The following is a 72,089-nucleotide window of genomic DNA, read 5'->3' as shown; positions in this document are numbered from 1 at the left end:
TACCCGATTGAAATGATGCACGCTTTTTCTTCTGAGGCTTCATCCACCCTGTTGCAGTCCTGCAAAAAACTATCGTTGTTGTTACTGCCATTGTTATTATTAGCATTGTTATTACTGCTAAATGTCCCTGTCTGTGTTGCTGTTTGTTTTTTATTCAAGTTAGTATTAATCTACCGGCGGTCCCATGACAGTCGCTTGAATTTGGGACCCTCGCCTGTATACTGAATTTATGTAACCAATATGTACCCAATAAATTCTTATATTAAAAAAAAAGCTATCGCTAGGAACCACCTCAGGTATGTCGACGTGCGTAAACTGTGACGCATCAGCTGTGATGGGTGATGACATTGTGATGATCTTTTTATGACGCGAGGGCGGCTGTAACAGAAGAGAGAGAGAGAGAGAAAAAAGGACGGAAAGGCAGGGAGGTTAACCAGGCGATGCCCAGTTGGCTACCCTACACTTGGGGAGGGGAACAAAGGGGAAAAAAGGAAAAAGAGCGGCAAGGAAGAGCTGCTAGAAGAAGGCTGACGATCAACCGGTGTCTCCAAGATATGTTAGGTAGGTGAATTTTTGTTTTTCGTTCTCGCCCTGTTTCGCTAGTTATGCAGTAGGAACAAGACCGATGCCTCGCAGTTGTGTAAAACCTGCAAAGAAAACGCATAACGTATGCAGAGTTTATAAAGTATGTTGGGTTAGACGCCAAGTTGCAAAGCAGAGAGAGCAGTACGAAGAAAAAAAAGACTGAAATGGTGTGCAGGGATTAACAGCGGTTAATCATTGTTCAAAGTTTTTGCAACGTCGCTGTGTGGTATTTTACTTCGCTCCAGTGAGCGAAGTCGCACTCTATTTAAGTGGAGGCTTCATAGTGCCACGTATCATCGTAGCGTCCGTTCGTTCGCGCTCGAGGCCGCAGGAGTGGGCCGTTATCAATTTTGTTCGCGAGGCAAGAAGCGACCTGTTTAATCTCGATTGATCGCAGCGATGAAGAACTGCGTCTACGTTTTTCCACGTTATTGACATAAATTTTGACCTGTTATCTTGAAGTTTCTTTGCCGGTTTTATATTCAGCGATGCATCGTGCGGCGGGCATTCGTAGTTCGACGACTGACGTGCACGTTTGTTGCTTTAGTTCTTTTTCGGGGGCAAGTCAGCCCAAATAAAGACCTTCATTTGCAAGTCTTGTTGCTGTCTTCCTGACCGGTGGACTGCCCTCACTGCAACATATCAATAGGAACGTGTTTCCGCGAACATTTCTATTGCAAACTATGGAAGAGCACGTAGGCAGAACCACACCGAATCTCTCAGCCGTAAATTGCAGTGAATATGACTTTAAATGGGTATCCTAGTTACCTCTTTGAAGATTAAAAAACATATTAGAGATCTCTCTAATTTGCTGAAAAGCCCTGACCTCCTTACTTTTTCCTCCATTCCATAAGTCTCGGCAACTGAAATTTCATATCCCACAGGTTAGTGGAAGCATTACGGTGCTCTTGGCTTTGACCATGTACCGGTGTTTCAGTGTGTATATTTTCAAAAATCTATTCAGCCATAGGCTTCTTTGGGGAAAAAATATGGCTTTTGCCGCATATTGTTACCAGTGTTCGCTGACACCAGAATGCCTTTCTGCAAAAAGAGGCAAAAATAGGCCTATATTCAGATATAGGTATTTTGGGGCAAAATTATGGCTTTTGCGGTGTAGTATTATAGATTTTGCGGACACCAAAAATCCATCGAATCATTTGAAGCACTAAGCTGGTTAACTAATTTTTAATAAATATCTTTTAACTAATGAAGTTAGGTGCCTAGTTGAAATGAGATATATATAGCCTGTCGACAGTAATTGCCATAGCGTTTTCCAGAATTTCGAAAACACGATTATCCTTGGCGCTGTCGCGCAACAAATGTTCGCGTTTTCGTCTAGTTTCGTGTACTGGAGCGGTTCCTTTGCTTGCATGCTTTCGTAAGCGCATCTATATTCGCAGCATGCAGCCAGAATTTGTCGAGCCACCGTGCCTAGGGTAATCACATTTTCTAAATTCTGAAAACTAATATGGGTGCTACTAACGACCGGCTACAAACCTCTAATTGGAACTAGGTGCCTAACTCTCGTAGTTTAAAGATTCATTATTGAAAATTAGATAACCAGCTTACAACTTTAAACCAAGCACTGCTTTTGTGGTGTCCGCGAACACTGCCATATTTCCACCTCAAAATGGGTATTCCAGAAAATTTTAGAGTGTTCACTGAAACACCCTGTGTACACCTGCGTAAGAGCTGAAGCTCGTTAAAGGGGTTCGTGAAGTGGTAAAATGAAGTTGGAGTATGCAGGCTTGTTAAAGCCCACCGCTTCACGAATATTGACCAGCAAGAATTTTTACTTCGGTTTATAGAAGCTGAGTTTTCTGTAGTTAAAATTTTTAGTGAAAACGTACAGGTCGGCGCTCCTACGCCCGCCCAACCTGCCTGAGCGAAGCTTCCTGACCCGCAGGAATTACGCGGTTTATTGGTAGCTGGTTTATTGGTAGCCGTGGTAGCTGGTTAACGTCTGAAAGAATCTCACCAATAGCCACCTCTCAACTTATATACCCAGGTGCGAGCGACGGAGGAAGGTGCGAGCATGAAAAAGTCACCGGGAAGAGCTCGGAAACTCGATAACGTGTAGAATTGTATTATTAATACGAAGGCATTTCTAGGCTACGTCGGCGTGGCCGTGTCACAAAAACGTGTCCCCAAAATGTGCCTGCAAAACGTGTCCGCAGCACTTGCGATGTTCGCAAAAAAAAAAAAAATATTTCGACAGTATGATTAGTTATTTAATTAGAGCCAAAATTGTCGAAAAAGCGCCAAAATAGGGAGAATGTCGGTATAGTGAGTGGAAGGGAAAACCGCCCTTGACAGCCAAAACAGTGCAAAAATAGGCACTAGAATAAAACAAAAAGTTTGAAATGATTTGTAATGCATTTCATCAGTGAGAGTTAAGCGAACAAAAAAGATTCATTGGCATAAATTAATTAGTTAATTATCAGAAAAGCTTGGATGGTTAAATACAATAAGGCGGCACAGAAATACAATGAGGCGGCACAGGCCGGCACAGAACAATGAGGGGACCCAACAGCGCCGAAATAGGGAGGACGTCAATATAGTCACGTATGTTCATGAAACACCTAAGGTATGTACAGGAGAGCTGTCATTCTAAGCCAGCAACCCGACGCGCTCGAACAGTCAGTGCCTTCAATTTCATCCTCGCCAGCTCAACCTTTTGCTCCGTCCGCAGTAAAATAGCTTTCTGTCATTTTTCACACAAGGACAGTTCGTGGAAAATTGCCAGTGCGCTAAATACGAGTCTGTGGGCACAGCGATAACCTTAAAATCAAGTGACACCGAGTTGAACCAAACTCTCGTCACATCAGAAGCGGCCGCATATACTCTGGTTGCCAGCTGATGCAGGCGAAACGAATGGCTCCAGTCCGGCAGTCGGGCGGCCTTGGGCGTGTGCAAACATGCACCACGTTCACTGCGACGTCCGCCGGCGAAAAATGGTCAGGTTGGTTTTCTCCCAAAGCCCCTTGAGGGACATGGAGCGCCTACGCGACCCATCGTCCGGCAGATCGTCGCCAGCACCTTCCGGCGATACCTCGGCCACAGCCCCGCGTGCAGAACGCTAAAAATTGCGGGAGCCCTGCCGCAGAGACGTGTCCGCCGCCAGAGCGTTAACCCGGCTGTTGCGGGGATGGTTGTAGTCAGACCGCTGCTCCTGTTGGTGTTGCTGTCGGCGGGACCTTCGCGATGGGCACGGAGGATCGCCAGTGGCTGGGCCCTTATTCTTATGCGTCGGAGACCTGTTGGTGTTGTTGCAGGCTGTTGCCGCCCTAGGGGCAGCGGTCGCTGCTGCGGCGGGAGGGGTTACAGGTTGAGGACTCGGTCTGGTGTTAGAAAACTGCCTCCAGGCCTGCGTTTGTCCGCCTCCTCCATTCTGCTTGTTGTTGTAGTGTCGTCCTCGAGACGGTGGCGGGGGCGGCGGAGGCGTCGCTGCTTTTGTGTCGGCTGGGCTTGTAAGTCTGCAAGCTCCGGTCGCCTTTTGGCAGCCGTAAGTGCCCGGATTGAGGTGAGCGGCCACACCCCCGCCGCGATTTCCACCGTCCGGATTGTCTGGTCTCGCGCTGTCCTTATTCCACTGGCTGTGGCCGTTGGATTGGCGGTTGGAAGGATTTCGGTTGCGACCGGCCGAATGACAACCGCCTCTGGCAGGTTGCTGTTGACCCCTGGCGCAGGCTTCATCTGAAGGGCTGATGCGTCGGTTGTTCCCGGCGGGCTCTTTGCATTGACCCGTTTGAGGAAGCAGACTATCCGTCTTGGGCTGCCGGCCGGCTCCGGGCGCTTTGCCCATCAAAGGCGGCGTCGCCTGTTCGGGCTCGTAACGACGGGTGCTGTGGTATTCGCGCCGGGCGTGCGCGGGCCGCTTGATGTCTTGGGTCTTCAGGGCTGTTGTGACCCGTTCTTCTTCTGTGCCGTCTTTGCGCTGTAATAATGAATGTAGGTAACCAACTCGTCCAAAATGTTGTATTATGAATAACTGTAGTTACAGACCCGCCGCGGGGTCTCAGTGGTTAAGGCGATCGCCTACCCAGCCGGTGAACCCGGGTCCGAACCCGACCGCGTCACCCTAGTTTGGATGGAGGCGGAACGCGAAAGGCACCCGGATGCTGTGCGGTGTCAGTGCGCGTTAAATATCCTCGAAATCACTCCGGAGACCTCCACTACGGTACCTTTTTCTTTCACTCCCTCCTTCCTCCATTCCCCTATGTTGCTGTTCAGGTGTCCACTGAGATATGTCAGACAGATACTGCGCCATTTCCTTTCTTCAAAAATCTCTTTGCCAATTCATTTTCAGTTACGGTTGAGGGCTAAACCTCATCGCTATACACACGTTTACGCTTTGATGCTCTATTCGGAAAAGCTTACACATGACCAGTGGGTGCAGCAGATTTTACTAGCAGTCTTTAGTTGCGAAAGCAACACTACGCTAAGTGTGAGCGATTTCACGGAGCCCCGGAGAGCCCCAGCCGCGCAAGTGCGAGGAGCGATTGACGTCAGAGGAGCGCGGAGCCGCTGCCGACTCCTCTGCTGCGTGGGTGACTCAGAGGTGTCATCGCTGCTGCGCCAGCAGTGCATTCTCCAGGAGGAGTGACGTCACACGGCGCACAGTTGCGGCGCTGGATCCACCGCGGACTCTTCGGCTACGCGGGTGACTCAGAGGCGCCGCCGCCACTGCGACTCTCGCGCCGTTGCTTCCGCAATTCCACTTGGGATGGCAATTGGTCAAACCACAGCGAATTTTTTTTTTCTCGTGCTCTATTCCCACTGGTCGCCATATGTTTCAGAATTTCTCTAGAGAGGGTGCCTAGTCTTATAATGCGGCCGTCACGCAATTGGAGTACATAAGTGTGGATTTCAATGTAGTCTGAACAGCTCAGAAGAATGCCGCTTTTTCGTGTAATGTCTGGCCCCAATACAAATCTCGGAAAAAATGCGTAGTCCTAAGTTAAGTGTCTACGGCAGGTGTTGCGGAACCTAGGCGGTCGTTTCAGAAAGAATAAAGGCATCGAACGGGAAGACGCAAATCAGTAAAGAGAAAGGACGATAAGAAACGGCTTTCAGCACCTTTCATTTCTTCCGTAGTTGTGTTCATGATGAACTGAAAAAGCTGGCTCTAGCTCCACGGCCTACTCAGAGGACCGCTCAAACATCTGCACTGGATAGCTGATGACCTACAGAAAAGCATGCAGGTCGTGACGACCTGCATGCAACCCGAGTTAAACGTGGACGCCAGAATAAAGGCGAATATGGACCTTTACTCACCTTATAGCAGCGCAGAGAATCGCTGCAGCAATCCAGAAAAAGCCAGCACGGAGAGCACCGTGCCCAGAGGCGCCCCCAGTGCCGGCATAGGGCACCAAAGTAGCGGTGATGATAGTGGCTCGCTGTCACAGCCCACGAGGAGATGCATGGAGCGAAAAACAGGCGTCTTACCCCTGACAAAAGGCCAGGACAGAGCTTGGTCGCTGGCTGCAACAAAAAAAAAGTGGTACGGTTTTACATGCGTTCAAAATGGGGGGTGCAAGAACGTACCTGGATGCCTAGGATGTTAAATGAAGCCCTTCACAAATATCCTCCAAGAAGAATTTTTTTTAATTAGTTTCGTGGAAGCTGGGCTATCTGTAGTCAATATGCATTGCTGGATCTTCGCCCCTTTCCATCGACTCTGGTCTGTTTTTGCGCTCTAAAATGACGGCGCTCCTCCGCCGGCCCCACTGACTCAGCCCCTCGGGCGGTTGCGTGAATTTGGCATGGCGAAAAATCACAGCAGTCCGCTGTTGACGTAACGAGGGCTGCATGACGCGTTGCGTGTGGCTTGGGGCAAAAACCAGAAACCGCTGGTAGCCGCGAGGCGCGGAAGCTGAAGTTATTAGAAATGCATCATAGATTATCGGCTTGCCTTTGAGGTTATGTATGCGGCATGAATGCTCGGTAGCCTGTATTGTACATAATGCAAGCATTTTATAGCCAACCTCCAAGACCCTTTTCAGGTAATCTTTAACGTAGTTAAGCCTAGTAGACATGCGAGAGCATACGTTCATTCTAAATCTGCTCTATCTGTCTGGTACCAGCATGTACAGCCGCCCTGATTTTTAATAATATGGCGTGATCGTCGACCGAACTGCTGGTCAGCGCCTTATAATGGCTATAAGCGTGCAACAAGGTGAGAGTTCGCGCGCGCGCACGAAGGCAGAGCGTCGTCTGCTACGCTGTTCCGAGCACGAGGACACTGCCACAATATCAGTTAGCAAGATCCCGCCAAGCCATAGAGCGCACGCGCATCATTAATATGTGGGAATTTCTTTCCTTGTATTTTTTCTTATCATAACTTTTAATCGCCAGGCTGGCCTCCCGTAATAGGTAAAAAAAAGAGAGAGAAAGAAATCACGTCTCATGCAGTCCCACATATTAATCATGCGCTTGCGCTCTACGGCTTGGCGGCATCTCGCGAACTGATATTGCGGCAGGGCGTGTGGCCTCGTGCTCGGAACAGCGTAGCAGACGACGCTCTGCCTTCGTGCGCGTGCGCGAACTCTCGCCTTGTTGCACGCTTATCGTCATTATAAGGCGGTGACCAGCAGTTGTGTCGCCACTCGCGCTATATTATTAAAAATCGGGGCGGCTGTACACACAACCGCGTTTCTTGACATTCATCGTCCTCTCTTCACTCTAGAAGCAGCTGGTGCCACGCGCTCCTTCCATTGGCTACAGCTGGCGTGGCGCTCCACCGATATTTCCCGAGCTTACCCAAGTTAATTTGGTCGCACAACACAAGATTCTTGCTCGAGGTGGGTACGTCTGAAGGAGTGCTTTCGAGCTAAAATTTTGAAAAATTGGAGGAAACACCTCAGATCCGCCTTAATGACATAAATGCGGAATTGCTTATGGGGAACTGCATTCTCTGCTTTACACTCAAAGATCACTGCGAGTCCTCAAATCACTCTTGGCGGAGTAGTGCAGTGATTAAGCGATGCTTCAATGCCCTGCGATGGCAGGTGCTGCCACTGGTAGGGCCTGTGCGACCCAGGCTGCTCGTCCAGAGCAACTTCTCGCGGCCAATCATTAATTTAACTGTCGCCTGCTACGGTGTACAGTGTGCTCACAATCCGGTGTGGAGATTGTGATGGCGCTACGAAATCACGTTACCAAGGTAGCCAACGTAGGTTTCTTCTCCGCCGAATTCTTGCCCACAACACCTGTAGCGTCGATGATGACGACGAAAATTTTAACGCTATCGCCTTGAAAGATCAGATAAAACCGGCATTGGAAACTCTGCAGTGAACAGACCAACGGAACGACAACATATAGCCGTTCGGGCACAAGAACGAGTGAAGCTCGCCACGCCAAAATCCTGCGGCGCTCACATTCAGTGCGCAGGTGATACCTGAGTGAATGCGGTGTCTCGATAGATGGTTACGGCGAAAAGGATTCAGTAAAACCTTGTTCTCAGATTCATACTCATTAGTCGCATGCAACGAGCTTTTTCGCCGACAGCAACTGTTCCGTAGTAATAGGCCTTTCATGCAGGATTACCTTCGAAAGTTCGCCGCAGCGAAAAGAATTTTCTTGCTTTTCACGTCGAATTCAAAGTGTGAGCGAGCCGCAACGGCATGCTCTTTACGAAAAGGGCACCGCTTGGTGAATTGCAATATTAAATAATGGGGACTCAAGTAGTAGAGTTTCAGGCAATTGTTTTCGCGCTCGGCCCCATTTTTATATAGGAATATTGTTTCAAGGGCAAATGTGCAACCGAAGCGAAGCGAATACGCAGTCTATTCACGGCTCACCACTATAGGTGACGGCATCTATACGGTAAAGTCTGTGAACATGCTTATGGGAAAAAAAGACGCCGTGGCGGTGGGCGGGTTGTCGACTTTTGCCTATGCAGGGATGGGACACTCCCAAAGTCAGTTGCCTATGCAGGGACGGGTAAATTCCCAAAGTCAGGACAACGCACGACATCCGCGGTCCTTGTTCTAGAGCAGGGTGGTGCCTGCCGTCAACAGCGCTTTGTGCCCCTTGTTTCCAGATGTGTAAACGGACACAGGACAGGCGCTGGACGAGCTAGGAGAAGGCCCACCGCCAAGATCAAGCCATCGCGCTAGTCGTTGTGTGACCAACCCTGGTTTTGCCGTGTCCGGCTCCGTGTTCAGCGCCGCCCAGCCATTCCCGTTGCAATGAGGAGCTTGTTCAGCGGTGCCGGGTTCGCGAGCCATATCTTGAACGAACGGCCGGCGGCCCAGGAGTACAATATGGCCACGTCTCATTGACGAAAGGTTTTTTTTGGGATGAATCGAACAACCGGAATGGGAGAGCGCATGCAACGAACACCACGAGGTAATCATCTTTGCCTTCTACTCCCTGTCCTCTCTGGCTCGTGGGCAAGGAGCAATGCTGACAATAGGTGGCATGTGCAGGAACATCCACAAAATTTGTATACGTGCTTGACCTATAGAGGAATCTAGAGATCGAAAAAAAATTAAAAGAAAACAGTACAGCGATCTCATTGACGGGAGTGGAAAAACCAAAAACTCATGTATCACCGCAATGAATCACTTACTTCATGTGAAAAGCTCATTAAACAGACGCTTAATCTATGCCATTTGACCTCTTGAAACGGGTGCCGCTTTCGCACCACGTCTATTAGTGGATTAACGCGGTGTCAGCTTTGTTGATAGTTGCAAGGACTTGAATCTGCGTGCATCAGTTACTTCTATGTGCGGCTTCTCATTGAGAAAGTATAGCGAGGTAATGTAGCTTCGTGTTCGCTAAAAGCGAAGAAGTGCGCCCGCCTATCAGTGGAAGCACTGGTTTTTTACGTAATTTAGGCGAAGCAGGGCTTCTTTGTATTCAATAATGTTTGTTTTCTGCAGCTTGAACCAACGCCGCGAATGGTCGTTCCTTCTTCAATACAGCACCCAAGCCGCGGCGCTTACGCCAAACTTTAGCTCCCTCCAGCGCTGGACCTGAAGAGCTGACTCCGCAGCAGGTAGGGCGTTCCGTGTCTCCTTGCCTGTAGTAGCTCTGAAGGGCACTCTCGCTTACTCGAAGGGAACGAGTGCTTTCCGCTTAGCTTTCATTTCCCAGTTACGGGTTCGGCTTCCTGCCTAAGGTGATCACAATGTACATCTCAGTCGAATTCCCTTCTGGCATTGTCGGGTCCGTTGCCTAATTTAGTGAACCTTTTCGTCTTCCCCTCATTGATGGAAAGTATTTATTGTTCTTAACTTTAGGAACGATTATGCCAGGAAATTGGAGCTCGTTGTGGTATAATTTTTCATGCCCGACTCCCTTCTTGCAGATCAGCATTATGTCAGCATTGTTATATGCGTCTTGTGCTGTAGAAGCAGCGCCTCCTCTATTTTTACAATGCCTACCGAATACGGCCCATCCGACTGCCCAGGCGCCTTTTCTATCCTCCTTTCCTACTCCCCCCCATGGGCTAGTCTTCACGCCTGCTCTGCATGTGTGGGGGAGAGTGGAATCTCAGTGGCTTCTGGTGACGGAAAGCGGACGAAGACAATTTTTGCAACGTTCTCTGTTTCGTCGTGAGGCGGCGCTTTGCATTTCTCATGGTCAGCAGGCTGCCTGTCAGGTATGGACGCGTCATAGAGCGCGCCGTTCGTGGCGGTGGTGATCATGGAGCCGCTGTAGGCGCTGGCTTAAAAAGGAGTCACTGAGAGTGCAGTGCAGCGGCATTGGCATTGCAACGGCGGAAGGATGTGGCGGCTTGTTCGTATGATCTTCGTCTTTTAGCTGCAACGCGTAAATATTCTGGGAGAGGCACTAAAATTGCTTGGCGCAAACGTGAAATTATAAGGTAAAGCTAAGGGGAGGCAAATGGGAGGATGAAATAAAGAAGGACCCGCCGAAAGACGCGGGTTCGATCCCGGCCGCGGCGGCCGACCTTCGATGGAGGCGAAATTCTAGAGGCCGCTGTCGCGTTCCACTCCTAAAGGCGAAGCTTAAGCGTCATTAATTAGCAGTTAATTAGTATTCAGGCATTAATCAGTAATTAATCATTAATTAGTGATTTGTCATCACTTAGCAATCAGTACTCAGTTATATGTGACGCCACCAGTGCCACAGAAGCAGCGAAAGTGGTTCGGAAAGCGCTTTCACCTCTACGCACTTTAGACAAAGTGCCCCCTGAATTTTTCTTGACCGCTGGACTACTGCGCTAGAGTGGTAGGAGGACTTCCGGGGACCTGTGAGTATCAAATAGAGAATGACCAATCCCCTAGAGGCACTGACTGATTAACGCAATCATGTGATACATTTAAGTAGGAGGTCAAGTGCCCCGGTTAATTTTTTACTGCATTAGCACTAACATACGCATTTTTCGATTTCAGGCATGGGTACGTACAGTACGCACGTACTTGGGTGCCTGAAGCCTGGTGTATGGAATGCAGGTCGTTTGCAACATGCCAGTTGTGCACACCTAGCAGGCGTTCACCTGAGTGAAGGCCTGGGTAAAGACATTCGAGGAAAACACCTTCCAAGTAAAGACATTCAGGTCAAATGCATTTAGCATGTCAGGAACTTAAGTACTTCCCGTAACTAATGCGATACTGCACGATATTCCGCGCTTACCAATGCTAAACCGCCTGCAATTTTTTTATTGTGTTAAACTGTCGGTTCGCGGAAAAAATGCACCTTAACCATTCAGAGCGCTACCCTAGAGAGCTTCCTGCTCATGTTTCGATATATGGTGTGTCCCTTGGTTGAGACCGAGTACGATGTCGGCCAAGGCGTCTATTTTCAGGAACTAAGGACATTCTCGAAATGACTCACCGCGGCGGTCACTGGGAGGTCGGGTAACAGCTCTGCCGGGATGGGTGCAGTTTCGGGGGGATATTTGTGTTGGGGTCCACGCTCCTTGTTCTGGAGCAGGGTGGTGCCGCCCATCGCCAGCTCTGAATGCCCCGTGTGTCCGATGGGTGAACCGGGCAGAGGAAAGGCGTTGGGCGAGTTTAGAGGTAGGCGACCGCCAAATTGAAGACTGTGCGCTGGTCGTGGTGTCACCGCCGCTGCGATCGCAGAGGCTGATTCCATGTTCAGGGACGGCCAAGCAACCACAGTACAATCAGGAGCCTCTTCTGCGGAGCGTAGTCTGTAAGCGATTGGTTGATCGAACGGTGGTAGGGAGACGCGCACAACGCGGCCGCGTCACAGCGACGACAAAGCCTGTAACCTGAGTCGGACAGCTGGCACAGGAGAGCGGGAGCAACGAACGCCACGAGGGAATCTTCTTTGCCTTCTGCTCTGTGTTCTTGAAGGTGCGTGCGCAAGAGTAAATGCTGGCGATGACTGGCACGTGGAGGTAAATGCAACAAATTGTAAATGCCTGAACGTAGGGCATAAAACACTGAAGCAAAAGAAAAAGAAGGTAGGTATGCCAGAAAAACTGAAGTAAAATTCATGTTTAAGCAGACTGACTGACACACATATTATATTGAAATCCCGAGCATGCAGACTGCTCGAGGCATCTGTGCGTGCATGTGGCCCACAGTTGGCACGACAACCGAGACGAATTCCGACATTTCGCAAAATGAACTAAGCGATTTTTCCCTTTAATGGGTCACCAGAACGTGATTACATTCTAATGAACATTATAAATATGTCTGCTATTTCGTTCTGATAGTGTAACGAAAATTACAGGAGTAAATTTGGTATGTACTCACATTACAACATGAGTGCAGTTCTGATCACAAATAAAAGTAAAAAGTTTGAAATGCTGATAAACTACCTGCAGCTTTGTAAAAGATGATTAAGCGTATTATATTTGTAATGAGCATAGCTGAGGAAAACGGACATCAATCAATATTTTATGCATAGCAAGATACAGAACTGTTTCTTTGATTTTAAATGACGCCAGGAAATAAGCCGCAGCTTCCTTCCCTCCACATTTTCAAACGCCCATTACAATGCCAGCTAGATGCTTTCTGAACAGCTACGTAAAGAAGCATCGTCCAAAGCCGGCCCTCACTGAAAGGTTAAAGGACTTTAGGCACAATATTTTTGCTTGATGTTTTCTTGTTTCAGACGAAGCGCTAGATGTTGATATACACAGATCACCCTATAGTATTCATCTGCGACCGCTAAATAATTTATAATTGCATTTGTTCTCGACCCTGTTACAGTTTTAGTTTAATTAACCGAACAGTAGCTGTGACATGTAGTTGGTGTTTAGGTCACGTAAGGCACAAAAAAGGCATTATAACTGCTGATACGTCATTTGGTGTGCTCTAACTACTGGAACGGGTTGATTTAGGTGTTGCAGTGAGTTAAAACTATGTACCCGTATTTATATGACCCTTTCTTCGTTTGACATGCGACCTAAACATCAAGTGCACGTCAGAGCCACCGCTCCATTCATAAAACCGAAACACCATGCAAGAAGAAATTCAATTATATGTTATTTAATTGTCGTAGGCAAAAACCACGCGGTGATCTATGTATTCTAATTGATAAAGCATCATTTGAAAGAAGAAAACGCGCTATAAAATTAGGTGTCTATTGTCCTTCAATGCTGTTCGGGATACCAAAAAAAGGCTACGCGGAAATATATACGCGCGTATTTTTTTCAAGGTGGGAAACTGCGATCTGGACAAGTTGCATTTCTTCTCTACAAATAACATCTAAGAAAAAAAGGCGAGCACAGAGGTGAGCAGGCAGCCATGTAGTGCTGTTATTAAAGGAGGGTTAGAAAGATCAGCGCTGTGTGTGTATTATCATTTGTCCTCTCGGCTCCGTCGGGCTTCCTAGCAGTGCCACGAACCACTTTCGCACTGGCGCACCTTTCACGCTAGATTACTCTCGAGTGGTACTCTTACTAGGTATCGCCGCCTGACTGCCGCCTTTAAAACGCTGAACTATATTGTAATGCACATGGGCACGCTTGTGAATATGCAGATGTCTTACAAACCTAGGCATATTTGCACGACGACAAACTTAACAGTCACGAGTCACAGCTCAACACATGCCCCAATGGCTTCTCCTTCGTGCATGGAACCTATTCACACGCAATGATGAATAAAATGACCTTCATTAGTCAGGAAATGTAACTTGACGCTTCTCACACCCTCCGAGAAGCGGAGTAAATACAAGGGCTAGGCGACGTCAGCCAGTGGTGCGTGGTTGGCTCGCGAGCACAATAAATGAATCCCATAGTGATAACAGCCATCGCGTGCTCCTAGTGTTCAAATCACAGAGAAGAAATAGTGACACGAAGTGCAAATTTATTCATCCCATCACAACAGAGTAAACGCCATTTATTTGCACTCTTCCTGCATCAGGCACGCCTGTCCGATTCTCCAGATGTCTCTGTAGTTAGGCGTTTGCAGGAATTGCCGTCCGATCTGGAGCTCACTACAGCCGCATTATCCGATTCAAGGACGCATCCGAAGCACGGGAGCGCCAAGCCAGCCGAGGCACTGGACAGTCGTACGAGAGAGAAATGGCGGTGTCTTTAGAGAGACGGCCACCTCATAGCAGCTGCGGAAGGCAACGGCAACAGCGTCCTCGCCGGAGTGCGTCGATGGCACATGCCTCTGCAGAAAGTGCAGAAAGTCTCCGTCCGTGGACATCGGGAATTGACATAGAATAGGTGCTGCCACTAGAAAGCGACAGCGGGGGGTTGAGGAGAAACACTTTCAGTGAGCATTGTGGAGGAGAACTGCTCATAAGGAGGAGCCCTCTACTTCACACAGCGAGTCTTTGTACCTTAACAATCGCCCTAGACGAGATAACTTTATAGTGAACGGCGTACCCGAGCTGGGAACAGAAAATTACAGAGAATGTTTAGTACATTTGAATCGGAGCGAAACCAATGATTTTTGCTGCGGAGAAGACTACGGTAAGCGGGCACTGCAGCGGGACGGAGTATATGGACGTTGATGAAGATGTGCCCTCCATGCACAGCGCGAGAGTATGGTGCAGTTTAACACGAGGCGTGTTGGTTTGGCGATAGCTCAGTGGTTTCCTCAGCATGAAGGCGGCATATACGCTGTATTGCTCCCTGAGAAGTACACCAGAGACAATTGACAGTTGGTTTATTCTGTGCACTGATGAGGTTTTCTTCTGGGACACATTACAACAAACAATTAACGACATTGACCGCACACCCTAGAGTATCCGTTTTTTCCCTCTGGAGAAAAACTGTCTTTTGCCATAGGACCTATTTATGTTGCAGGGACATTTTAGTCTGGGGAAGAGCCACATGGTGGACCACCATGCCGAATCACCACGGTCTTCGAAATCTTTTGTAGTGAAGAATGCGCTTTGCTGAGGGAAGTATATGCTGCCCTGCAAGAGCGCCTAGCTGGCTGCCCTAACTGGATGCATGTGTGTGCCGCCCAGATTTTTGATGTTTTGGAAGGTGGGGTCATGCCGGGGTAAGGTGACGTATTGTTTTGTGGCGTAAGCATGCTTTCATTTTTCTTTTCGGCACTATTTCCATAAGAAAGATAGCCTTATGGTTTCTCTCAGCGGCCCTTAAAGGAGATCTGATCGCGCAGCTGCGGGTTCCACTCCGAGTCATGGACATTGATTCAATTCTTTTCTCTTTTTCTTGGTTTGACTTCAAACTCAGCTAAAGGTCAAAACTAGGCACTCGGCGATGGAACCACGAGGTCCCGTGGTGAAGCTTTCGCCTGAAGCGTTGAAGCGTTGAGGCAGGAGTAAATGAGCGCGTTCATCGTATTGGTAGGCGCAAGTCTACTTCCATTCCCCGATAGTAATGATGTTCTTGAAATACAAAAGGAAAATTTCCGTCTGAAAAAATGCATTGAAATTGAAGGACCTAACCACACCTAAAGTATGCATCGACGAAGAGATTTCACCAAAACTGCAAGTGGCATGGGTAAAGTTGAGGTAATTTGCAAAGGCTAATGCAGGCGAACGCAAATTTAGGTTGTCATATGATGAGCTGATCATAAGTGAGAGAACTTACAGATACGATGACATTCATGACCGTCTTGTGCAATCAAGCCGAGAGCAGCCCATTTCCGGTGATAACTGCAGAATCAAGGTCTTTGGATCAAATCGACCGATATCATTTTTTGTTGCTAACTTTCGTAGTTTGCTACCTAAGCAAGGAGACTTACTGTCTGTCATTGACAGGTGTGCTGCAGATGTCGTTCTGATAACATAAACATAGCTGAACCAATGTATCTCGGCGGTCGCATTTTCATTGAGGCAAAATTCTAGAGATCCGCGTATTGGGCGATGTCAGTGCGCGTTGAGGAACCCCCGGTGGTCAAAATTTCTGGAGCCTCTGACTACGGCGTTCCTCATAGGCTGAGTTGCTTTGGAACATTAACCAACCATAACGTCACATAACTTTAAACATCCATCAACGGAAATTTCTTTAGTTACTGTCAGCTAACAGATCAGAGGCATGTTTCTCTGCAAAAGCCTTAGAAGCTTTAACCTAGGTGTCGAAATATTCGATGTTGTGAAGTAACCTGCAAAACTTCTTGCTTGAATATAACAAGCCGTCGGGATAGCTCTTTAGATATCATTTCTGTACCAAAAACCTTGCTTTAACTTTCTTACCGTTGTTATCAAGTTATCTTTTTTTGGCAAGGATTCTGCAATGTTTGTCACTAAAATTTTCCTTTTAGCATTCTTTTGTTCTTTTGCTTAATGATGCGCCCCGTTGGCTTCCTGTCTGTATTGGTATTGATTGTTTTTTGGAGGTTATTGAAGTTCACTGAATTCGGGAAGAATTTTTTTTCGTGTTTTTCATGGAATCTAGCTTTCGCATTTGCTTCTCCCATGCCATTTCTGACGTTCACGGAGTAAGATAGACAGCAGTGCCGATTCTGACGCTCCACAATGCATTCGGAAGGCCTCGCTAGCGCACGTCCGGCGCCCAGCGTTGCGCTCTACTCTCTATATCCACTCGCCTTCACTCAACGAAAATGCTTTGAGTACTCTTTTTCCTCTGCAGAAGTAGCCTATCGACGCGCCACCTGTCGACACTACCACGAAACGAAATTCTGTGCGACCATTGGGCGAAAAGCCGGTGGGATGCCGTTTTTCGCGTTGTCTACTTCTGACGAAGCTGTAAAGGGAATCATGTTTTTCCATCAGCGCACAATAGCCTCTTTGTTTACTAAGATAACACTTTTCCTTTGATGAATCGGCCGATGCACAACAACCGGCATATGAAACCTGAACGACAGTTCAATCCTAAAAAAAATTAGTCGATATTAGCTGTGAGAATGTCCGTACGAGTGCAGGTAAATTGCAGTTTCAAGGTGCGATGCCTGGCCCTTTGAAGTGTTTATAAACTTAGCGTTATTGCTGCTTTAGGACGTAATAAAATCTTTGTTTTTCAGCTCTCTCGTCCGGCTTTCTTTTGTTCTGAGGATTATAGTGCAGTAGCAACATTGACAAGAAAGACGGACGCAAACACAGGTGTACCTCTTTCTTGACCATGTTGCTACTGCGCTATAATCCTCGGCATGATGAACCAACAAGCCAGCCACTTCCTATTAAGCAATTTGATTTGTTACTCACACTTGGTACTTGGAGAGTCAGCTCCGCAAAATGCATCTCGTTTGTTGCCGAGCCATGTGTGCACCATCGGCTTCGTATTGGGGCGTCGTAGCAGACGACAAATGAACCCAAGAGCTTCCCGAAACGCAGAGGGCATGGCTGACGGGAGAAGCGCATACTGTGCAGCGGTATTTGAATGCTGGTGCTCCGTAAGACAGGGCAAGCGATGAACTGTTTTGTCGCTTGCTGTAAACCATGATATGGCGAAGGAAATTTGTGTGCACGGCAGGGAAAAGCCATTCCGCCACCCGTCCTGCATCTTCCAAGCTGAGTTTTGGAAATCTGCTAAATACGCACAGTATGTGGGTGTTGTGCGACGTCGCTGTGCATTAAAGAACCGCAGGTGGCCGAAATTATTCGAGCGCCATCCACTAAGCTCGACTGTTAGCTCAAAAGCAGATGCCGGACGTTAAGCCCGGCAGCGTATTCGCCAACTGCAGCCTGTACAGCCACAAGGCTTGAAACCACGGTGAATTGATGACGGTGACTGAAGATTGTCACAACGGCTTACCTAAAAGGGATAATTATTCCCTAAATAACGCTTAAACGGCGTTATATGGCACTAAGCATCACGATTTGCGACCTAAAAGGGAAAAAAATTAAGAAATGAAATTAAAGAAAACAATAAAGTTACAGTACAGGGAGCGGAGTCGAACGGCCGACCTCCCATACGCAAAACGTGCCTCTAATCCACTGCGCCATAGCGGCGATGTCAAGCTGTCGTTCTGAACGAATATTTATAACGAGCCTTACTGGTGGCTGCTACCTGCCGGTGGGCGGCGCTGTCATCGCTGGCTGTACCGGCTGCATTTGGCGAACGCGCATCCCGGCATGCCTCTCTCTTTTCCTGATGCAGTACTGACACTCACTACAAGGCCGTCTATGGAATACAGGAGATAATAGTGGAAGAACAGAAGGGAACAAGTTAGCATGTGGAGTGTGCGCATAATGGAGCCTGTGAAACACGGCAGGTGAGCTGTAGGGAGGAGGCAGAAGTAGAGGACAACTGTGGTGACACAGATGATGGCGCCAGTGCAGCGTCACGCAGCAGACAACCGCGATGCATGCCATGATGCATGCGCGTGTTTTTTAAAAAAAGGAGAAGAAAGCGTCTACACCGCGAGCGCATCAGTGCCAAATCCGAGCGTCCTCTATTTTGACTCCCCAATCTCTCTCGGATATAGCAAAACAGAGCCCCTCTTAACAGCGAAGTCGGCGCTCCTGTCTATCTTGCTCAGTGGTAACGTGTGCAGATGCTCTGTAGCTTTGGTGAATGCTTTTTGCAATAATTTCTACAAAGGCTTGGGGATTTTAGTACATAAAGTTGAATTCAGCTCTCTAGTGTGTTCTTCTCGTCTTGCCTCTCATTTTACTTCAAACCGAAACAAAAGTTTACCTTTGCTGTCATTATTAACTGCACTTAAATTGTCAGAGCTGCGAAAACTCTTAAGTGGTACATTCTTATATACCTCAGATGTTGGGATCTGAAAATGATAGAATTTTTTAAATTCTATATCTGATGTACACTGGGGACAAAAGTAACTGATCCATCACTCAAATTACCAACAACGCCACACCTTATGCAGACGTTCCCCGAAGATGCACTCCTGGAGTCGAGACCGGCAAGAGAAGGAGGGAGTTGTAGGGTGACGCCTATATGCAGAACGGCAGCGTTCGGGGATTGGAGGTGCTGTGAGTCACTTTTTTTCTCGTTAGGGCAGTGCCTCCGGAACGTGCAAATGCATCCACACACCGCTCGTTTTTTAGCAATATTACTGGTAATCATTTGGAAGCTTAAATGTTTCTCCGCCCACGTTTCATTACGGCAGCTTTCCGTGATTCTCTTTTGAGAAGCGTTAACCACTAATAACGAAGGAAATTCTCATGACGATGAAAATTTATGCCAAGATGCGCACTTTATATCGGAAAATAAACATTGCCCCTTTGGATCACTCATTTTCGTTCTAATGGCTCATGCCCGCAATGGGCCATCGACAAACATTCGGGAAACATAGGTTTTCCAGTTTTATAGCTTTTTTGTCAGCTTCTAATTTACGGTACTGCAGGTGACAACAAGGAGAATCTAAATAAGTGACACTTTTATTGTGCGAAAGCATGACTCTGCAGGGTAGCAACCATGAGCAAAATTGCCCGCTGTCTCTTCCGTTGTTTGTTCGCATACGGCCTATCGCGAGCACTCCGTCCCGCGGCACTGCCCGTTCGTCGTCGTCTTCTACGTCGCAGAAATCCATGTTTTCGCCCTAATTCGAATGAAGTAAACATTCTCTCTAGTTTTTCTTCATTTTTGTCAATGGTCTCGTGGTCGTACGATTGCCACTAACGCAAATGAAGACGGCGAGTTTCACCCGCAAGAACGTTGCGGGAACGGTGAGAACACTTTTGGTTCCAGCTTATGCGAGCGGATTTCTTTGCATTTATCACTGGGAATGTTTTTCAGCCCGGCACCTTGCTCAAATGAAAGTCGTCTGTTGCCCTAATTAGCGCAAGTGTATTCAGGTAACAGTAAAAGGCAAATTTTATGTTCCGTTTAAAAATAAGCATGTCTAGGGCGCAAGACTCTTGAAAATGTAAAATAAAAAAAATGAGCGCTTCATAAGCTGCGAAAAAGATAACTTCTCACTGAAATTAGGAAAGTGTTCCAATAAGTGGATTTTACCTTTTTATTTTTTCTGACACCAGGGGGCTTTTTCTTCCTTGGGTTTTTCCTGCCCTTGTTGTCTTGCTTTTAAACTTTTTGGCGTGCAGCTGAACGTGCTACCTAGTGTCAACATTGTTTCTTGCACACGCGCCTTAGAGAACACTGCGCAGAAGGCAAAGAAGATTCCCTCGTGGTTTTCATGTGCCAATAAGCCTGAGGAGACATCATCATCATCATGGTGGAGTGCGCATCGGATCTGCTCCAGTGTAATACACTCAATTCTATTCCTTTATAGCCTTTATTCCTGAGCAGCTAGCGTGCACTAAAGGCATTGTACGGGGAGTGGCCTCGTCATCTACCACTCAAGAAATTTTGGACGAATTTTAAGATGCAGAAGAGTTACTTCTGTGTACCGCTTCTCTCGCGAGGGCAGAAGGGCACAAGGGTTTTTTCGGCAGGTGGCGAATCAGGCTCTGCGTCCCCTCAGTACTTCCTCCGGCACGGGTTGAACGAGACGAACTATACCTAGGCCTTAACATATACTTACCATATCCTCACTGGCCTGTACGTTAAGTACACGCATGGACGAGGATTCGAAGAGAATCAGGAGTGCTCTTCGTATGTTTTGTTTTAGGTTGAATTGTTGTTTGCGGCTCACAAAATGATATTAAGGTGAAACTGGAACGGCCAGAGACACCTAATTTGCGTTGATATGGTTAGATGAAGTTTTTTACAGAATTGCACACAAAATTTATTTTTATATTATTAAATACGTTTCAAAGTTCAACGATGGGTCCTCGCGCAGTGCCTGGCTCGGGTCTCGCCGGGAGAACGAAGAACCACGCCGCTGGTCCTGAGCTCATACTGCGTGGAAGTATTAAATACCGTAAGATACTGCACTGAGTTTATCTTGAAACTTGAAAAAAAAAACCCCACCTAGGCGCAAATAATTTCACAAGGACACAAAAAGAGACGAGGAGACACCGGACAAGCGCCAGCTTCCAACTGTTTATTGCTCGAAACAAAAAACAGATACATTTATAGTCTCGGGCAACGCCCACATTTACACACCACGTGCCTTATCGCAGCCGTGACTTATCGCCTAGCACGAAAATTGCGAAAAAAATCGTACTCCGCCGCATACAACTTAACTGAAGTGTCAATCACGCACAAGGCTGCCTTTTCCTTTATGTGAAAGGCTTCCAATAAAAGCCTCGACTGCTTAAATTTGCTCTTGCCCAGAATCCTCGCCTTTTCCAGTCGAGGTGCACACTTGAACGTTTTAACGTGGCTCACCAAAGTGGCGTATTTATCTTTATTATTCGCTACCTTTTTTACATGTTCCCCAAGGCGTTCGTTGATGCACCTCACCGTTTGCCCTATATAGGACATTCCATAGGTCAGGGGGAATATTGCCCTATATAGGGCAAACGGGAAGGTGCATCATCAAACGCCTTGGGGAACATGACAAAAAGGTAGCGAATAATAAAGATAAATACGCCACTTTGGTGAGCCACGTTAACACGTGCAAGTGTGCACCTCGACTGGAAAAGGCGAGGATTCTAGCCAAGAGCAAATTCAAGCAGGCGAGGCTTTCATTGGAAGCCTTTCACATAAAGAAAAATGCAGCCTTGTACGTGAGTGACACTTCGTTTAAGTTGTATGCGGCGGAGTACGATTTTCTGAGCAGTAATGTTCGTCCTAGGCGATAAGTCACGGCTGCGATAAGGCACGTGGTGTGTAAATGTGGGCGTTGCGCGAGACTATAAATGTATGTGTTTTTTTTTTCGAGCAATAAACAGTTGGAAGCTGGCGCCTGTCCGTTGTCTCCTCGTCTCTTTTTGTGTCCTTGTGAAATTATTTGCGCCAAGGTGTCTTTTTTTCCCAAGTTTCAAGGCCAACTCACCACATCCGTGGTCCTTGTGCTCGAGTAGAGTGGTGCCTGCCGTCACCAGCGCCATGTTCCCGGCGTTTCGAGATGTTGAACCGGACACAAGACAGGCGCTGGACGAGCTCGGAGAACGCTGACCGCCAAGGTCAAGCCACCGCGCTGGTGGTTGTGTGACCACCCCTGCCTTTGCAGTGTCCGGCTCCGTGTTCAGCGACGCCCAGCCATTCCCGTTGCAATGAGGAGCTCTATCAGCGGTGCCGGGTTTGCGAGCCATGGCTTGGACGTACGGCGGACGGCCCAGGCGTACAATGTGGCCTCGTCTCATCAACGAAAGATCTTTTGGGGTGAATCCAACAACAGGAATAGGAGAGCCCATCCAGCGATGATGATGATGATGATGTCCTCGGGCTGAATGGCACATACCCACGGCGGGGGATTGGCCAGGGTGCATAGCGGATACAAACGAACTCATGTACAGGGAATGGAGTATAATTAAATCTAAAATTTGGGAACACCACGAGGTAATCTTCTTTGCCTTCTATTCCCTGTCCTCTCTGGCGCGTGGGCAAGAAACAATGCTGACAATATGTGGCACGTGCAGGAACATTACAAAATTTGTATACGCGCTTGACCTATAGAGGAATGTAGCGATCAAGAAAAAAAAATTAAAAAAAACAGTAGAACGGTCTCATTGAAAAGATTGGATAAAACAAAAACCTATAAAGCGACGTTTCGGAGCGCTTATGAAACGCACGCGTAATCAATGTCATTTTACCTTTTGAAATGGGTTCCCGCTTTCACATCACGTCTATTTCTTAGTGGATTCGCGCGGTGTCATCTTTCTTGATCATTGCAAGGAGCTGAGTCTTCCTGCATCAGTTAGTACTACCATGCGGCTTATTATTGAGTAAGTAGCGAGGTAATAAAGCTGCGTTTTCGCTAAAGGCGCAGTATACGCCCGCCTATCAGTAGAAGCACTGGTTTTTTGCGTACATTAGACAAAGCAGCACTTCTTTGTATGCAGTAATTTTGTTTTCTACAGGTGGAACCAAAGGCGGGAATGGTCGATCCTTCTTCAATACAGGCCGAAGCTGTGAAGCTTAGGACGTCTCTTAGCTCCCTCCAGCGCTCGACCTGAAGTGCTGAGTCCGCAGCAGGTAGGGCATTCCGTGTCTCCTCGCCTGTACTAGCTCTGAAGGGCACTCTCGCTTGGTCGAAGGGAGCGAGCGCTTTCCGCTCATCTTTCTTTTCTCATTTACGGGCTAGGCTTCCTGCCTAAGCAAATTACGTTGCACTTCTGAGTTGAATTCCCTTTGGGCATTGTCGGGTCCCTCGCCTAAGTTAGAAAACGGTGTCGTCTTCCCCCGATTAATGGAAGGCCTTTATTGTTCTTACTTTAGGAACAATTACGTCACGAAATTGGAGCTCGTTGTGGTATAATTTTTCGTGTCCGATTCCCTTCTTACAGGTCAACATTATATGAGCATTGTTCTATGCGTCCGGTGCTGTAGAAGCAGCGCCTCCTCTGTTTTGACAATGCCTACTGAATACTGCCGATCCCACTGTCCAAGCCTCTTTTCTATCCTCCTTTCCTACTCTCCCTATTCGGCTTGTCTTCGCGCCTGCTCTGCGTGTGCAATCTGCAATCTGAGTAACGCGTGCAGTCTGAGTAGCGTGCAATCTGAGTATCGTAGTACAATCTGAGTAGCAAGTGGTGACGGAAAGCGGACGAAGACAATTCTCACTTTCTTCGTGAGGTGGCGCTCTGGATTTCTCAATATCACCAGGCTGCCTGTCAAGTACGAACGCGTCACAGAGCGCGCCGTTCGTGGCTCTGCTCCTCATGGAGCCGCTGCAGGCGCTGGCTTAAAAAGGAGTCACAGAGATTGCAGTGCAGCGGCGTTGGCATTGCAACGGCGGAAGAATGTGGCGGCTTGTTCGAATGATGTTCATCTTTTAGCTGCAGCGCGGAAACATTCCGGGAGAGCCACTAAAGTTGCTGGGCGCAAATGTGAAATCATAGGGTAAAAGTAGTTGTTAATGCGTTTTGCTGCATTGGTTTGCGATTCAATCATGTTCAGTAAGGCAAATGGGAGAATGAAATAAAGAAGGTATGGTAAATGTACCCGAAAAGGCATTTTTCGAAAGTACCATCTAGCAATCAAGTGCTTTCAAGACTTAGCTCTACTTTTTACAGGATAATCTGATAGAGAAAGAAAAAAAAAAGAGAGGACACTCGGCAGAAACTGGCCTCAGGAAGTACGTCACGGCTACGCAAGCGTCTAGTTTTCTCACCGAACGCCAGAGGACGCAAACGCGAAAATAAATGTTCTTATATATTAAAGCACACACACTTCTTGTCGCTAAATAACTATGTTATGCTTCAACGCCACTATTTTAACATATATATGAAGAAGCAATTTATTGAAAAACGCTTCGAAGTTGTTGTTTTTTTTCGACCGTCGTCAGCACTGTCATTTGCACGTGATTGTGGGCGTCGGCTGCGTTTGTGTTGCTGTTCTGCAGAATCTACTTCTGTCGTGCTGAACAGCAGGTGAGACACATTTCTTGCAAAAATTATGCTTGAAAACACTGACATAAAGAGTCAGCACAAACAACTGTTGCGTTTTTACATCGCAGTGAGCTGTTAACATACGGCGTAAGACCCGCGTTGGCCGTGTGGGTGGTTTGTTTACCGTGTGGGTGGTTGGCCGCGGGTGGTTGGCCGTGTGGGTGGTTGTAAGGGAGTGGTGTGAGGAAGGCATGGGGGGCCCACAGCACGAATGACGTAAGCATAGACTGATTGCGCGGTGCAGTGTTAGGCCATATTGCTGCGCAGTCTTGAAATCTTCGGCCTTACTACTGTGACAAATGCGAATGTATGGTTTTGCTCGAGGTAAAGCGGATCGCGCATTGCGCGCCATATTTCCGTATCCTTGTGCAGGCGCGGCGTGGCGCGTATAATAGGAAATCCTGAAAGGGCTCGTATTTGCACGTTTCGGGTGCATGTTAACTGCGCCTTTGTTCAGCTCCTATTTAGACTCAAAATGTACTGCGTGTATTTGTGTGGAGGCGATATTGTATTGTGGCGAGATTTGCTGTTACATTGAAAACAATTTTTAGCGTAGTTATGGCTTGCTGTATTGTTTTGATTATTCATACTAGTCGATGCATGCATTAACACCCTTCAGAACACCCTGTCATGCCGACCGGCGGCCCTTCCTACGGCAACTACTGCTCTTTGTAGTGGTGCCAGAACAACGGCAGAACGCACAAGAAGCCAGGGACGAGTTTCTTCCGTATTCCACGGGGCAGTAGGTGCGTTGAGGTTTCTTATGTTTTGGATTTCTTTACGCTTACTATTTGCGCATGAAGGGTGAAAACAAAAATCGCTTTTTCACATTTATAGCGCAAGCTTCATAATAGGAATGCTTGGGCAAAACGGCTTCTTTATTTGAGTTTAAAGTATTGTAAGTTATTGCCATTACAGGTTAGCAAATATTGTAGCGATTTTTTCGGAACGCTTCCAGTGGCGGAGCGACTAAACATTTTTTTTTATTTTAGATAAGCCGTAAAAAAGCGGCAAAAAAGGATATGTAAGCAGGGCTCTCAACAATGTTCGCTTTGTCTGATACGTATTATTTCAATCGGCGTAGGTGTTAATACAAGACCCCCTCAAGAAAGCAAAGGTATGCTTTTTGGTCAGTGCCTGTCATAAGCTTGCTGTTGACCCCTGAATTTTTTATTCCTTAAAGTGTGGCTATATTAACTGCCTCTGGTACAAACATCTTGTGATACCAAGTGTAAGAATATTATTCAAGCAATTACTCTTACGCTAGGTACATCATCGTCATTGCAGGATGACAGCATGGGTGCAGGGCACTGAAACAGACGACCTTCTGAGAAAGCCGGCCAGCCTACTGTATGCAACATACAGGGTTTCCACTACAAGATTTCACGCCGTGCCTAGTGTCTACAGTGACTACTTGTCTTTTGTCTTCTCTGTTAATACTTTCAGACTTGCGTATATCAAGGAACAGGGTTATATTTCTATCTAACCTTTCTGTACCATGCTGTTCTCGGTTTGGGTGCAGCCTTTATGTGCTCATTCTTTATATTGCCCTGGAATAAACAGTTTCCTTGACACTCCGTCTGTTTATTAAATACTGCATATTAAATTACCACTTGCTCCGTACAGGAGACAAGCCCGCCGCACAGAAAGAGCCCTTGTTGATTTATGAATCCAAAGCTGCCTGTTTTATAGTTATGTTGTCTGTACAACTTAGTCAAATAATTTCGGATCGAATGGGTGCCGCGTTAGCAATTTCAAATTCGCGCCAGTGAAATCGAAACAGCAAAGTCCGGTCCTGTTGCTCTCACCAACCGCTAGGTGCGCTACAATCGATAGGGCCGCTGTGGTCTATGGGATTGTCCTCTCTTATTCGTTCTTTCTCTATGATAATCTGTCATCGTTACGACAACTAGATAAAGATTTTTCTCTTCCCGTGGCAGCCTACAGATACGATTGTTTTAAGCGAAATCCATGATGCAGCAGCTGATTCCAAGCATTTCGGACGTTCTGCCTGGTCCTGACTACAACCAGGCGCTTATAAAACGATGGAAAACGAAAAAAAAAACCCTCGAAGAAATGGAGGCAGATAAAACAGAAATAAGCCCTGCTTCAGCACGTATTCAAGCGCAGTCACCGTAAAGGTCGAACCACAAGGCAGCGGCTCTTCTACCGCCGTTGTCGATCGGCGCCGCAGGAAAGAGTGATCAAACATATGATGGCGCGCGAAATGGCCCCTCAAGGCAACCGTTAGGTGTGTTTTTGTCGTTCGCTCTTGTATTCAACTCGCACGCGATATGCTTTGTCCTCCTCGCACGTAAAAGTAGTTGCTCTGCAATTGAAATTTCTTATGACTGTAAGCACGCGTAAATACAAGCAAATAGACACGATTCTCTACGGATAAATGCAAATAAATACAAACAGTGGCAATGTATATAGCAGCAGATACACGCAAACTATTGCATATGCTATTACTCTAAATAGTTGTAAATATATGTAAATGAATGCACGTAAACGTCCCCTTGTTCTTTACAGTCTGTGCAGCGAAGTTCTTCAGCTCCATATAAACGACCTTAACATCTCCCACACTTCACACAAAACTGAAAGCAGCAGCCGAAGTGAACAAACATAAGTAACCGGTGCCTTTTTATTGCTACTTTCGAGGACTCCTCGTGAGTGTCGCGGACCGCATCATTTAGCCATGCAAAACAATTTTCGTTACCGATGATGCCACGAAACGAACGAACGTAACAACTTACAACGCTCTATTCGTCAGGCAAGGAGCAGCAATAAGCGGCGCAAGCACCTGAGGCGGTGCCTGAAGTATGCCAGCCGACATCCTGAAGTGACAGGCTGCGCCAAAGCCTCAGCCCGCTTCTGCAAACGGCGAGCAAAGCTGCCTGTTCGAGCCGACATAAGTTGGAAAATGCGCCATGCCGCGGATTAGGCGAAGGCTTCACAAGAAGGGGTAGGAAGCAGTAATCTGACAGATGCGTGGTGTAGCAGTAGGACAGAGCTATCACCATAAAGCCAACACCGCGCGACCATGCACAAGCATGACGCAAGCAGTCCTACCATCTGAGCGGCGCCGCCGAAGCGCGGCAAATAACTGGAATGAGGCGTATACCGACTGCTCCCATTGCGATCCGATTGATGCGGCTGGCATAGTAAATGTAGAGGTGGGGCTTCTGCAAGTCATCAGTCGTAGATCATGGCTCCAAGGTCTCCGCCTTTGTTCACAAAATCTGCGGCAATTTTTTTCTCATGGAACGTTGCTGCGTTTTCAACGCTTGAAATCTTTAGTTTATTATTCTTCAGTTACAAGAAGCTTTTCTTTTCATGGTGGCACTTTTTTCTGGTTGTTACTCTTGTTATTTTCACTAATGTACCAATTCGTACGGAGGTGTAGTGTTTGCACTACTATCCTATACAAATACTTGGTGTAATTGTCGTCTCTATCTTAATGCGCACCCGCTCGACAGAAAGGCGAGAAATATTACCTGTTGTGGGGGACTCAAGCAAGGTCCATTAACACATCCGAAAAGGGGTTTACGCACCTTTGAAGAGCAAACTACCAGAATAGCAAGCACTAACTCACCGCAGACCTACTCCCGTTCCTAAGGAATGGTTTAATGTGGGCTGTGGCGTTAGTTGCTTGAAATATCTCTGAAGATAGAGGGTGCAAACGCCACACGTTTTTCACACATGCAAATGCATTGAGCGTAGATGTGACCCTTTGCGCTGGTGCTCAATTAGCTGTCAGCACCCTCGTTGCCTTCTATGCCTGCGACTCCAGGCACTTAAGGTATCTTATAAAGCGCATGCCTGAGCTGGGGTTCTCAGAACTCGCATAAGAGACCGCCAGTTTAGTGCGGTTAGGTGAATGGGCTTCCTAAGGGTATTTACATGCATAAGTAGTAGCGGGACAACGCCGTGAGGAGATTACTTCTGTGCTCTGGGGAGTCGCCCGGCTCTCTGTCTTTGGGTTCGTCTCCCCAAAATATCGCATTCTCTAAAGTTAGAACTATCAAGAAATTGCGCCTGAGTCACAGGAACACTCTCTGCTTCTTCGAACTCGCGAAGTCGACCCTCGAGGACGTTTCGGCGCTGGTCTGTTGTTCTTCACCGGGGCGAAGCCTCGTTCCCACGTGGCGTTCCCTCGCTCCCACGGAGCGGGGCATGCTGGCCCCATCCGACCACGGGGTATCTCATGGCACATCCCCAGCGTGGTCTAGCACTCTCACTCCTTAGCGTATTTTGTGGCTTGCTGGTGTTAATGCCGTAGCTTGCTTCTCATTGTTTCTCAATTCAAGTGCGCTCGGTAGCGCGCACTAACAAGTTATGCTGCCGGCAGTTTGAACTCTCAGCCGCGGACAAGCGGGGAAAAAGTAATCATGCCCATTTCTGACCTCAATGTGTTCCGAAGCTTTCAGAGAAAATATTGCTTTTCAGAAAAATTGTTATGGCTAGCGATTCGCAAACTGCTATGAAGCGCTCGGTATAACACCCAGATATAGCTAATTCGTCCCGATACAACTGAAATAAGCGATGCCTCTATTTCACACAATAACAGATATTTTAATACGCAAAATTATTATAGCAGAAGACTCACTGGACTCTACCGAACCAAGAGTCGCTTGCATGTGAACGAGCCTTAATCGTGAACAAATTCCGTAACATTCGCCCGCAGTCGCGTTGCCGTGTGCACTGGTGAGCAAATAGCCGCTACACCTGCAGACAGATCTCGGTGTGCACTTCCCAATGCTAAGATCGACACAAACCTGACAACACAGATTGTGTGCGGCAGCGAGGCACTTCTGGTCGTATAGGCCTGCGTGAAAAAAAAAGCAGAAAATATATTACGCGCAAATCACATGAAGCTTAAAAACCATATCTCCGTACAACGTGCTTCTGTACTCAACTGAAGCATTATGTTTCGCTCATCAAATCATTCATTTAGTAAGAAGTGATATAAAAGTGTTGATTGATTGTTAAGTGTGTGTATAAAGTGCCTCATGCTATGAAGGATGAGGTAGTGGAGAGCCCCGGATAATTTCGACCACCTAGGTTTCTTTAACGTGCACTCACATCGCACAGTGCACGGGTCTCAAGCATTTTGCCTCCAAAGAAATCCCCATAGCCGTTCAGACAAAAAAAGCTCTGTGCGATATGTTTCATTCAGCGGTGTTAATTAATGTAAAGTTAGTTTTGTAATCATTCTTAACGCGAAAGCTTTAGTACGTCCAGGTCGGAAAAATATTGTCCGGCGTCGGCGTTGGCGACTGTTTTACCCTCGCATCCGGAGCGGCCGGTTGCCCCAGCCGCTGCGGCAACCTAGGTGGGCCACCTTGTGGCGTGATCCCATCCTGCCCACGGGATTATCAGGAAACTGACTACCACGGCAGGAGGCAAATAAATGAATTATTCGTCGCGAGAGGTTGGGCGAGAAGAGCTGCCCGGGTGGCACAAGACCAGGGATGCAAAACTGGGCGAGTTCGACTGGTTGCTTGTCGAAAGAAACAGCGCAAAAAAGACGACAACGAAAGAAAGGGGACCATCGTGCGCGTCCCCTTTCTTCCGTGGTCGTCTTTTTGGCGCTGTTTTTTCCAACATGCAATCGCACAGCCCCCCTGGTGGCACGGCTTGCTATCAATGGGCAGTGGCGCATCCCTTAACCGCTGCACCACTGCACCAGGAGTGCATGAGAACCCCCAGCGGCTATAAATGTAGAGAATGACCGATTCCGCATACAGGAATGAACCCATTTATGCTATCGTTTCATATTCTTACCCCGGAGCTCTAGGGTCTCCTAATATTTTTAAAATTTTTACTGTGCAAACACTAGTCTCGACGTAACCACTCCGATGCAGTATCTTGTCTTGTGTGATCAGAGTAACTCGAGTAAGATGCTGTTAGTTCGAAGAAGCCTGAGACCACCATGCAGTTAAATTAACGGGCTTCCCCCCAATCGCCTGCAAATTTCGTAACCTCGGAAAAAGGCGGTTACATGATGAGGCTGTGTGGGGATGCTTTCGGAGGAATTCTTGCTTAGAAGAAAAAATGTAAGTGGTGGTTCAAAAACCACTGGCAAGGACATCGATATACCGTGACATTTTGTGTCAGTAGTAATGCAATAAGCGAAACTATGTTTGACGCATTATTCCATAATTAACTACTGAAAATATCTCAAAGGAACCGTCAGGGCTCCTTTACGGTCCCTGGCCTCCTCGAGAACATGAAGCCATCAGCAGGAACATCCCCATACTGCATAAAAAAAACGCTACCGTTAGACATACGATGTAGATACGACATAGGTCCTCACTGTAAAACAGTTCAAGCATCAATTGCAGAGGAGCGGATGATATGTGAAAAACTGCTTGATGTCTTTGCGTAAAATACAGTGAGAGAGGCGGCCGTAGCTCTTCGTAGAAATACCCGATTGAAATGATGCACGCTTTTTCTTCTGAGGCTTCATCCACCCTGTTGCAGTCCTGCAAAAAACTATCGTTGTTGTTACTGCCATTGTTATTATTAGCATTGTTATTACTGCTAAATGTCCCTGTCTGTGTTGCTGTTTGTTTTTTATTCAAGTTAGTATTAATCTACCGGCGGTCCCATGACAGTCGCTTGAATTTGGGACCCTCGCCTGTATACTGAATTTATGTAACCAATATGTACCCAATAAATTCTTATATTAAAAAAAAAGCTATCGCTAGGAACCACCTCAGGTATGTCGACGTGCGTAAACTGTGACGCATCAGCTGTGATGGGTGATGACATTGTGATGATCTTTTTATGACGCGAGGGCGGCTGTAACAGAAGAGAGAGAGAGAGAGAAAAAAGGACGGAAAGGCAGGGAGGTTAACCAGGCGATGCCCAGTTGGCTACCCTACACTTGGGGAGGGGAACAAAGGGGAAAAAAGGAAAAAGAGCGGCAAGGAAGAGCTGCTAGAAGAAGGCTGACGATCAACCGGTGTCTCCAAGATATGTTAGGTAGGTGAATTTTTGTTTTTCGTTCTCGCCCTGTTTCGCTAGTTATGCAGTAGGAACAAGACCGATGCCTCGCAGTTGTGTAAAACCTGCAAAGAAAACGCATAACGTATGCAGAGTTTATAAAGTATGTTGGGTTAGACGCCAAGTTGCAAAGCAGAGAGAGCAGTACGAAGAAAAAAAAGACTGAAATGGTGTGCAGGGATTAACAGCGGTTAATCATTGTTCAAAGTTTTTGCAACGTCGCTGTGTGGTATTTTACTTCGCTCCAGTGAGCGAAGTCGCACTCTATTTAAGTGGAGGCTTCATAGTGCCACGTATCATCGTAGCGTCCGTTCGTTCGCGCTCGAGGCCGCAGGAGTGGGCCGTTATCAATTTTGTTCGCGAGGCAAGAAGCGACCTGTTTAATCTCGATTGATCGCAGCGATGAAGAACTGCGTCTACGTTTTTCCACGTTATTGACATAAATTTTGACCTGTTATCTTGAAGTTTCTTTGCCGGTTTTATATTCAGCGATGCATCGTGCGGCGGGCATTCGTAGTTCGACGACTGACGTGCACGTTTGTTGCTTTAGTTCTTTTTCGGGGGCAAGTCAGCCCAAATAAAGACCTTCATTTGCAAGTCTTGTTGCTGTCTTCCTGACCGGTGGACTGCCCTCACTGCAACATATCAATAGGAACGTGTTTCCGCGAACATTTCTATTGCAAACTATGGAAGAGCACGTAGGCAGAACCACACCGAATCTCTCAGCCGTAAATTGCAGTGAATATGACTTTAAATGGGTATCCTAGTTACCTCTTTGAAGATTAAAAAACATATTAGAGATCTCTCTAATTTGCTGAAAAGCCCTGACCTCCTTACTTTTTCCTCCATTCCATAAGTCTCGGCAACTGAAATTTCATATCCCACAGGTTAGTGGAAGCATTACGGTGCTCTTGGCTTTGACCATGTACCGGTGTTTCAGTGTGTATATTTTCAAAAATCTATTCAGCCATAGGCTTCTTTGGGGAAAAAATATGGCTTTTGCCGCATATTGTTACCAGTGTTCGCTGACACCAGAATGCCTTTCTGCAAAAAGAGGCAAAAATAGGCCTATATTCAGATATAGGTATTTTGGGGCAAAATTATGGCTTTTGCGGTGTAGTATTATAGATTTTGCGGACACCAAAAATCCATCGAATCATTTGAAGCACTAAGCTGGTTAACTAATTTTTAATAAATATCTTTTAACTAATGAAGTTAGGTGCCTAGTTGAAATGAGATATATATAGCCTGTCGACAGTAATTGCCATAGCGTTTTCCAGAATTTCGAAAACACGATTATCCTTGGCGCTGTCGCGCAACAAATGTTCGCGTTTTCGTCTAGTTTCGTGTACTGGAGCGGTTCCTTTGCTTGCATGCTTTCGTAAGCGCATCTATATTCGCAGCATGCAGCCAGAATTTGTCGAGCCACCGTGCCTAGGGTAATCACATTTTCTAAATTCTGAAAACTAATATGGGTGCTACTAACGACCGGCTACAAACCTCTAATTGGAACTAGGTGCCTAACTCTCGTAGTTTAAAGATTCATTATTGAAAATTAGATAACCAGCTTACAACTTTAAACCAAGCACTGCTTTTGTGGTGTCCGCGAACACTGCCATATTTCCACCTCAAAATGGGTATTCCAGAAAATTTTAGAGTGTTCACTGAAACACCCTGTGTACACCTGCGTAAGAGCTGAAGCTCGTTAAAGGGGTTCGTGAAGTGGTAAAATGAAGTTGGAGTATGCAGGCTTGTTAAAGCCCACCGCTTCACGAATATTGACCAGCAAGAATTTTTACTTCGGTTTATAGAAGCTGAGTTTTCTGTAGTTAAAATTTTTAGTGAAAACGTACAGGTCGGCGCTCCTACGCCCGCCCAACCTGCCTGAGCGAAGCTTCCTGACCCGCAGGAATTACGCGGTTTATTGGTAGCTGGTTTATTGGTAGCCGTGGTAGCTGGTTAACGTCTGAAAGAATCTCACCAATAGCCACCTCTCAACTTATATACCCAGGTGCGAGCGACGGAGGAAGGTGCGAGCATGAAAAAGTCACCGGGAAGAGCTCGGAAACTCGATAACGTGTAGAATTGTATTATTAATACGAAGGCATTTCTAGGCTACGTCGGCGTGGCCGTGTCACAAAAACGTGTCCCCAAAATGTGCCTGCAAAACGTGTCCGCAGCACTTGCGATGTTCGCAAAAAAAAAAAAAATATTTCGACAGTATGATTAGTTATTTAATTAGAGCCAAAATTGTCGAAAAAGCGCCAAAATAGGGAGGACGTCGGTATAGTGAGTGGAAGGGAAAACCGCCCTTGACAGCCAAAACAGTGCAAAAATAGGCACTAGAATAAAACAAAAAGTTTGAAATGATTTGTAATGCATTTCATCAGTGAGAGTTAAGCGAACAAAAAAGATTCATTGGCATAAATTAATTAGTTAATTATCAGAAAAGCTTGGATGGTTAAATACAATAAGGCGGCACAGAAATACAATGAGGCGGCACAGGCCGGCACAGAACAATGAGGGGACACAACAGCGCCGAAATAGGGAGGACGTCAATATAGTCACGTATGTTCATGAAACACCTAAGGTATGTACAGGAGAGCTGTCATTCTAAGCCAGCAACCCGACGCGCTCGAACAGTCAGTGCCTTCAATTTCATCCTCGCCAGCTCAACCTTTTGCTCCGTCCGCAGTAAAATAGCTTTCTGTCATTTTTCACACAAGGACAGTTCGTGGAAAATTGCCAGTGCGCTAAATACGAGTCTGTGGGCACAGCGATAACCTTAAAATCAAGTGACACCGAGTTGAACCAAACTCTCGTCACATCAGAAGCGGCCGCATATACTCTGGTTGCCAGCTGATGCAGGCGAAACGAATGGCTCCAGTCCGGCAGTCGGGCGGCCTTGGGCGTGTGCAAACATGCACCACGTTCACTGCGACGTCCGCCGGCGAAAAATGGTCAGGTTGGTTTTCTCCCAAAGCCCCTTGAGGGACATGGAGCGCCTACGCGACCCATCGTCCGGCAGATCGTCGCCAGCACCTTCCGGCGATACCTCGGCCACAGCCCCGCGTGCAGAACGCTAAAAATTGCGGGAGCCCTGCCGCAGAGACGTGTCCGCCGCCAGAGCGTTAACCCGGCTGTTGCGGGGATGGTTGTAGTCAGACCGCTGCTCCTGTTGGTGTTGCTGTCGGCGGGACCTTCGCGATGGGCACGGAGGATCGCCAGTGGCTGGGCCCTTATTCTTATGCGTCGGAGACCTGTTGGTGTTGTTGCAGGCTGTTGCCGCCCTAGGGGCAGCGGTCGCTGCTGCGGCGGGAGGGGTTACAGGTTGAGGACTCGGTCTGGTGTTAGAAAACTGCCTCCAGGCCTGCGTTTGTCCGCCTCCTCCATTCTGCTTGTTGTTGTAGTGTCGTCCTCGAGACGGTGGCGGGGGCGGCGGAGGCGTCGCTGCTTTTGTGTCGGCTGGGCTTGCAAGTCTGCAAGCTCCGGTCGCCTTTTGGCAGCCGTAAGTGCCCGGATTGAGGTGAGCGGCCACACCCCCGCCGCGATTTCCACCGTCCGGATTGTCTGGTCTCGCGCTGTCCTTATTCCACTGGCTGTGGCCGTTGGATTGGCGGTTGGAAGGATTTCGGTTGCGACCGGCCGAATGACAACCGCCTCTGGCAGGTTGCTGTTGACCCCTGGCGCAGGCTTCATCCGAAGGGCTGATGCGTCGGTTGTTCCCGGCGGGCTCTTTGCATTGACCCGTTTGAGGAAGCAGACTATCCGTCTTGGGCTGCCGGCCGGCTCCGGGCGCTTTGCCCATCAAAGGCGGCGTCGCCTGTTCGGGCTCGTAACGACGGGTGCTGTGGTATTCGCGCCGGGCGTGCGCGGGCCGCTTGATGTCTTGGGTCTTCAGGGCTGTTGTGACCCGTTCTTCTTCTGTGCCGTCTTTGCGCTGTAATAATGAATGTAGGTAACCAACTCGTCCAAAATGTTGTATTATGAATAACTGTAGTTACAGACCCGCCGCGGGGTCTCAGTGGTTAAGGCGATCGCCTACCCAGCCGGTGAACCCGGGTCCGAACCCGACCGCGTCACCCTAGTTTGGATGGAGGCGGAACGCGAAAGGCACCCGGATGCTGTGCGGTGTCAGTGCACGTTAAATATCCTCGAAATCACTCCGGAGACCTCCACTACGGTACCTTTTTCTTTCACTCCCTCCTTCCTCCATTCCCCTATGTTGCTGTTCAGGTGTCCACTGAGATATGTCAGACAGATACTGCGCCATTTCCTTTCTTCAAAAATCTCTTTGCCAATTCATTTTCAGTTACGGTTGAGGGCTAAACCTCATCGCTATACACACGTTTACGCTTTGATGCTCTATTCGGAAAAGCTTACACATGACCAGTGGGTGCAGCAGATTTTACTAGCAGTCTTTAGTTGCGAAAGCAACACTACGCTAAGTGTGAGCGATTTCACGGAGCCCCGGAGAGCCCCAGCCGCGCAAGTGCGAGGAGCGATTGACGTCAGAGGAGCGCGGAGCCGCTGCCGACTCCTCTGCTGCGTGGGTGACTCAGAGGTGTCATCGCTGCTGCGCCAGCAGTGCATTCTCCAGGAGGAGTGACGTCACACGGCGCACAGTTGCGGCGCTGGATCCACCGCGGACTCTTCGGCTACGCGGGTGACTCAGAGGCGCCGCCGCCACTGCGACTCTCGCGCCGTTGCTTCCGCAATTCCACTTGGGATGGCAATTGGTCAAACCACAGCGAATTTTTTTTTTCTCGTGCTCTATTCCCACTGGTCGCCATATGTTTCAGAATTTCTCTAGAGAGGGTGCCTAGTCTTATAATGCGGCCGTCACGCAATTGGAGTACATAAGTGTGGATTTCAATGTAGTCTGAACAGCTCAGAAGAATGCCGCTTTTTCGTGTAATGTCTGGCCCCAATACAAATCTCGGAAAAAATGCGTAGTCCTAAGTTAAGTGTCTACGGCAGGTGTTGCGGAACCTAGGCGGTCGTTTCAGAAAGAATAAAGGCATCGAACGGGAAGACGCAAATCAGTAAAGAGAAAGGACGATAAGAAACGGCTTTCAGCACCTTTCATTTCTTCCGTAGTTGTTTGGTTTGGTTTGGTTTATGGGGTTTAACGTCCCAAAGCGACTAAGGCTATGAGAGACGCCGCAGTGGAGGGCTCCGGAAATTTCGACCACCTGGGGTTCTTTAACGTGCACTGACATCGCACAGTACACGGGCCTGTAGAATTTCTCCTCCAAAGAAATTCTAGCCGCCGCGGCCGGGATCGAACCCGCGTCTTTCGGGTCAGCAGCCGAGCACCATAACCGCTGAGCCACCGCGGCGGCTCTTCCGTAGTTGTGTTCATGATGAACTGAAAAAGCTGGCTCTAGCTCCACGGCCTACTCAGAGGACCGCTCAAACATCTGCACTGGATAGCTGATGACCTACAGAAAAGCATGCAGGTCGTCACGACCTGCATGCAACCCGAGTTAAACGTGGACGCCAGAATAAAGGCGAATATGGACCTTTACTCACCTTATAGCAGCGCAGAGAATCGCTGCAGCAATCCAGAAAAAGCCAGCACGGAGAGCACCGTGCCCAGAGGCGCCCCCAGTGCCGGCATAGGGCACCAAAGTAGCGGTGATGATAGTGGCTCGCTGTCACAGCCCACGAGGAGATGCATGGAGCGAAAAACAAGCGTCTTACCCCTGACAAAAGGCCAGGACAGAGCTTGGTCGCTGGCTGCAAGAAAAAAAAAGTGGTACGGTTTTACATGCGTTCAAAATGGGGGGTGCAAGAACGTACCTGGATGCCTAGGATGTTAAATGAAGCCCTTCACAAATATCCTCCAAGAAGAATTTTTTTTAATTAGTTTCGTGGAAGCTGGGCTATCTGTAGTCAATATGCATTGCTGGATCTTCGCCCCTTTCCATCGACTCTGGTCTGTTTTTGCGCTCTAAAATGACGGCGCTCCTCCGCCGGCCCCACTGACTCAGCCCCTCGGGCGGTTGCGTGAATTTGGCATGGCGAAAAATCACAGCAGTCCGCTGTTGACGTAACGAGCGCTGCATGACGCGTTGCGTGTGGCTTGGGGCAAAAACCAGAAACCGCTGGTAGCCGCGAGGCGCGGAAGCTGAAGTTATTAGAAATGCATCATAGATTATCGGCTTGCCTTTGAGGTTATGTATGCGGCATGAATGCTCGGTAGCCTGTATTGTACATAATGCAAGCATTTTATAGCCAACCTCCAAGACCCTTTTCAGGTAATCTTTAACGTAGTTAAGCCTAGTAGACATGCGAGAGCATACGTTCATTCTAAATCTGCTCTATCTGTCTGGTACCAGCATGTACAGCCGCCCTGATTTTTAATAATATGGCGTGATCGTCGACCGAACTGCTGGTCAGCGCCTTATAATGGCGATAAGCGTGCAACAAGGTGAGAGTTCGCGCGCGCGCACGAAGGCAGAGCGTCGTCTGCTACGCTGTTCCGAGCACGAGGACACTGCCACAATATCAGTTAGCAAGATCCCGCCAAGCCATAGAGCGCACGCGCATCATTAATATGTGGGAATTTCTTTCCTTGTATTTTTTCTTATCATAACTTTTAATCGCCAGGCTGGCCTCCCGTAATAGGTAAAAAAAAGAGAGAGAAAGAAATCACGTCTCACGCAGTCCCACATATTAATCATGCGCTTGCGCTCTACGGCTTGGCGGCATCTCGCGAACTGATATTGCGGCAGGGCGTGTGGCCTCGTGCTCGGAACAGCGTAGCAGACGACGCTCTGCCTTCGTGCGCGTGCGCGAACTCTCGCCTTGTTGCACGCTTATCGTCATTATAAGGCGGTGACCAGCAGTTGTGTCGCCACTCGCGCTATATTATTAAAAATCGGGGCGGCTGTACACACAACCGCGTTTCTTGACATTCATCGTCCTCTCTTCACTCTAGAAGCAGCTGGTGCCACGCGCTCCTTCCATTGGCTACAGCTGGCGTGGCGCTCCACCGATATTTCCCGAGCTTACCCAAGTTAATTTGGTCGCACAACACAAGATTCTTGCTCGAGGTGGGTACGTCTGAAGGAGTGCTTTCGAGCTAAAATTTTGAAAAATTGGAGGAAACACCTCAGATCCGCCTTAATGACATAAATGCGGAATTGCTTATGGGGAACTGCATTCTCTGCTTTACACTCAAAGATCACTGCGAGTCCTCAAATCACTCTTGGCGGAGTAGTGCAGTGATTAAGCGATGCTTCAATGCCCTGCGATGGCAGGTGCTGCCACTGGTAGGGCCTGTGCGACCCAGGCTGCTCGTCCAGAGCAACTTCTCGCGGCCAATCATTAATTTAACTGTCGCCTGCTACGGTGTACAGTGTGCTCACAATCCGGTGTGGAGATTGTGATGGCGCTACGAAATCACGTTACCAAGGTAGCCAACGTAGGTTTCTTCTCCGCCGAATTCTTGCCCACAACACCTGTAGCGTCGATGATGACGACGAAAATTTTAACGCTATCGCCTTGAAAGATCAGATAAAACCGGCATTGGAAACTCTGCAGTGAACAGACCAACGGAACGACAACATATAGCCGTTCGGGCACAAGAACGAGTGAAGCTCGCCACGCCAAAATCCTGCGGCGCTCACATTCAGTGCGCAGGTGATACCTGAGTGAATGCGGTGTCTCGATAGATGGTTACGGCGAAAAGGATTCAGTAAAACCTTGTTCTCAGATTCATACTCATTAGTCGCATGCAACGAGCTTTTTCGCCGACAGCAACTGTTCCGTAGTAATAGGCCTTTCATGCAGGATTACCTTCGAAAGTTCGCCGCAGCGAAAAGAATTTTCTTGCTTTTCACGTCGAATTCAAAGTGTGAGCGAGCCGCAACGGCATGCTCTTTACGAAAAGGGCACCGCTTGGTGAATTGCAATATTAAATAATGGGGACTCAAGTAGTAGAGTTTCAGGCAATTGTTTTCGCGCTCGGCCCCATTTTTATATAGGAATATTGTTTCAAGGGCAAATGTGCAACCGAAGCGAAGCGAATACGCAGTCTATTCACGGCTCACCACTATAGGTGACGGCATCTATACGGTAAAGTCTGTGAACATGCTTATGGGAAAAAAAGACGCCGTGGCGGTGGGCGGGTTGTCGACTTTTGCCTATGCAGGGATGGGACACTCCCAAAGTCAGTTGCCTATGCAGGGACGGGTAAATTCCCAAAGTCAGGACAACGCACGACATCCGCGGTCCTTGTTCTAGAGCAGGGTGGTGCCTGCCGTCAACAGCGCTTTGTGCCCCTTGTTTCCAGATGTGTAAACGGACACAGGACAGGCGCTGGACGAGCTAGGAGAAGGCCCACCGCCAAGATCAAGCCATCGCGCTAGTCGTTGTGTGACCAACCCTGGTTTTGCCGTGTCCGGCTCCGTGTTCAGCGCCGCCCAGCCATTCCCGTTGCAATGAGGAGCTTGTTCAGCGGTGCCGGGTTCGCGAGCCATATCTTGAACGAACGTCCGGCGGCCCAGGAGTACAATATGGCCACGTCTCATTGACGAAAGGTTTTTTTTGGGATGAATCGAACAACCGGAATGGGAGAGCGCATGCAACGAACACCACGAGGTAATCATCTTTGCCTTCTACTCCCTGTCCTCTCTGGCTCGTGGGCAAGGAGCAATGCTGACAATAGGTGGCATGTGCAGGAACATCCACAAAATTTGTATACGTGCTTGACCTATAGAGGAATCTAGAGATCGAAAAAAAATTAAAAGAAAACAGTACAGCGATCTCATTGACGGGAGTGGAAAAACCAAAAACTCATGTATCACCGCAATGAATCACTTACTTCATGTGAAAAGCTCATTAAACAGACGCTTAATCTATGCCATTTGACCTCTTGAAACGGGTGCCGCTTTCGCACCACGTCTATTAGTGGATTAACGCGGTGTCAGCTTTGTTGATAGTTGCAAGGACTTGAATCTGCGTGCATCAGTTACTTCTATGTGCGGCTTCTCATTGAGAAAGTATAGCGAGGTAATGTAGCTTCGTGTTCGCTAAAGGCGAAGAAGTGCGCCCGCCTATGAGTGGAAGCACTGGTTTTTTACGTAATTTAGGCGAAGCAGGGCTTCTTTGTATTCAATAATGTTTGTTTTCTGCAGCTTGAACCAACGCTGCGAATGGTCGTTCCTTCTTCAATACAGCACCCAAGCCGCGGCGCTTACGCCAAACTTTAGCTCCCTCCAGCGCTGGACCTGAAGAGCTGACTCCGCAGCAGGTAGGGCGTTCCGTGTCTCCTTGCCTGTAGTAGCTCTGAAGGGCACTCTCGCTTACTCGAAGGGAACGAGTGCTTTCCGCTTAGCTTTCATTTCCCAGTTACGGGTTCGGCTTCCTGCCTAAGGTGATCACAATGTACATCTCAGTCGAATTCCCTTCTGGCATTGTCGGGTCCGTTGCCTAATTTAGTGAACCTTTTCGTCTTCCCCTCATTGATGGAAAGTATTTATTGTTCTTAACTTTAGGAACGATTATGCCAGGAAATTGGAGCTCGTTGTGGTATAATTTTTCATGCCCGACTCCCTTCTTGCAGATCAGCATTATGTCAGCATTGTTATATGCGTCTTGTGCTGTAGAAGCAGCGCCTCCTCTATTTTTACAATGCCTACCGAATACGGCCCATCCGACTGCCCAGGCGCCTTTTCTATCCTCCTTTCCTACTCCCCCCCATGGGCTAGTCTTCACGCCTGCTCTGCATGTGTGGGGGAGAGTGGAATCTCAGTGGCTTCTGGTGACGGAAAGCGGACGAAGACAATTTTTGCAACGTTCTCTGTTTCGTCGTGAGGCGGCGCTTTGCATTTCTCATGGTCAGCAGGCTGCCTGTCAGGTATGGACGCGTCATAGAGCGCGCCGTTCGTGGCGGTGGTGATCATGGAGCCGCTGTAGGCGCTGGCTTAAAAAGGAGTCACTGAGAGTGCAGTGCAGCGGCATTGGCATTGCAACGGCGGAAGGATGTGGCGGCTTGTTCGTATGATCTTCGTCTTTTAGCTGCAACGCGTAAATATTCTGGGAGAGGCACTAAAATTGCTTGGCGCAAACGTGAAATTATAAGGTAAAGCTAAGGGGAGGCAAATGGGAGGATGAAATAAAGAAGGACCCGCCGAAAGACGCGGGTTCGATCCCGGCCGCGGCGGCCGACCTTCGATGGAGGCGAAATTCTAGAGGCCGCTGTCGCGTTCCACTCCTAAAGGCGAAGCTTAAGCGTCATTAATTAGCAGTTAATTAGTATTCAGGCATTAATCAGTAATTAATCATTAATTAGTGATTTGTCATCACTTAGCAATCAGTACTCAGTTATATGTGACGCCACCAGTGCCACAGAAGCAGCGAAAGTGGTTCGGAAAGCGCTTTCACCTCTACGCACTTTAGACAAAGTGCCCCCTGAATTTTTCTTGACCGCTGGACTACTGCGCTAGAGTGGTAGGAGGACTTCCGGGGACCTGTGAGTATCAAATAGAGAATGACCAATCCCCTAGAGGCACTGACTGATTAACGCAATCATGTGATACATTTAAGTAGGAGGTCAAGTGCCCCGGTTAATTTTTTACTGCATTAGCACTAACATACGCATTTTTCGATTTCAGGCATGGGTACGTACAGTACGCACGTACTTGGGTGCCTGAAGCCTGGTGTATGGAATGCAGGTCGTTTGCAACATGCCAGTTGTGCACACCTAGCAGGCGTTCACCTGAGTGAAGGCCTGGGTAAAGACATTCGAGGAAAACACCTTCCAAGTAAAGACATTCAGGTCAAATGCATTTAGCATGTCAGGAACTTAAGTACTTCCCGTAACTAATGCGATACTGCACGATATTCCGCGCTTACCAATGCTAAACCGCCTGCAATTTTTTTATTGTGTTAAACTGTCGGTTCGCGGAAAAAATGCACCTTAACCATTCAGAGCGCTACCCTAGAGAGCTTCCTGCTCATGTTTCGATATATGGTGTGTCCCTTGGTTGAGACCGAGTACGATGTCGGCCAAGGCGTCTATTTTCAGGAACTAAGGACATTTTCGAAATGACTCACCGCGGCGGTCACTGGGAGGTCGGGTAACAGCTCTGCCGGGATGGGTGCAGTTTCGGGGGGATATTTGTGTTGGGGTCCACGCTCCTTGTTCTGGAGCAGGGTGGTGCCGCCCATCGCCAGCTCTGAATGCCCCGTGTGTCCGATGGGTGAACCGGGCAGAGGAAAGGCGTTGGGCGAGTTTAGAGGTAGGCGACCGCCAAATTGAAGACTGTGCGCTGGTCGTGGTGTCACCGCCGCTGCGATCGCAGAGGCTGATTCCATGTTCAGGGACGGCCAAGCAACCACAGTACAATCAGGAGCCTCTTCTGCGGAGCGTAGTCTGTAAGCGATTGGTTGATCGAACGGTGGTAGGGAGACGCGCACAACGCGGCCGCGTCACAGCGACGACAAAGCCTGTAACCTGAGTCGGACAGCTGGCACAGGAGAGCGGGAGCAACGAACGCCACGAGGGAATCTTCTTTGCCTTCTGCTCTGTGTTCTTGAAGGTGCGTGCGCAAGAGTAAATGCTGGCGATGACTGGCACGTGGAGGTAAATGCAACAAATTGTAAATGCCTGAACGTAGGGCATAAAACACTGAAGCAAAAGAAAAAGAAGGTAGGTATGCCAGAAAAACTGAAGTAAAATTCATGTTTAAGCAGACTGACTGACACACATATTATATTGAAATCCCGAGCATGCAGACTGCTCGAGGCATCTGTGCGTGCATGTGGCCCACAGTTGGCACGACAACCGAGACGAATTCCGACATTTCGCAAAATGAACTAAGCGATTTTTCCCTTTAATGGGTCACCAGAACGTGATTACATTCTAATGAACATTATAAATATGTCTGCTATTTCGTTCTGATAGTGTAACGAAAATTACAGGAGTAAATTTGGTATGTACTCACATTACAACATGAGTGCAGTTCTGATCACAAATAAAAGTAAAAAGTTTGAAATGCTGATAAACTACCTGCAGCTTTGTAAAAGATGATTAAGCGTATTATATTTGTAATGAGCATAGCTGAGGAAAACGGACATCAATCAATATTTTATGCATAGCAAGATACAGAACTGTTTCTTTGATTTTAAATGACGCCAGGAAATAAGCCGCAGCTTCCTTCCCTCCACATTTTCAAACGCCCATTACAATGCCAGCTAGATGCTTTCTGAACAGCTACGTAAAGAAGCATCGTCCAAAGCCGGCCCTCACTGAAAGGTTAAAGGACTTTAGGCACAATATTTTTGCTTGATGTTTTCTTGTTTCAGACGAAGCGCTAGATGTTGATATACACAGATCACCCTATAGTATTCATCTGCGACCGCTAAATAATTTATAATTGCATTTGTTCTCGACCCTGTTACAGTTTTAGTTTAATTAACCGAACAGTAGCTGTGACATGTAGTTGGTGTTTAGGTCACGTAAGGCACAAAAAAGGCATTATAACTGCTGATACGTCATTTGGTGTGCTCTAACTACTGGAACGGGTTGATTTAGGTGTTGCAGTGAGTTAAAACTATGTACCCGTATTTATATGACCCTTTCTTCGTTTGACATGCGACCTAAACATCAAGTGCACGTCAGAGCCACCGCTCCATTCATAAAACCGAAACACCATGCAAGAAGAAATTCAATTATATGTTATTTAATTGTCGTAGGCAAAAACCACGCGGTGATCTATGTATTCTAATTGATAAAGCATCATTTGAAAGAAGAAAACGCGCTATAAAATTAGGTGTCTATTGTCCTTCAATGCTGTTCGGGATACCAAAAAAAGGCTACGCGGAAATATATACGCGCGTATTTTTTTCAAGGTGGGAAACTGCGATCTGGACAAGTTGCATTTCTTCTCTACAAATAACATCTAAGAAAAAAAGGCGAGCACAGAGGTGAGCAGGCAGCCATGTAGTGCTGTTATTAAAGGAGGGTTAGAAAGATCAGCGCTGTGTGTGTATTATCATTTGTCCTCTCGGCTCCGTCGGGCTTCCTAGCAGTGCCACGAACCACTTTCGCACTGGCGCACCTTTCACGCTAGATTACTCTCGAGTGGTACTCTTACTAGGTATCGCCGCCTGACTGCCGCCTTTAAAACGCTGAACTATATTGTAATGCACATGGGCACGCTTGTGAATATGCAGATGTCTTACAAACCTAGGCATATTTGCACGACGACAAACTTAACAGTCACGAGTCACAGCTCAACACATGCCCTAATGGTTTCTCCTTCGTGCATGGAACCTATTCACACGCAATGATGAATAAAATGACCTTCATTAGTCAGGAAATGTAACTTGACGCTTCTCACACCCTCCGAGAAGCGGAGTAAATACAAGGGCTAGGCGACGTCAGCCAGTGGTGCGTGGTTGGCTCGCGAGCACAATAAATGAATCCCATAGTGATAACAGCCATCGCGTGCTCCTAGTGTTCAAATCACAGAGAAGAAATAGTGACACGAAGTGCAAATTTATTCATCCCATCACAACAGAGTAAACGCCATTTATTTGCACTCTTCCTGCATCAGGCACGCCTGTCCGATTCTCCAGATGTCTCTGTAGTTAGGCGTTTGCAGGAATTGCCGTCCGATCTGGAGCTCACTACAGCCGCATTATCCGATTCAAGGACGCATCCGAAGCACGGGAGCGCCAAGCCAGCCGAGGCACTGGACAGTCGTACGAGAGAGAAATGGCGGTGTCTTTAGAGAGACGGCCACCTCATAGCAGCTGCGGAAGGCAACGGCAACAGCGTCCTCGCCGGAGTGCGTCGATGGCACATGCCTCTGCAGAAAGTTCAGAAAGTCTCCGTCCGTGGACATCGGGAATTGACATAGAATAGGTGCTGCCACTAGAAAGCGACAGCGGGGGGTTGAGGAGAAACACTTTCAGTGAGCATTGTGGAGGAGAACTGCTCATAAGGAGGAGCCCTCTACTTCACACAGCGAGTCTTTGTACCTTAACAATCGCCCTAGACGAGATAACTTTATAGTGAACGGCGTACCCGAGCTGGGAACAGAAAATTACAGAGAATGTTTAGTACATTTGAATCGGAGCGAAACCAATGATTTTTGCTGCGGAGAAGACTACGGTAAGCGGGCACTGCAGCGGGACGGAGCATATGGACGTTGATGAAGATGTGCCCTCCATGCACAGCGCGAGAGTATGGTGCAGTTTAACACGAGGCGTGTTGGTTTGGCGATAGCTCAGTGGTTTCCTCAGCATGAAGGCGGCATATACGCTGTATTGCTCCCTGAGAAGTACACCAGAGACAATTGACAGTTGGTTTATTCTGTGCACTGATGAGGTTTTCTTCTGGGACACATTACAACAAACAATTAACGACATTGACCGCACACCCTAGAGTATCCGTTTTTTCCCTCTGGAGAAAAACTGTCTTTTGCCATAGGACCTATTTATGTTGCAGGGACTTTTTAGTCTGGGGAAGAGCCACATGGTGGACCACCATGCCGAATCACCACGGTCTTCGAAATCTTTTGTAGTGAAGAATGCGCTTTGCTGCGGGAAGTATATGCTGCCCTGCAAGAGCGCCTAGCTGGCTGCCCTAACTGGATGCATGTGTGTGCCGCCCAGATTTTTGATGTTTTGGAAGGTGGGGTCATGCCGGGGTAAGGTGACGTATTGTTTTGTGGCGTAAGCATGCTTTCATTTTTCTTTTCGGCACTATTTCCATAAGAAAGATAGCCTTATGGTTTCTCTCTGCGGCCCTTAAAGGAGATCTGATCGCGCAGCTGCGGGTTCCACTCCGAGTCATGGACATTGATTCAATTCTTTTCTCTTTTTCTTGGTTTGACTTCAAACTCAGCTAAAGGTCAAAACTAGGCACTCGGCGATGGAACCACGAGGTCCCGTGGTGAAGCTTTCGCCTGAAGCGTTGAAGCGTTGAGGCAGGAGTAAATGAGCGCGTTCATCGTATTGGTAGGCGCAAGTCTACTTCCATTCCCCGATAGTAATGATGTTCTTGAAATACAAAAGGAAAATTTCCGTCTGAAAAAATGCATTGAAATTGAAGGACCTAACCACACCTAAAGTATGCATCGACGAAGAGATTTCACCAAAACTGCAAGTGGCATGGGTAAAGTTGAGGTAATTTGCAAAGGCTAATGCAGGCGAACGCAAATTTAGGTTGTCATATGATGAGCTGATCATAAGTGAGAGAACTTACAGATACGATGACATTCATGACCGTCTTGTGCAATCAAGCCGAGAGCAGCCCATTTCCGGTGATAACTGCAGAATCAAGGTCTTTGAATCAAATCGACCGATATCATTTTTTGTTGCTAACTTTCGTAGTTTGCTACCTAAGCAAGGAGACATACTGTCTGTCATTGACAGGTGTGCTGCAGATGTCGTTCTGATAACATAAACATAGCTGAACCAATGTATCTCGGCGGTCGCATTTTCATTGAGGCAAAATTCTAGAGATCCGCGTATTGGGCGATGTCAGTGCGCGTTGAGGAACCCCCGGTGGTCAAAATTTCTGGAGCCTCTGACTACGGCGTTCCTCATAGGCTGAGTTGCTTTGGAACATTAACCAACCATAACGTCACATAACTTTAAACATCCATCAACGGAAATTTCTTTAGTTACTGTCAGCTAACAGATCAGAGGCATGTTTCTCTGCAAAAGCCTTAGAAGCTTTAACCTAGGTGTCGAAATATTCGATGTTGTGAAGTAACCTGCAAAACTTCTTGCTTGAATATAACAAGCCGTCGGGATAGCTCTTTAGATATCATTTCTGTACCAAAAACCTTGCTTTAACTTTCTTACCGTTGTTATCAAGTTACCTTTTTTTGGCAAGGATTCTGCAATGTTTGTCACTAAAATTTTCCTTTTAGCATTCTTTTGTTCTTTTGCTTAATGATGCGCCCCGTTGGCTTCCTGTCTGTATTGGTATTGATTGTTTTTTGGAGGTTATTGAAGTTCACTGAATTCGGGAAGAATTTTTTTTCGTGTTTTTCATGGAATCTAGCTTTCGCATTTGCTTCTCCCATGCCATTTCTGACGTTCACGGAGTAAGATAGACAGCAGTGCCGATTCTGACGCTCCACAATGCATTCGGAAGGCCTCGCTAGCGCACGTCCGGCGCCCAGCGTTGCGCTCTACTCTCTATATCCACTCGCCTTCACTCAACGAAAATGCTTTGAGTACTCTTTTTCCTCTGCAGAAGTAGCCTATCGACGCGCCACCTGTCGACACTACCACGAAACGAAATTCTGTGCGACCATTGGGCGAAAAGCCGGTGGGATGCCGTTTTTCGCGTTGTCTACTTCTGACGAAGCTGTAAAGGGAATCATGTTTTTCCATCAGCGCACAATAGCCTCTTTGTTTACTAAGATAACACTTTTCCTTTGATGAATCGGCCGATGCACAACAACCGGCATATGAAACCTGAACGACAGTTCAATCCTAAAAAAAATTAGTCGATATTAGCTGTGAGAATGTCCGTACGAGTGCAGGTAAATTTCAGTTTCAAGGTGCGATGCCTGGCCCTTTGAAGTGTTTATAAACTTAGCGTTATTGCTGCTTTAGGACGTAATAAAATCTTTGTTTTTCAGCTCTCTCGTCCGGCTTTCTTTTGTTCTGAGGATTATAGTGCAGTAGCAACATTGACAAGAAAGACGGACGCAAACACAGGTGTACCTCTTTCTTGACCATGTTGCTACTGCGCTATAATCCTCGGCATGATGAACCAACAAGCCAGCCACTTCCTATTAAGCAATTTGATTTGTTACTCACACTTGGTACTTGGAGAGTCAGCTCCGCAAAATGCATCTCGTTTGTTGCCGAGCCATGTGTGCACCATCGGCTTCGTATTGGGGCGTCGTAGCAGACGACAAATGAACCCAAGAGCTTCCCGAAACGCAGAGGGCATGGCTGACGGGAGAAGCGCATACTGTGCAGCGGTATTTGAATGCTGGTGCTCCGTAAGACAGGGCAAGCGATGAACTGTTTTGTCGCTTGCTGTAAACCATGATATGGCGAAGGAAATTTGTGTGCACGGCAGGGAAAAGCCATTCCGCCACCCGTCCTGCATCTTCCAAGCTGAGTTTTGGAAATCTGCTAAATACGCACAGTATGTGGGTGTTGTGCGACGTCGCTGTGCATTAAAGAACCGCAGGTGACCGAAATTATTCGAGCGCCATCCACTAAGCTCGACTGTTAGCTCAAAAGCAGATGCCGGACGTTAAGCCCGGCAGCGTATTCGCCAACTGCAGCCTGTACAGCCACAAGGCTTGAAACCACGGTGAATTGATGACGGTGACTGAAGATTGTCACAACGGCTTACCTAAAAGGGATAATTATTCCCTAAATAACGCTTAAACGGCGTTATATGGCACTAAGCATCACGATTTGCGACCTAAAAGGGAAAAAAATTAAGAAATGAAATTAAAGAAAACAATAAAGTTACAGTACAGGGAGCGGAGTCGAACGGCCGACCTCCCATAAGCAAAACGTGCCTCTAATCCACTGCGCCATAGCGGCGATGTCAAGCTGTCGTTCTGAACGAATATTTATAACGAGCCTTACTGGTGGCTGCTACCTGCCGGTGGGCGGCGCTGTCATCGCTGGCTGTACCGGCTGCATTTGGCGAACGCGCATCCCGGCATGCCTCTCTCTTTTCCTGATGCAGTACTGACACTCACTACAAGGCCGTCTATGGAATACAGGAGATAATAGTGGAAGAACAGAAGGGAACAAGTTAGCATGTGGAGTGTGCGCATAATGGAGCCTGTGAAACACGGCAGGTGAGCTGTAGGGAGGAGGCAGAAGTAGAGGACAACTGTGGTGACACAGATGATGGCGCCAGTGCAGCGTCACGCAGCAGACAACCGCGATGCATGCCATGATGCATGCGCGTGTTTTTTAAAAAAAGGAGAAGAAAGCGTCTACACCGCGAGCGCATCAGTGCCAAATCCGAGCGTCCTCTATTTCGACTCCCCAATCTCTCTCGGATATAGCAAAACAGAGCCCCTCTTAACAGCGAAGTCGGCGCTCCTGTCTATCTTGCTCAGTGGTAACGTGTGCAGATGCTCTGTAGCTTTGGTGAATGCTTTTTGCAATAATTTCTACAAAGGCTTGGGGATTTTAGTACATAAAGTTGAATTCAGCTCTCTAGTGTGTTCTTCTCGTCTTGCCTCTCATTTTACTTCAAACCGAAACAAAAGTTTACCTTTGCTGTCATTATTAACTGCACTTAAATTGTCAGAGCTGCGAAAACTCTTAAGTGGTACATTCTTATATACCTCAGATGTTGGGATCTGAAAATGATAGAATTTTTTAAATTCTATATCTGATGTACACTGGGGACAAAAGTAACTGATCCATCACTCAAATTACCAACAACGCCACACCTTATGCAGACGTTCCCCGAAGATGCACTCCTGGAGTCGAGACCGGCAAGAGAAGGAGGGAGTTGTAGGGTGACGCCTATATGCAGAACGGCAGCGTTCGGGGATTGGAGGTGCTGTGAGTCACTTTTTTTCTCGTTAGGGCAGTGCCTCCGGAACGTGCAAATGCATCCACACACCGCTCGTTTTTTAGCAATATTACTGGTAATCATTTGGAAGCTTAAATGTTTCTCCGCCCACGTTTCATTACGGCAGCTTTCCGTGATTCTCTTTTGAGAAGCGTTAACCACTAATAACGAAGGAAATTCTCATGACGATGAAAATTTATGCCAAGATGCGCACTTTATATCGGAAAATAAACATTGCCCCTTTGGATCACTCATTTTCGTTCTAATGGCTCATGCCCGCAATGGGCCATCGACAAACATTCGGGAAACATAGGTTTTCCAGTTTTATAGCTTTTTTGTCAGCTTCTAATTTACGGTACTGCAGGTGACAACAAGGAGAATCTAAATAAGTGACACTTTTATTGTGCGAAAGCATGACTCTGCAGGGTAGCAACCATGAGCAAAATTGCCCGCTGTCTCTTCCGTTGTTTGTTCGCATACGGCCTATCGCGAGCACTCCGTCCCGCGGCACTGCCCGTTCGTCGTCGTCTTCTACGTCGCAGAAATCCATGTTTTCGCCCTAATTCGAATGAAGTAAACATTCTCTCTAGTTTTTCTTCATTTTTGTCAATGGTCTCGTGGTCGTACGATTGCCACTAACGCAAATGAAGACGGCGAGTTTCACCCGCAAGAACGTTGCGGGAACGGTGAGAACACTTTTGGTTCCAGCTTATGCGAGCGGATTTCTTTGCATTTATCACTGGGAATGTTTTTCAGCCCGGCACCTTGCTCAAATGAAAGTCGTCTGTTGCCCTAATTAGCGCAAGTGTATTCAGGTAACAGTAAAAGGCAAATTTTATGTTCCGTTTAAAAATAAGCATGTCTAGGGCGCAAGACTCTTGAAAATGTAAAATAAAAAAAATGAGCGCTTCATAAGCTGCGAAAAAGATAACTTCTCACTGAAATTAGGAAAGTGTTCCAATAAGTGGATTTTACCTTTTTATTTTTTCTGACACCAGGGGGCTTTTTCTTCCTTGGGTTTTTCCTGCCCTTGTTGTCTTGCTTTTAAACTTTTTGGCGTGCAGCTGAACGTGCTACCTAGTGTCAACATTGTTTCTTGCACACGCGCCTTAGAGAACACTGCGCAGAAGGCAAAGAAGATTCCCTCGTGGTTTTCATGTGCCAATAAGCCTGAGGAGACATCATCATCATCATGGTGGAGTGCGCATCGGATCTGCTCCAGTGTAATACACTCAATTCTATTCCTTTATAGCCTTTATTCCTGAGCAGCTAGCGTGCACTAAAGGCATTGTACGGGGAGTGGCCTCGTCATCTACCACTCAAGAAATTTTGGACGAATTTTAAGATGCAGAAGAGTTACTTCTGTGTACCGCTTCTCTCGCGAGGGCAGAAGGGCACAAGGGTTTTTTCGGCAGGTGGCGAATCAGGCTCTGCGTCCCCTCAGTACTTCCTCCGGCACGGGTTGAACGAGACGAACTATACCTAGGCCTTAACATATACTTACCATATCCTCACTGGCCTGTACGTTAAGTACACGCATGGACGAGGATTCGAAGAGAATCAGGAGTGCTCTTCGTATGTTTTGTTTTAGGTTGAATTGTTGTTTGCGGCTCACAAAATGATATTAAGGTGAAACTGGAACGGCCAGAGACACCTAATTTGCGTTGATATGGTTAGATGAAGTTTTTTACAGAATTGCACACAAAATTTATTTTTATATTATTAAATACGTTTCAAAGTTCAACGATGGGTCCTCGCGCAGTGCCTGGCTCGGGTCTCGCCGGGAGAACGAAGAACCACGCCGCTGGTCCTGAGCTCATACTGCGTGGAAGTATTAAATACCGTAAGATACTGCACTGAGTTTATCTTGAAACTTGAAAAAAAAAACCCCACCTAGGCGCAAATAATTTCACAAGGACACAAAAAGAGACGAGGAGACAACGGACAAGCGCCAGCTTCCAACTGTTTATTGCTCGAAACAAAAAACAGATACATTTATAGTCTCGGGCAACGCCCACATTTACACACCACGTGCCTTATCGCAGCCGTGACTTATCGCCTAGCACGAAAATTGCGAAAAAAATCGTACTCCGCCGCATACAACTTAACTGAAGTGTCAATCACGCACAAGGCTGCCTTTTCCTTTATGTGAAAGGCTTCCAATAAAAGCCTCGACTGCTTAAATTTGCTCTTGCCCAGAATCCTCGCCTTTTCCAGTCGAGGTGCACACTTGAACGTTTTAACGTGGCTCACCAAAGTGGCGTATTTATCTTTATTATTCGCTACCTTTTTTACATGTTCCCCAAGGCGTTCGTTGATGCACCTCACCGTTTGCCCTATATAGGACATTCCATAGGTCAGGGGGAATATTGCCCTATATAGGGCAAACGGGAAGGTGCATCATCAAACGCCTTGGGGAACATGACAAAAAGGTAGCGAATAATAAAGATAAATACGCCACTTTGGTGAGCCACGTTAACACGTGCAAGTGTGCACCTCGACTGGAAAAGGCGAGGATTCTAGCCAAGAGCAAATTCAAGCAGGCGAGGCTTTCATTGGAAGCCTTTCACATAAAGAAAAATGCAGCCTTGTACGTGAGTGACACTTCGTTTAAGTTGTATGCGGCGGAGTACGATTTTCTGAGCAGTAATGTTCGTCCTAGGCGATAAGTCACGGCTGCGATAAGGCACGTGGTGTGTAAATGTGGGCGTTGCGCGAGACTATAAATGTATGTGTTTTTTTTTCGAGCAATAAACAGTTGGAAGCTGGCGCCTGTCCGTTGTCTCCTCGTCTCTTTTTGTGTCCTTGTGAAATTATTTGCGCCAAGGTGTCTTTTTTTCCCAAGTTTCAAGGCCAACTCACCACATCCGTGGTCCTTGTGCTCGAGTAGAGTGGTGCCTGCCGTCACCAGCGCCATGTTCCCGGCGTTTCGAGATGTTGAACCGGACACAAGACAGGCGCTGGACGAGCTCGGAGAACGCTTACCGCCAAGGTCAAGCCACCGCGCTGGTCGTTGTGTGACCACCCCTGCCTTTGCAGTGTCCGGCTCCGTGTTCAGCGACGCCCAGCCATTCCCGTTGCAATGAGGAGCTCTATCAGCGGTGCCGGGTTTGCGAGCCATGGCTTGGACGTACGGCGGACGGCCCAGGCGTACAATGTGGCCTCGTCTCATCAACGAAAGATCTTTTGGGGTGAATCCAACAACAGGAATAGGAGAGCCCATCCAGCGATGATGATGATGATGATGTCCTCGGGCTGAATGGCACATACCCACGGCGGGGGATTGGCCAGGGTGCATAGCGGATACAAACGAACTCATGTACAGGGAATGGAGTATAATTAAATCTAAAATTTGGGAACACCACGAGGTAATCTTCTTTGCCTTCTATTCCCTGTCCTCTCTGGCGCGTGGGCAAGAAACAATGCTGACAATATGTGGCACGTGCAGGAACATTACAAAATTTGTATACGCGCTTGACCTATAGAGGAATGTAGCGATCAAGAAAAAAAAATTTAAAAAAAACAGTAGAACGGTCTCATTGAAAAGATTGGATAAAACAAAAACCTATAAAGCGACGTTTCGGAGCGCTTATGAAACGCACGCGTAATCAATGTCATTTTACCTTTTGAAATGGGTTCCCGCTTTCACATCACGTCTTTTTCTTAGTGGATTCGCGCGGTGTCATCTTTCTTGATCATTGCAAGGAGCTGAGTCTTCCTGCATCAGTTAGTACTACCATGCGGCTTATTATTGAGTAAGTAGCGAGGTAATAAAGCTGCGTTTTCGCTAAAGACGCAGTATACGCCCGCCTATCAGTAGAAGCACTGGTTTTTTGCGTACATTAGACAAAGCAGCACTTCTTTGTATTCAGTAATTTTGTTTTCTACAGGTGGAACCAAAGGCGGGAATGGTCGATCCTTCTTCAATACAGGCCGAAGCTGTGACGCTTAGGACGTCTCTTAGCTCCCTCCAGCGCTCGACCTGAAGTGCTGAGTCCGCAGCAGGTAGGGCATTCCGTGTCTCCTCGCCTGTACTAGCTCTGAAGGGCACTCTCGCTTGGTCGAAGGGAGCGAGCGCTTTCCGCTCATCTTTCTTTTCTCATTTACGGGCTAGGCTTCCTGCCTAAGCAAATTACGTTGCACTTCTGAGTTGAATTCCCTTTGGGCATTGTCGGGTCCCTCGCCTAAGTTAGAAAACGGTGTCGTCTTCCCCCGATTAATGGAAGGCCTTTATTGTTCTTACTTTAGGAACAATTACGTCACGAAATTGGAGCTCGTTGTGGTATAATTTTTCGTGTCCGATTCCCTTCTTACAGGTCAACATTATATGAGCATTGTTCTATGCGTCCGGTGCTGTAGAAGCAGCGCCTCCTCTGTTTTGACAATGCCTACTGAATACTGCCGATCCCACTGTCCAAGCCTCTTTTCTATCCTCCTTTCCTACTCTCCCTAGTCGGCTTGTCTTCGCGCCTGCTCTGCGTGTGCAATCTGCAATCTGAGTAACGCGTGCAGTCTGAGTAGCGTGCAATCTGAGTAGCGTAGTACAATCTGAGTAGCAAGTGGTGACGGAAAGCGGACGAAGACAATTCTCACTTTCTTCGTGAGGTGGCGCTCTGGATTTCTCAATATCACCAGGCTGCCTGTCAAGTACGAACGCGTCACAGAGCGCGCCGTTCGTGGCTCTGCTCCTCATGGAGCCGCTGCAGGCGCTGGCTTAAAAAGGAGTCACAGAGATTGCAGTGCAGCGGCGTTGGCATTGCAACGGCGGAAGAATGTGGCGGCTTGTTCGAATGATGTTCATCTTTTAGCTGCAGCGCGGAAACATTCCGGGAGAGCCACTAAAGTTGCTGGGCGCAAATGTGAAATCATAGGGTAAAAGTAGTTGTTAATGCGTTTTGCTGCATTGGTTTGCGATTCAATCATGTTCAGTAAGGCAAATGGGAGAATGAAATAAAGAAGGTATGGTAAATGTACCCGAAAAGGCATTTTTCGAAAGTACCATCTAGCAATCAAGTGCTTTCAAGACTTAGCTCTACTTTTTACAGGATAATCTGATAGAGAAAGAAAAAAAAAAAGAGAGGACACTCGGCAGAAACTGGCCTCAGGAAGTACGTCACGGCTACGCAAGCGTCTAGTTTTCTCACCGAACGCCAGAGGACGCAAACGCGAAAATAAATGTTCTTATATATTAAAGCACACACACTTCTTGTCGCTAAATAACTATGTTATGCTTCAACGCCACTATTTTAACATATATATGAAGAAGCAATTTATTGAAAAACGCTTCGAAGTTGTTTTTTTTCGACCGTCGTCAGCACTGTCATTTGCACGTGATTGTGGGCGTCGGCTGCGTTTGTGTTGCTGTTCTGCAGAATCTACTTCTGTCGTGCTGAACAGCAGGTGAGACACATTTCTTGCAAAAATTATGCTTGAAAACACTGACATAAAGAGTCAGCACAAACAACTGTTGCGTTTTTACATCGCAGTGAGCTGTTAACATACGGCGTAAGACCCGCGTTGGCCGTGTGGGTGGTTTGTTTACCGTGTGGGTGGTTGGCCGCGGGTGGTTGGCCGTGTGGGTGGTTGTAAGGGAGTGGTGTGAGGAAGGCATGGGGGGCCCACAGCACGAATGACGTAAGCATAGACTGATTGCGCGGTGCAGTGTTAGGCCATATTGCTGCGCAGTCTTGAAATCTTCGGCCTTACTACTGTGACAAATGCGAATGTATGGTTTTGCTCGAGGTAAAGCGGATCGCGCATTGCACGCCATATTTCCGTATCCTTGTGCAGGCGCGGCGTGGCGCGTATAATAGGAAATCCTGAAAGGGCTCGTATTTGCACGTTTCGGGTGCATGTTAACTGCGCCTTTGTTCAGCTCCTATTTAGACTCAAAATGTACTGCGTGTATTTGTGTGGAGGCGATATTGTATTGTGGCGAGATTTGCTGTTACATTGAAAACAATTTTTAGCGTAGTTATGGCTTGCTGTATTGTTTTGATTATTCATACTAGTCGATGCATGCATTAACACCCTTCAGAACACCCTGTCATGCCGACCGGCGGCCCTTCCTACGGCAACTACTGCTCTTTGTAGTGGTGCCAGAACAACGGCAGAACGCACAAGAAGCCAGGGACGAGTTTCTTCCGTATTCCACGGGGCAGTAGGTGCGTTGAGGTTTCTTATGTTTTGGATTTCTTTACGCTTACTATTTGCGCATGAAGGGTGAAAACAAAAATCGCTTTTTCACATTTATAGCGCAAGCTTCATAATAGGAATGCTTGGGCAAAACGGCTTCTTTATTTGAGTTTAAAGTATCGTAAATTATTGCCATTACAGGTTAGCAAATATTGTAGCGATTTTTTCGGAACGCTTCCAGTGGCGGAGCGACTAAACATTTTTTTTTATTTTAGATAAGCCGTAAAAAAGCGGCAAAAAAGGATATGTAAGCAGGGCTCTCAACAATGTTCGCTTTGTCTGATACGTATTATTTCAATCGGCGTAGGTGTTAATACAAGACCCCCTCAAGAAAGCAAAGGTATGCTTTTTGGTCAGTGCCTGTCATAAGCTTGCTGTTGACCCCTGAGTTTTTTATTCCTTAAAGTGTGGCTATATTAACTGCCTCTGGTACAAACATCTTGTGATACCAAGTGTAAGAATATTATTCAAGCAATTACTCTTACGCTAGGTACATCATCGTCATTGCAGGATGACAGCATGGGTGCAGGGCACTGAAACAGACGACCTTCTGAGAAAGCCGGCCAGCCTACTGTATGCAACATACAGGGTTTCCACTACAAGATTTCACGCCGTGCCTAGTGTCTACAGTGACTACTTGTCTTTTGTCTTCTCTGTTAATACTTTCAGACTTGCGTATATCAAGGAACAGGGTTATATTTCTATCTAACCTTTCTGTACCATGCTGTTCTCGGTTTGGGTGCAGCCTTTATGTGCTCATTCTTTATATTGCCCTGGAATAAACAGTTTCCTTGACACTCCGTCTGTTTATTAAATACTGCATATTAAATTACCACTTGCTCCGTACAGGAGACAAGCCCGCCGCACAGAAAGAGCCCTTGTTGATTTATGAATCCAAAGCTGCCTGTTTTATAGTTATGTTGTCTGTACAACTTAGTCAAATAATTTCGGATCGAATGGGTGCCGCGTTAGCAATTTCAAATTCGCGCCAGTGAAATCGAAACAGCAAAGTCCGGTCCTGTTGCTCTCACCAACCGCTAGGTGCGCTACAATCGATAGGGCCGCTGTGGTCTATGGGATTGTCCTCTCTTATTCGTTCTTTCTCTATGATAATCTGTCATCGTTACGACAACTAGATAAAGATTTTTCTCTTCCCGTGGCAGCCTACAGATACGATTGTTTTAAGCGAAATGCATGACGCAGCAGCTGATTCCAAGCATTTCGGACGTTCTGCCTGGTCCTGACTACAACCAGGCGCTTATAAAACGATGGAAAACGAAAAAAAAAAACCCTCGAAGAAATGGAGGCAGATAAAACAGAAATAAGCCCTGCTTCAGCACGTATTCAAGCGCAGTCACCGTAAAGGTCGAACCACAAGGCAGCGGCTCTTCTACCGCCGTTGTCGATCGGCGCCGCAGGAAAGAGTGATCAAACATATGATGGCGCGCGAAATGGCCCCTCAAGGCAACCGTTAGGTGTGTTTTTGTCGTTCGCTCTTGTATTCAACTCGCACGCGATATGCTTTGTCCTCCTCGCACGTAAAAGTAGTTGCTCTGCAATTGAAATTTCTTATGACTGTAAGCACGCGTAAATACAAGCAAATAGACACGATTCTCTACGGATAAATGCAAATAAATACAAAGAGTGGCAATGTATATAGCAGCAGATACACGCAAACTATTGCATATGCTATTACTCCAAATAGTTGTAAATATATGTAAATGAATGCACGTAAACGTCCCCTTGTTCTTTACAGTCTGTGCAGCGAAGTTCTTCAGCTCCATATAAACGACCTTAACATCTCCCACACTTCACACAAAACTGAAAGCAGCAGCCGAAGTGAACAAACATAAGTAACCGGTGCCTTTTTATTGCTACTTTCGAGGACTCCTCGTGAGTGTCGCGGACCGCATCATTTAGCCATGCAAAACAATTTTCGTTACCGATGATGCCACGAAACGAACGAACGTAACAACTTACAACGCTCTATTCGTCAGGCAAGGAGCAGCAATAAGCGGCGCAAGCACCTGAGGCGGTGCCTGAAGTATGCCAGCCGACATCCTGAAGTGACAGGCTGCGCCAAAGCCTCAGCCCGCTTCTGCAAACGGCGAGCAAAGCTGCCTGTTCGAGCCGACATAAGTTGGAAAATGCGCCATGCCGCGGATTAGGCGAAGGCTTCACAAGAAGGGGTAGGAAGCAGTAATCTGACAGATGCGTGGTGTAGCAGTAGGACAGAGCTATCACCATAAAGCCAACACCGCGCGACCATGCACAAGCATGACGCAAGCAGTCCTACCATCTGAGCGGCGCCGCCGAAGCGCGGCAAATAACTGGAATGAGGTGTATACCGACTGCTCCCATTGCGATCCGATTGATGCGGCTGGCATAGTAAATGTAGAGGTGGGGCTTCTGCAAGTCATCAGTCGTAGATCATGGCTCCAAGGTCTCCGCCTTTGTTCACAAAATCTGCGGCAATTTTTTTCTCATGGAACGTTGCTGCGTTTTCAACGCTTGAAATCTTTAGTTTATTATTCTTCAGTTACAAGAAGCTTTTCTTTTCATGGTGGCACTTTTTTCTGGTTGTTACTCTTGTTATTTTCACTAAAGTACCAATTCGTACGGAGGTGTAGTGTTTGCACTACTATCCTATACAAATACTTGGTGTAATTGTCGTCTCTATCTTAATGCGCACCCGCTCGACAGAAAGGCGAGAAATATTACCTGTTGTGGGGGACTCAAGCAAGGTCCATTAACACATCCGAAAAGGGGTTTACGCACCTTTGAAGAGCAAACTACCAGAATAGCAAGCACTAACTCACCGCAGACCTACTCCCGTTCCTAAGGAATGGTTTAATGTGGGCTGTGGCGTTAGTTGCTTGAAATATCTCTGAAGATAGAGGGTGCAAACGCCACACGTTTTTCACACATGCAAATGCATTGAGCGTAGATGTGACCCTTTGCGCTGGTGCTCAATTAGCTGTCAGCACCCTCGTTGCCTTCTATGCCTGCGACTCCAGGCACTTAAGGTATCTTATAAAGCGCATGCCTGAGCTGGGGTTCTCAGAACTCGCATAAGAGACCGCCAGTTTAGTGCGGTTAGGTGAATGGGCTTCCTAAGGGTATTTACATGCATAAGTAGTAGCGGGACAACGCCGTGAGGAGATTACTTCTGTGCTCTGGGGAGTCGCCCGGCTCTCTGTCTTTGGGTTCGTCTCCCCAAAATATCGCATTCTCTAAAGTTAGAACTATCAAGAAATTGCGCCTGAGTCACAGGAACACTCTCTGCTTCTTCGAACTCGCGAAGTCGACCCTCGAGGACGTTTCGGCGCTGGTCTGTTGTTCTTCACCGGGGCGAAGCCTCGTTCCCACGTGGCGTTCCCTCGCTCCCACGGAGCGGGGCATGCTGGCCCCATCCGACCACGGGGTATCTCATGGCACATCCCCAGCGTGGTCTAGCACTCTCAGCTAAGTTTGTTGGTTAGCCGGACGACCTCGACTCCTTAGCGTATTTTGTGGCTTGCTGGTGTTAATGCCGTAGCTTGCTTCTCATTGTTTCTCAATTCAAGTGCGCTCGGTAGCGCGCACTAACAAGTTATGCTGCCGGCAGTTTGAACTCTCAGCCGCGGACAAGCGGGGAAAAAGTAATCATGCCCATTTCTGACCTCAATGTGTTCCGAAGCTTTCAGAGAAAATATTGCTTTTCAGAAAAATTGTTATGGCTAGCGATTCGCAAACTGCTATGAAGCGCTCGGTATAACACCCAGATATAGCTAATTCGTCCCGATACAACTGAAATAAGCGATGCCTCTATTTCACACAATAACAGATATTTTAATACGCAAAATTATTATAGCAGAAGACTCACTGGACTCTACCGAACCAAGAGTCGCTTGCATGTGAACGAGCCTTAATCGTGAACAAATTCCGTAACATTCGCCCGCAGTCGCGTTGCCGTGTGCACTGGTGAGCAAATAGCCGCTACACCTGCAGACAGATCTCGGTGTGCACTTGCCAATGCTAAGATCGACACAAACCTGACAACACAGATTGTGTGCGGCAGCGAGGCACTTCTGGTCGTATAGGCCTGCGTGAAAAAAAAAGCAGAAAATATATTACGCGCAAATCACATGAAGCTTAAAAACCATATCTCCGTACAACGTGCTTCTGTACTCAACTGAAGCATTATGTTTCGCTCATCAAATCATTCATTTAGTAAGAAGTGATATAAAAGTGTTGATTGATTGTTAAGTGTGTGTATAAAGTGCCTCATGCTATGAAGGATGAGGTAGTGGAGAGCCCCGGATAATTTCGACCACCTAGGTTTCTTTAACGTGCACTCACATCGCACAGTGCACGGGTCTCAAGCATTTTGCCTCCAAAGAAATCCCCATAGCCGTTCAGACAAAAAAAGCTCTGTGCGATATGTTTCATTCAGCGGTGTTAATTAATGTAAAGTTAGTTTTGTAATCATTCTTAACGCGAAAGCTTTAGTACGTCCAGGTCGGAAAAATATTGTCCGGCGTCGGCGTTGGCGACTGTTTTACCCTCGCATCCGGAGCGGCCGGTTGCCCCAGCCGCTGCGGCAACCTAGGTGGGCCACCTTGTGGCGTGATCCCATCCTGCCCACGGGATTATCAGGAAACTGACTACCACGGCAGGAGGCAAATAAATGAATTATTCGTCGCGAGAGGTTGGGCGAGAAGAGCTGCCCGGGTGGCACAAGACCAGGGATGCAAAACTGGGCGAGTTCGACTGGTTGCTTGTCGAAAGAAACAGCGCAAAAAAGACGACAACGAAAGAAAGGGGACCATCGTGCGCGTCCCCTTTCTTCCGTGGTCGTCTTTTTGGCGCTGTTTTTTCCAACATGCAATCGCACAGCCCCCCTGGTGGCACGGCTTGCTATCAATGGGCAGTGGCGCATCCCTTAACCGCTGCACCACTGCACCAGGAGTGCATGAGAACCCCCAGCGGCTATAAATGTAGAGAATGACCGATTCCGCATACAGGAATGAACCCATTTATGCTATCGTTTCATATTCTTACCCCGGAGCTCTAGGGTCTCCTAATATTTTTAAAATTTTTACTGTGCAAACACTAGTCTCGACGTAACCACTCCGATGCAGTATCTTGTCTTGTGTGATCAGAGTAACTCGAGTAAGATGCTGTTAGTTCGAAGAAGCCTGAGACCACCATGCAGTTAAATTAACGGGCTTCCCCCCAATCGCCTGCAAATTTCGTAACCTCGGAAAAAGGCGGTTACATGATGAGGCTGTGTGGGGATGCTTTCGGAGGAATTCTTGCTTAGAAGAAAAAATGTAAGTGGTGGTTCAAAAACCACTGGCAAGGACATCGATATACCGTGACATTTTGTGTCAGTAGTAATGCAATAAGCGAAACTATGTTTGACGCATTATTCCATAATTAACTACTGAAAATATCTCAAAGGAACCGTCAGGGCTCCTTTACGGTCCCTGGCCTCCTCGAGAACATGAAGCCATCAGCAGGAACATCCCCATACTGCATAAAAAAAACGCTACCGTTAGACATACGATGTAGATACGACATAGGTCCTCACTGTAAAACAGTTCAAGCATCAATTGCAGAGGAGCGGATGATATGTGAAAAACTGCTTGATGTCTTTGCGTAAAATACAGTGAGAGAGGCGGCCGTAGCTCTTCGTAGAAATACCCGATTGAAATGATGCACGCTTTTTCTTCTGAGGCTTCATCCACCCTGTTGCAGTCCTGCAAAAAACTATCGTTGTTGTTACTGCCATTGTTATTATTAGCATTGTTATTACTGCTAAATGTCCCTGTCTGTGTTGCTGTTTGTTTTTTATTCAAGTTAGTATTAATCTACCGGCGGTCCCATGACAGTCGCTTGAATTTGGGACCCTCGCCTGTATACTGAATTTATGTAACCAATATGTACCCAATAAATTCTTATATTAAAAAAAAAGCTATCGCTAGGAACCACCTCAGGTATGTCGACGTGCGTAAACTGTGACGCATCAGCTGTGATGGGTGATGACATTGTGATGATCTTTTTATGACGCGAGGGCGGCTGTAACAGAAGAGAGAGAGAGAGAGAGAAAAAAGGACGGAAAGGCAGGGAGGTTAACCAGGCGATGCCCAGTTGGCTACCCTACACTTGGGGAGGGGAACAAAGGGGAAAAAAGGAAAAAGAGCGGCAAGGAAGAGCTGCTAGAAGAAGGCTGACGATCAACCGGTGTCTCCAAGATATGTTAGGTAGGTGAATTTTTGTTTTTCGTTCTCGCCCTGTTTCGCTAGTTATGCAGTAGGAACAAGACCGATGCCTCGCAGTTGTGTAAAACCTGCAAAGAAAACGCATAACGTATGCAGAGTTTATAAAGTATGTTGGGTTAGACGCCAAGTTGCAAAGCAGAGAGAGCAGTACGAAGAAAAAAAAGACTGAAATGGTGTGCAGGGATTAACAGCGGTTAATCATTGTTCAAAGTTTTTGCAACGTCGCTGTGTGGTATTTTACTTCGCTCCAGTGAGCGAAGTCGCACTCTATTTAAGTGGAGGCTTCATAGTGCCACGTATCATCGTAGCGTCCGTTCGTTCGCGCTCGAGGCCGCAGGAGTGGGCCGTTATCAATTTTGTTCGCGAGGCAAGAAGCGACCTGTTTAATCTCGATTGATCGCAGCGATGAAGAACTGCGTCTACGTTTTTCCACGTTATTGACATAAATTTTGACCTGTTATCTTGAAGTTTCTTTGCCGGTTTTATATTCAGCGATGCATCGTGCGGCGGGCATTCGTAGTTCGACGACTGACGTGCACGTTTGTTGCTTTAGTTCTTTTTCGGGGGCAAGTCAGCCCAAATAAAGACCTTCATTTGCAAGTCTTGTTGCTGTCTTCCTGACCGGTGGACTGCCCTCACTGCAACATATCAATAGGAACGTGTTTCCGCGAACATTTCTATTGCAAACTATGGAAGAGCACGTAGGCAGAACCACACCGAATCTCTCAGCCGTAAATTGCAGTGAATATGACTTTAAATGGGTATCCTAGTTACCTCTTTGAAGATTAAAAAACATATTAGAGATCTCTCTAATTTGCTGAAAAGCCCTGACCTCCTTACTTTTTCCTCCATTCCATAAGTCTCGGCAACTGAAATTTCATATCCCACAGGTTAGTGGAAGCATTACGGTGCTCTTGGCTTTGACCATGTACCGGTGTTTCAGTGTGTATATTTTCAAAAATCTATTCAGCCATAGGCTTCTTTGGGGAAAAAATATGGCTTTTGCCGCATATTGTTACCAGTGTTCGCTGACACCAGAATGCCTTTCTGCAAAAAGAGGCAAAAATAGGCCTATATTCAGATATAGGTATTTTGGGGCAAAATTATGGCTTTTGCGGTGTAGTATTATAGATTTTGCGGACACCAAAAATCCATCGAATCATTTGAAGCACTAAGCTGGTTAACTAATTTTTAATAAATATCTTTTAACTAATGAAGTTAGGTGCCTAGTTGAAATGAGATATATATAGCCTGTCGACAGTAATTGCCATAGCGTTTTCCAGAATTTCGAAAACACGATTATCCTTGGCGCTGTCGCGCAACAAATGTTCGCGTTTTCGTCTAGTTTCGTGTACTGGAGCGGTTCCTTTGCTTGCATGCTTTCGTAAGCGCATCTATATTCGCAGCATGCAGCCAGAATTTGTCGAGCCACCGTGCCTAGGGTAATCACATTTTCTAAATTCTGAAAACTAATATGGGTGCTACTAACGACCGGCTAAAAACCTCTAATTGGAACTAGGTGCCTAACTCTCGTAGTTTAAAGATTCATTATTGAAAATTAGATAACCAGCTTACAACTTTAAACCAAGCACTGCTTTTGTGGTGTCCGCGAACACTGCCATATTTCCACCTCAAAATGGGTATTCCAGAAAATTTTAGAGTGTTCACTGAAACACCCTGTGTACACCTGCGTAAGAGCTGAAGCTCGTTAAAGGGGTTCGTGAAGTGGTAAAATGAAGTTGGAGTATGCAGGCTTGTTAAAGCCCACCGCTTCACGAATATTGACCAGCAAGAATTTTTACTTCGGTTTATAGAAGCTGAGTTTTCTGTAGTTAAAATTTTTAGTGAAAACGTACAGGTCGGCGCTCCTACGCCCGCCCAACCTGCCTGAGCGAAGCTTCCTGACCCGCAGGAATTACGCGGTTTATTGGTAGCTGGTTTATTGGTAGCCGTGGTAGCTGGTTAACGTCTGAAAGAATCACACCAATAGCCACCTCTCAACTTATATACCCAGGTGCGAGCGACGGAGGAAGGTGCGAGCATGAAAAAGTCACCGGGAAGAGCTCGGAAACTCGATAACGTGTAGAATTGTATTATTAATACGAAGGCATTTCTAGGCTACGTCGGCGTGGCCGTGTCACAAAAACGTGTCCCCAAAATGTGCCTGCAAAACGTGTCCGCAGCACTTGCGATGTTCGCAAAAAAAAAAAAAAATATTTCGACAGTATGATTAGTTATTTAATTAGAGCCAAAATTGTCGAAAAAGCGCCAAAATAGGGAGGACGTCGGTATAGTGAGTGGAAGGGAAAACCGCCCTTGACAGCCAAAACAGTGCAAAAATAGGCACTAGAATAAAACAAAAAGTTTGAAATGATTTGTAATGCATTTCATCAGTGAGAGTTAAGCGAACAAAACAGATTCATTGGCATAAATTAATTAGTTAATTATCAGAAAAGCTTGGATGGTTAAATACAATAAGGCGGCACAGAAATACAATGAGGCGGCACAGGCCGGCACAGAACAATGAGGGGACACAACAGCGCCGAAATAGGGAGGACGTCAATATAGTCACGTATGTTCATGAAACACCTAAGGTATGTACAGGAGAGCTGTCATTCTAAGCCAGCAACCCGACGCGCTCGAACAGTCAGTGCCTTCAATTTCATCCTCGCCAGCTCAACCTTTTGCTCCGTCCGCAGTAAAATAGCTTTCTGTCATTTTTCACACAAGGACAGTTCGTGGAAAATTGCCAGTGCGCTAAATACGAGTCTGTGGGCACAGCGATAACCTTAAAATCAAGTGACACCGAGTTGAACCAAACTCTCGTCACATCAGAAGCGGCCGCATATACTCTGGTTGCCAGCTGATGCAGGCGAAACGAATGGCTCCAGTCCGGCAGTCGGGCGGCCTTGGGCGTGTGCAAACATGCACCACGTTCACTGCGACGTCCGCCGGCGAAAAATGGTCAGGTTGGTTTTCTCCCAAAGCCCCTTGAGGGACATGGAGCGCCTACGCGACCCATCGTCCGGCAGATCGTCGCCAGCACCTTCCGGCGATACCTCGGCCACAGCCCCGCGTGCAGAACGCTAAAAATTGCGGGAGCCCTGCCGCAGAGACGTGTCCGCCGCCAGAGCGTTAACCCGGCTGTTGCGGGGATGGTTGTAGTCAGACCGCTGCTCCTGTTGGTGTTGCTGTCGGCGGGACCTTCGCGATGGGCACGGAGGATCGCCAGTGGCTGGGCCCTTATTCTTATGCGTCGGAGACCTGTTGGTGTTGTTGCAGGCTGTTGCCGCCCTAGGGGCAGCGGTCGCTGCTGCGGCGGGAGGGGTTACAGGTTGAGGACTCGGTCTGGTGTTAGAAAACTGCCTCCAGGCCTGCGTTTGTCCGCCTCCTCCATTCTGCTTGTTGTTGTAGTGTCGTCCTCGAGACGGTGGCGGGGGCGGCGGAGGCGTCGCTGCTTTTGTGTCGGCTGGGCTTGTAAGTCTGCAAGCTCCGGTCGCCTTTTGGCAGCCGTAAGTGCCCGGATTGAGGTGAGCGGCCACACCCCCGCCGCGATTTCCACCGTCCGGATTGTCTGGTCTCGCGCTGTCCTCATTCCACTGGCTGTGGCCGTTGGATTGGCGGTTGGAAGGATTTCGGTTGCGACCGGCCGAATGACAACCGCCTCTGGCAGGTTGCTGTTGACCCCTGGCGCAGGCTTCATCCGAAGGGCTGATGCGTCGGTTGTTCCCGGCGGGCTCTTTGCATTGACCCGTTTGAGGAAGCAGACTATCCGTCTTGGGCTGCCGGCCGGCTCCGGGCGCTTTGCCCATCAAAGGCGGCGTCGCCTGTTCGGGCTCGTAACGACGGGTGCTGTGGTATTCGCGCCGGGCGTGCGCGGGCCGCTTGATGTCTTGGGTCTTCAGGGCTGTTGTGACCCGTTCTTCTTCTGTGCCGTCTTTGCGCTGTAATAATGAATGTAGGTAACCAACTCGTCCAAAATGTTGTATTATGAATAACTGTAGTTACAGACCCGCCGCGGGGTCTCAGTGGTTAAGGCGATCGCCTACCCAGCCGGTGAACCCGGGTCCCAACCCGACCGCGTCACCCTAGTTTGGATGGAGGCGGAACGCGAAAGGCACCCGGATGCTGTGCGGTGTCAGTGCACGTTAAATATCCTCGAAATCACTCCGGAGACCTCCACTACGGTACCTTTTTCTTTCACTCCCTCCTTCCTCCATTCCCCTATGTTGCTGTTCAGGTGTCCACTGAGATATGTCAGACAGATACTGCGCCATTTCCTTTCTTCAAAAATCTCTTTGCCAATTCATTTTCAGTTACGGTTGAGGGCTAAACCTCATCGCTATACACACGTTTACGCTTTGATGCTCTATTCGGAAAAGCTTACACATGACCAGTGGGTGCAGCAGATTTTACTAGCAGTCTTTAGTTGCGAAAGCAACACTACGCTAAGTGTGAGCGATTTCACGGAGCCCCGGAGAGCCCCAGCCGCGCAAGTGCGAGGAGCGATTGACGTCAGAGGAGCGCGGAGCCGCTGCCGACTCCTCTGCTGCGTGGGTGACTCAGAGGTGTCATCGCTGCTGCGCCAGCAGTGCATTCTCCAGGAGGAGTGACGTCACACGGCGCACAGTTGCGGCGCTGGATCCACCGCGGACTCTTCGGCTACGCGGGTGACTCAGAGGCGCCGCCGCCACTGCGACTCTCGCGCCGTTGCTTCCGCAATTCCACTTGGGATGGCAATTGGTCAAACCACAGCGAATTTTTTTTTTCTCGTGCTCTATTCCCACTGGTCGCCATATGTTTCAGAATTTCTCTAGAGAGGGTGCCTAGTCTTATAATGCGGCCGTCACGCAATTGGAGTACATAAGTGTGGATTTCAATGTAGTCTGAACAGCTCAGAAGAATGCCGCTTTTTCGTGTAATGTCTGGCCCCAATACAAATCTCGGAAAAAATGCGTAGTCCTAAGTTAAGTGTCTACGGCAGGTGTTGCGGAACCTAGGCGGTCGTTTCAGAAAGAATAAAGGCATCGAACGGGAAGACGCAAATCAGTAAAGAGAAAGGACGATAAGAAACGGCTTTCAGCACCTTTCATTTCTTCCGTAGTTGTGTTCATGATGAACTGAAAAAGCTGGCTCTAGCTCCACGGCCTACTCAGAGGACCGCTCAAACATCTGCACTGGATAGCTGATGACCTACAGAAAAGCATGCAGGTCGTGACGACCTGCATGCAACCCGAGTTAAACGTGGACGCCAGAATAAAGGCGAATATGGACCTTTACTCACCTTATAGCAGCGCAGAGAATCGCTGCAGCAATCCAGAAAAAGCCAGCACGGAGAGCACCGTGCCCAGAGGCGCCCCCAGTGCCGGCATAGGGCACCAAAGTAGCGGTGATGATAGTGGCTCGCTGTCACAGCCCACGAGGAGATGCATGGAGCGAAAAACAGGCGTCTTACCCCTGACAAAAGGCCAGGACAGAGCTTGGTCGCTGGCTGCAACAAAAAAAAAGTGGTACGGTTTTACATGCGTTCAAAATGGGGGGTGCAAGAACGTACCTGGATGCCTAGGATGTTAAATGAAGCCCTTCACAAATATCCTCCAAGAAGAATTTTTTTTAATTAGTTTCGTGGAAGCTGGGCTATCTGTAGTCAATATGCATTGCTGGATCTTCGCCCCTTTCCATCGACTCTGGTCTGTTTTTGCGCTCTAAAATGACGGCGCTCCTCCGCCGGCCCCACTGACTCAGCCCCTCGGGCGGTTGCGTGAATTTGGCATGGCGAAAAATCACAGCAGTCCGCTGTTGACGTAACGAGCGCTGCATGACGCGTTGCGTGTGGCTTGGGGCAAAAACCAGAAACCGCTGGTAGCCGCGAGGCGCGGAAGCTGAAGTTATTAGAAATGCATCATAGATTATCGGCTTGCCTTTGAGGTTATGTATGCGGCATGAATGCTCGGTAGCCTGTATTGTACATAATGCAAGCATTTTATAGCCAACCTCCAAGACCCTTTTCAGGTAATCTTTAACGTAGTTAAGCCTAGTAGACATGGGAGAGCATACGTTCATTCTAAATCTGCTCTATCTGTCTGGTACCAGCATGTACAGCCGCCCTGATTTTTTATAATATGGCGTGATCGTCGACCGAACTGCTGGTCAGCGCCTTATAATGGCGATAAGCGTGCAACAAGGTGAGAGTTCGCGCGCGCGCACGAAGGCAGAGCGTCGTCTGCTACGCTGTTCCGAGCACGAGGACACTGCCACAATATCAGTTAGCAAGATCCCGCCAAGCCATAGAGCGCACGCGCATCATTAATATGTGGGAATTTCTTTCCTTGTATTTTTTCTTATCATAACTTTTAATCGCCAGGCTGGCCTCCCGTAATAGGTAAAAAAAAGAGAGAGAAAGAAATCACGTCTCATGCAGTCCCACATATTAATCATGCGCTTGCGCTCTACGGCTTGGCGGCATCTCGCGAACTGATATTGCGGCAGGGCGTGTGGCCTCGTGCTCGGAACAGCGTAGCAGACGACGCTCTGCCTTCGTGCGCGTGCGCGAACTCTCGCCTTGTTGCACGCTTATCGTCATTATAAGGCGGTGACCAGCAGTTGTGTCGCCACTCGCGCTATATTATTAAAAATCGGGGCGGCTGTACACACAACCGCGTTTCTTGACATTCATCGTCCTCTCTTCACTCTAGAAGCAGCTGGTGCCACGCGCTCCTTCCATTGGCTACAGCTGGCGTGGCGCTCCACCGATATTTCCCGAGCTTACCCAAGTTAATTTGGTCGCACAACACAAGATTCTTGCTCGAGGTGGGTGCGTCTGAAGGAGTGCTTTCGAGCTAAAATTTTGAAAAATTGGAGGAAACACCTCAGATCCGCCTTAATGACATAAATGCGGAATTGCTTATGGGGAACTGCATTCTCTGCTTTACACTCAAAGATCACTGCGAGTCCTCAAATCACTCTTGGCGGAGTAGTGCAGTGATTAAGCGATGCTTCAATGCCCTGCGATGGCAGGTGCTGCCACTGGTAGGGCCTGTGCGACCCAGGCTGCTCGTCCAGAGCAACTTCTCGCGGCCAATCATTAATTTAACTGTCGCCTGCTACGGTGTACAGTGTGCTCACAATCCGGTGTGGAGATTGTGATGGCGCTACGAAATCACGTTACCAAGGTAGCCAACGTAGGTTTCTTCTCCGCCGAATTCTTGCCCACAACACCTGTAGCGTCGATGATGACGACGAAAATTTTAACGCTATCGCCTTGAAAGATCAGATAAAACCGGCATTGGAAACTCTGCAGTGAACAGACCAACGGAACGACAACATATAGCCGTTCGGGCACAAGAACGAGTGAAGCTCGCCACGCCAAAATCCTGCGGCGCTCACATTCAGTGCGCAGGTGATACCTGAGTGAATGCGGTGTCTCGATAGATGGTTACGGCGAAAAGGATTCAGTAAAACCTTGTTTTCAGATTCATACTCATTAGTCGCATGCAACGAGCTTTTTCGCCGACAGCAACTGTTCCGTAGTAATAGGCCTTTCATGCAGGATTACCTTCGAAAGTTCGCCGCAGCGAAAAGAATTTTCTTGCTTTTCACGTCGAATTCAAAGTGTGAGCGAGCCGCAACGGCATGCTCTTTACGAAAAGGGCACCGCTTGGTGAATTGCAATATTAAATAATGGGGACTCAAGTAGTAGAGTTTCAGGCAATTGTTTTCGCGCTCGGCCCCATTTTTATATAGGAATATTGTTTCAAGGGCAAATGTGCAACCGAAGCGAAGCGAATACGCAGTCTATTCACGGCTCACCACTATAGGTGACGGCATCTATACGGTAAAGTCTGTGAACATGCTTATGGGAAAAAAAGACGCCGTGGCGGTGGGCGGGTTGTCGACTTTTGCCTATGCAGGGATGGGACACTCCCAAAGTCAGTTGCCAATGCAGGGACGGGTAAATTCCCAAAGTCAGGACAACGCACGACATCCGCGGTCCTTGTTCTAGAGCAGGGTGGTGCCTGCCGTCAACAGCGCTTTGTGCCCCTTGTTTCCAGATGTGTAAACGGACACAGGACAGGCGCTGGACGAGCTAGGAGAAGGCCCACCGCCAAGATCAAGCCATCGCGCTAGTCGTTGTGTGACCAACCCTGGTTTTGCCGTGTCCGGCTCCGTGTTCAGCGCCGCCCAGCCATTCCCGTTGCAATGAGGAGCTTGTTCAGCGGTGCCGGGTTCGCGAGCCATATCTTGAACGAACGGCCGGCGGCCCAGGAGTACAATATGGCCACGTCTCATTGACGAAAGGTTTTTTTTGGGATGAATCGAACAACCGGAATGGGAGAGCGCATGCAACGAACACCACGAGGTAATCATCTTTGCCTTCTACTCCCTGTCCTCTCTGGCTCGTGGGCAAGGAGCAATGCTGACAATAGGTGGCATGTGCAGGAACATCCACAAAATTTGTATACGTGCTTGACCTATAGAGGAATCTAGAGATCAAAAAAAAATTAAAAGAAAACAGTACAGCGATCTCATTGACGGGAGTGGAAAAACCAAAAACTCATGTATCACCGCAATGAATCACTTACTTCATGTGAAAAGCTCATTAAACAGACGCTTAATCTATGCCATTTGACCTCTTGAAACGGGTGCCGCTTTCGCACCACGTCTATTAGTGGATTAACGCGGTGTCAGCTTTGTTGATAGTTGCAAGGACTTGAATCTGCGTGCATCAGTTACTTCTATGTGCGGCTTCTCATTGAGAAAGTATAGCGAGGTAATGTAGCTTCGTGTTCGCTAAAGGCGAAGAAGTGCGCCCGCCTATCAGTGGAAGCACTGGTTTTTTACGTAATTTAGGCGAAGCAGGGCTTCTTTCTATTCAATAATGTTTGTTTTCTGCAGCTTGAACCAACGCTGCGAATGGTCGTTCCTTCTTCAATACAGCACCCAAGCCGCGGCGCTTACGCCAAACTTTAGCTCCCTCCAGCGCTGGACCTGAAGAGCTGACTCCGCAGCAGGTAGGGCGTTCCGTGTCTCCTTGCCTGTAGTAGCTCTGAAGGGCACTCTCGCTTACTCGAAGGGAACGAGTGCTTTCCGCTTAGCTTTCATTTCCCAGTTACGGGTTCGGCTTCCTGCCTAAGGTGATCACAATGTACATCTCAGTCGAATTCCCTTCTGGCATTGTCGGGTCCGTTGCCTAATTTAGTGAACCTTTTCGTCTTCCCCTCATTGATGGAAAGTATTTATTGTTCTTAACTTTAGGAACGATTATGCCAGGAAATTGGAGCTCGTTGTGGTATAATTTTTCATGCCCGACTCCCTTCTTGCAGATCAGCATTATGTCAGCATTGTTATATGCGTCTTGTGCTGTAGAAGCAGCGCCTCCTCTATTTTTACAATGCCTACCGAATACGGCCCATCCGACTGCCCAGGCGCCTTTTCTATCCTCCTTTCCTACTCCCCCCCATGGGCTAGTCTTCACGCCTGCTCTGCATGTGTGGGGGAGAGTGGAATCTCAGTGGCTTCTGGTGACGGAAAGCGGACGAAGACAATTTTTGCAACGTTCTCTGTTTCGTCGTGAGGCGGCGCTTTGCATTTCTCATGGTCAGCAGGCTGCCTGTCAGGTATGGACGCGTCATAGAGCGCGCCATTCGTGGCGGTGGTGATCATGGAGCCGCTGTAGGCGCTGGCTTAAAAAGGAGTCACTGAGAGTGCAGTGCAGCGGCATTGGCATTGCAACGGCGGAAGGATGTGGCGGCTTGTTCGTATGATCTTCGTCTTTTAGCTGCAACGCG

General features: G+C 47.7%; 1 pseudogene; it reads right to left on the bottom strand.

Moving 5' to 3' along the window:
- Positions 1–34,231: 34,231 nt before the first annotated feature.
- Positions 34,232–52,757, bottom strand: LOC149354611 (uncharacterized; annotated as a pseudogene).
- Positions 52,758–72,089: the final 19,332 nt, after the last annotated feature.

Source organism: Amblyomma mixtum, chromosome 3 (assembly GCF_055824585.1).
Source record: "Amblyomma mixtum isolate Tamu chromosome 3, ASM5582458v1, whole genome shotgun sequence".
NCBI lineage: Eukaryota > Metazoa > Arthropoda > Arachnida > Ixodida > Ixodidae > Amblyomma > Amblyomma mixtum.
Note: the sequence above shows the minus strand (reverse complement) of the source record. Positions and strands in the feature narration are given on the sequence as shown.